The 72,089-nt window shown below is 42.5% G+C and overlaps 1 long non-coding RNA gene across 3 annotated transcripts; it reads left to right on the plus strand.

The window, feature by feature from the left end:
• Positions 1-27,435: 27,435 nt before the first annotated feature.
• LOC138118725 (uncharacterized) lies at positions 27,436-48,162 on the plus strand. 3 transcript variants are annotated; one of them, XR_011155265.1, is made up of 4 exons: positions 27,436-27,835; positions 35,218-35,323; positions 35,789-35,945; positions 36,345-36,787. It is a non-coding gene; the product is annotated as an uncharacterized lncRNA (long non-coding RNA). The 3 variants fall into 3 exon arrangements; XR_011155266.1 differs by lacking the exons at positions 35,218-35,323; positions 35,789-35,945; positions 36,345-36,787 and adding exons at positions 46,208-46,299; positions 47,125-48,162; XR_011155264.1 differs by lacking the exon at positions 35,218-35,323 and having other exon boundaries at positions 36,345-36,783.
• Positions 48,163-72,089: the final 23,927 nt, after the last annotated feature.

Below are 72,089 nucleotides of genomic sequence, written 5' to 3' on the forward strand. Positions count from 1 at the left end.
ACCTCCTTGTTGATTCTCATAATTTGGTTATAATTTTGTGAATGCATCTTTCCTGTGAAAGGAAAAATGGGCTTGGTGGAAATAAGAGTGCAATTGTGCTGAGAGATCCTGATCCATAACCTACACTGTTTCCAGGCATGGAGGGGGATAGAAAGAATTTCGTGCCTCTGCCTTAAACATTAAATTTAGGCACTGCAATCCTTCTGTGTGCTCAAAGAAGGAAAGTAACTGCTTGGGAAATGACAGGAAAGGCAAATCAGAGTACATAACTCTGGGAATGTTTTGGCTCACCTATGTGCTTGAAAAGCCTAATGTACCTTAGTTAGAGACCTCTGTACCCCTCCAAGGAACTACTGAAAATAGCGACACAACCAGAGGGCAAGAAAAACAGAATGAAGAGCTGCCAGAGAAAAGAAAAATCCAGAGTCTCATTATTTTTGTGGAGTTAATCTAAATCTTGGAGAGTCCTCCACCTAAAGCCAAGCCATTTTGTCTATGTCACTTCTTTCACAGTTTATCTCTTGTGTCTCTCAAGAATTAAACCAGGACCAGGTTTAATCTAAGACCACAGCTAATCTCCAAGCTGTAGATTTCTTTCTGCTGAGCATAACTAACATTGCAGATCCTCATTAATAGACTTTGATCTTGAATCTTTTCAGAGCTTGAATTTCTTGTTTCTGTTTTGGGCATGGAGCTAAAAGGAGGTAGTGAGTATCAGAAGGGATCTAGTCCAGTGTTATCATCCAGCAGGACTGTACACTTATCTGTTGTCGGGTCAGGTGGTTATGGTGTTTGGAACAGGGTGGTACCAGCTATAAAATTTTGGAAAAAAAGCTGTGCTGCTTTGGAGTTGGAGGGAATGAGAGGTGAAGTTTTAGTAGTATTAAACAATTTTTCAAGTGGTCTGTGGCTATTCTGCCAGCTGGTGGGTCTGTTCTAGCCCAAGTGCACTCCATAGCTTTGTGTGTTCTTACTGTAACCTGACAGCCAGTGTGCCTGGGCTGGAAAGTGAGCCCAGGTTGCAGTATTTATAGCACAGACAGTTATAGCTGGAAGATGCCCTTGAAGAAGTGGAGGGGACACAGAGACCTTCTGGCCTGCATAAGTAATGCTCCAGCACAAACATGCCCGTCACTGCATGTCCATACTTGGATGGGGAAGGAAATCTGCTGTGACAGCTCAGGCACAGTAACTGGCAGCAAAACAACGTCTCGTGGAAATAGGCCAAGGCAGATCGGGTCTGTACGCTGATTAGGTTTTTGTATTTCCAAGTAATTAATAGTTATGAAGAAGGTTTACAAATGTTCTTAATGCCATGGAGGCATCCCTAGGCCTGTTATAGAAACACACTTGGGCAGCTGCTGAGTTCTTTATGTGGGACCAAGGCTGGTTAATGCCTTCTCTCTGTCACCAGTGACTGTGCAGGCTCTGTGGGCAGCGCTGCAGAGACAATTTGCCCCTTAACTCTACGGAGCAGAGTCAAGGCTCAGATGAAAGCTCAGATGAGGCAAGCATGCAGAATGACCTATCCTTTCTTTGGGGAGCCCAGGGAGTCACGTGGGGCTGTGTCTCCAGCCGTAGGTGTTGGGCAGATATGATCAGATCTGTGAGTTGTCTGTCTCATCAGGTCTGCCACAGTAGAAGCCTCACATGAATTGTGCTTTTGCTGTTATATATACACATATCTTGGTTTGTGTCCCCCTTCTTTCACCAAGAAAATATAAGTAAACTGATACTTCTGATGGAGTTTACACATGGAGTTTAATCAGAGTGGGACTTGAGAGTTCAAATCCCTGGAGGCAGAGAGTAGGAAGGGCAAGAAAGCTGGTGATGCAAAGCCTGTCATTTCCTACAGCCACAGTGACTGGAGCTTGCTTCTCATCTTTCCTTTATTTGCTGTGGCATAAAGTGATCCCAGAGCAGGTATTAATGACCAAGCTGAACAGCTAAAAAAAGTAATTGACATTTCATATTTTAGCAAAGTGTGCCTGTATTTGAAGTTGTGTATCTTTTGTAGTGTCTCTGACCTACCAGCCTTCATAATTTATCTTTTTGGGTAATAAATTCATTTTTATCATGCAAGGATTTTTTTTTTCATGTGGCCAGTTGCTGAGGCTCCAGTAAGGATGGCAGCATGGGGCAGGGAATGGTGTTAACAGTTTAAAGATACTAGGATCAGGAGTTTGTCTGACCTTCTCATTAACAGACCACAAGTTCCATCCAGTGTTTCCGACATGGAGTCTAAGGACCCGTGGTTGAACATTGTGCTTTCTGATTTAGATGCTCAATTGCTGATAAATCCACGATACCCATGAGTGATCTACCCAGTATTTAGTTGCATGAAGGTTAGATTTGATTTTCAGTGTGAATGTGGCTGACCATTTTTCAGGCATGGCATCTTGATTCTAATTTTCTTTTTTTTTTCCCCCTGAAATCTTCTAGTCTCATGTATCTCCTCTCTAGGCTGATAATTATAGCTCATGAACAAGGTGTGTTTCTTTGGATATCTTTCTAGACGGAACTCTTTTGGTTACTTATAAAAATAATGGATTGAAGAAACTTAGGAGTGGATGTATAATTAACTCTGAGGTGACTAAACAGTGGGAGTTACAGCACGTCAGGAGGTACCAGCAGTGGCCCAACAAGAAGGAGCAAGAGTGAGTTGGGTCACACTGTTTGCACTATGTTAATTTCTTTTATTTATTTGTCTGAACTGGGAGAACTCTCACCTGTTTGCAGTACTTCAGTCCTTGTAACTCTGCTGGGTTACTCATGGCTGATACACTCATCCCACTACAGGGCCATATCCAGTAGGGACAGAGGATCATGGAAGGGTTTGGGTTGGAAGGGACCTTAAAACTCATCTTGTTCCAGCCTCTGCCATGGGCAGGGACACCTTCTACTATCCCAGGGTGCTCCAAGCCCCATCCAACCTGGCCTTGGACGCCGCCAGGGATCCAGGGGCCGGATGGCCAAGAATTTGTCTATGAGTGATGGCATCTGGGCAGGCCAAACCATAAGGTGCTTTACCTAGAGGAAGTGCTTTGGGAACACTTCCCTTCTTGTTTGGAAAGGGGAACTGGAGTCTCTGGGGTCTCAGTGAGCTGAGCTGAGCTGAGAACCAAGGCGCACAACACATGCTGGTGGCATACTCTGTTGGAGATGACTGTGGCAACATCCCTGTACCACAGGGACACCAGGGGTCCCTTCACATCTGCAAGAAGTCCATTTGGCTGTGAAATACATGATCTTAGGCTATAATTTTTTGTTCTGTTCAGTGTGCTGGGGAAGCAGTTTTCAACTTCAAGGTCTGCCCCTGCTGAGGCAATACCTGCAGAATAAGCAATAAGAGCATACACCTCTGTGGGAATGAGGACTGGAAGCATTCTGGTTTGATGGCAGTGGGACATAGCCTAGATCCTCTTGGCTTTTCAGCCCCCAGTTTGTCCTGTGCTCATTCCCAGCGCAGTAAATATGTATGTGGTCAAGGGACTCTGCAGAGGAGGGTGAAGTGGAGGAATTTGATATTTCCACTTCTCATGGGCTACTGACAAGGATTGCCTTTCTCTCCCCCCTTCCACGTCTATAAAACAACTGCTCCCATGGACTTTGAATTTCATTACTGGGAATACATTTTGTAATAGCTCCTGACACTTCTTTCTCAATTGTTAATTTAGTTGAGCTCTCTGCTGCACAGGCTAATGCTTCAGTGTGGAGGCAGTGGAAAATCATTTAATAAAACTTAACGCTGCTTTCATTTCATGGCTGTTATTATCGAATATTAGTCATTTCTGAGAATCATTCCTTGAACAGTTTGTTCTTATCATCTGTATGCATTTGGCTATCACCTCTTTGAAATGCAGCAGCATCTTGGGTGGTAAAGGAAGGCAGCTTTCATTTTGTTCAGCTGTGCATCTCGAAAGCAGTTGTGGTCTTAACAAACAGGAGTTACTGTAATTTCAGCATCTTCTGTGGTAGTTCAGCATAAAAGATGAAGTTTTAGCTGAAGTTTCATGAAAGAACACCAGAATTCAGAAATTACAAGTGGTTCTGTTACCAGTGAAACTTGTTTCTCACCAAAAGTGTATGTGCTCCGTTCAGTAAAAGAAACATTTTCTTGCTGTTGGGTCAGAAATATCCTTTGCCTTCTAATCAACTCGAATTGATGAGAGCTGGGAAGAGTAGACCCAGACCTTGCAAAGCTTTCTATATGTGTGTTTATATACAGGTACTGACTACACAGTTCTGCTGCCTGTTTATATGATATGAACAAATCTCCATGTACAAACATCCAAAACACTTTCGAGACCAGTAATGTTTGCAGTGTAGACTGAAACCCTTTAATAATGTTTATTTCCTCCTTATCTTCATTGGATAGTGAAGATGTGTGCCATTAGTGTTTGGTGAAAAATCAGTGCATTCTCCCCTGTGATATTCTATTGAAAAAGGCATAGCTCTCTCATCCAGCCACACTGCTCTCTCTGGGCAGAAAAACTTTGTGTTTTGTGTTAGAGTCTAGATCTGGGGAAATAACAACCCTCAAACAGTTTTTAACACTTGGGAGATGTTTCAAAATACACCCTGCTTTGCCATGTTTTTTCTTCTAATCTTCCATTCTGAATGTTATGTTTTCCATTTAGACAAAATCAGATTTTTATATGCTTGATGCTGGTATGTGTTCTGCCCAAATGGCACACAGCAGGCAGCACTACTTATACTATTTCTTTTCTACAGCTTGGGTAGATTCTAAGAACCTGCTCTGTATGATGATGCTGTCAGCTGCATTTTGCACTGCTGTGGTAGGACCAAACCTGGTTCACCAGGAGACACAAAGAGGTTTGGAAGGAACTCTGGGAATAGCTGGAGCATCCAAAACACACACATTCTGGTTAAGAGTGTTTGATGGGATGGTGCTAAGAGTCTCATGGATCGAAATGTCAGTGGTGAAGGAGAAAGTGCCACTCATGGTTTGTCTGTATGGTTTGACATTAACGTTTCAAGGAAAGCTAATCCCCTTTGAGCTCTGCACAAACCCACGCTGCAGGGGCTTGCTGAGGAGGTGTTTATTGTAGTGGTGCTGCCCCACGGCAGTGAGCCAGCTGAGCCTGGCCTTATCACAGCTTTTCCCTGTGCTTCCCCTCGGATGCAGCATCAGTATAAACATGGGAACCCTTCATTTGCTTTCTGGTGTGTGGGCGTCTTGAGTCAACTCTCCCTGTGGGTGCCTGGCAATGATGTTTTCTTACCCTCACAGCATTCATTGTGCCTCTGCGTGAAAGGCAATGTCTTCTCTGGGTAAATGAGGAGTCTGGGTGTTCAGGGGACTTTCTGAGAAGGCAGCAAACTTAACTAAAAATGAGAAGAGAGCTCTTGTTATTTTCAAAGTCATCCTCACTCAAAATTTACTTAAACGTTAATTATTTGCTAAATGTTAAAAGGGCTTTTACAGAAGCATCATGGACTCCTGAGCCAGAATTTTCTCCATCCAGCAGAAACTGGTCCTCTCCAAACTTTTTATCCAAGATGTATTGCCATTTCATGAGTCAGATAGCAAACCTGATGCTGTAAGAAAACCAAATCCCTGTCACTCAATTTCAGTTAATTTCTATTTGGAGTAAGATGTGTGGGAAGAGGGAATATCTCTAATTGTCACATTTAGAAAGAACAGGAAAACTTCTGGGTGCACAGGTGTTTCTCAGGGGACAATGTAACTGGTAGGATAGCTGTGTCTGCCTGTCAAGCTGATTTCTCTCCTTACAGCCAGTGTTAAGACTTATCTCAAAGATTTACATTCCCTCTTCCTTTCCTACCTCAACTTGAGGAACCCCCATTGTTTTCCACTGGTGCCCAACTTGGCTTTCACCTCTTTTTCTTCATCCCCTCTGTGCTTCACAGAGCTGAGTTCACTGGGAGCAACCCAGGGAAACCTTGAGGACTTGATTCTGCTCAGAGTGAATCAGATGTTCACAGGCATCTTTGGGTTATGCTGGTTTCCATGCCCAAAATCTTGCTTCTCTCTGAGCTGGGCAGGCTGTGGGCCTGTTAGCTTGGGCACTGGAGATCCTGGATTCCCAGTGGCAGTCAGAATATCTTGAGCTGGAGTGTGATCCCTCAGGATAAATGCATAGCTGTAAACGTAAAATGTGATCACTGCAGTGTTATTTTAGAGGTCAGCCTGCCATATCTGTCTGTCAGCATTGAGGGTGTCTGTCTGCCTCACGTGATTTATGTGGACCAGGCTTGTGGCCAAATACTAATAATGCTGATTAAAAAAGGCTGGAGGAGGTGTATCCTATCACTGCAAATATTGAACCTCTTATGTTTATAATCTTATTAAAAAAGGGAAATCTGGTAGGAAAAATAGGCACATGTTCAATGATAGAGACTTATGGGAACTTTTAGCAATTTCAAAGCAAAACCCCACCTTTGTTGCAGTCAGACATCTGTGGGGGTAAGGCCAGCCTGTTGTTCCGACCAATGTAATACAAATGCAAATAACATCAAGATTTAAAATTCAGGCAGCTGAACTACAACCCTAAGCAAATCACCAGCAAAACCATAAAAGGGTTTGGTTTCTTCAGATGCTGAAAGCATTCACAGGATTTTTCTTGGGAGGAGAGAAGGGAGGATCCTCATAGATGGTTTAAAAAAATAAGAGGGTTAAAAAGCACCAGTGGATTCTGAAAAGGGCTGTGGGCAGTTATCCATCTCAGAACTATTTATCCAACAATGGGTATCAGGGTCAGATGATTTATACATGCCAAAAATCCCATTAATGCAGATATTCTGTATTAGAAAATTCCCTTTTGTAGATAGAGATCATCAAATAACACCACCAGTAAATAGTCAACAAACCTTAGAAAAAGAGCTAGGATTAAACTCATCCATCACTAACTATCACATCTGTAGCAAATCCAGAGAAAGAAAAAAAGAAAAGGGAGAGAAAAAAACCATCTTTATCTCCTTGTATATGTTCCTCATGTATTACTGTGCAAATGATGGGTGAGTATCAGTATTACAGCTGGAAGTAGAGAGAAATGGCAGAGCAGAGGGCAGCATTTTCCTCATTTTGCAATGGTTCTGAGGCTTGTTGGGGGTTCAGGATATGCCTGAGGGTGCAGCCTGGCCCATGCAGCCCCTCAGTGCTCCAGTGGGAGCTCGTAGGGGTGAACTCTACCTGTTGCTGTCCATTCCCAGATCTCTACTCATTTTGAGTTCTGCCAGTGTTTATGGCAGGGGATTTTGTCTTCTCTGCATGATTTTGTGCCGTGCACCCCCAGCAGCACGCAGCTCTCAGAAGCACAGGCTGGCCCAGCAGTGCTCCAAGGAGTGCAGGAGGAGAGAAGAGGCTGCAGAGGAGGCTCCTTGCTCATGCTACAGGGGTTGAGCTCTGCCTTGTGCACCTGCACAAGGATGAGGGGGCTTCCTTGAGACAGAGAGGACTGAATGAGGATTTGCACAACAGCCCCAAATGTAATTTCATTAACCTGCACTCTTGTAAAATCCAGTACAGCTCATTTGGTTCTGGGTATTTATTCCTAGACATAATTTTTACTGCTGTAATAGTTTTGGTCTGCTTACTCACAATGAAGTCTCTCTTTATTAGGACTTCAACGTTTGTTTGTTTCTTTACTAAATATCCCCTCGTAGGTATGGCAGCATACTGCAAAGTGTTCTTTTAAAAAACTAGACCTGTAGCCATCCCAGTAAAGGAACTAGGAATGCTTTATGGAGCAAAACATTGTTTTCATTGTGTTTTTCCAATTACTTTGTAATTCATAAGGTTCAGTAGCTCACAATGGGTCTCCCAGCCATTATTGCAAATTTGCACAGTTCTACTGTAGGTAAATTACAGGATAGAGAATTCCAGCAAGAAAAGAAACCACTTTCTGCCAAGCCTTCCTTCCCCTTGACTTTCTCCTGCCTCCCTGTGTTCTCTTTGTTCTTGCTCTGGCTCCAAGGAATGAGTTTCTGGGTACTGCTGGTGGATGCTCCAGAGAGCTTCCTGGAAAACCAGTGAGATGGGACTTGAAACGCTTCCTTTCTGATCTGTGAGAGTCCTTTTCAGCTATTAGGAGGAACAACCCCACAAGTTCCTATGGCTCTTCAGGAAGCAGCTGCTTTTACACTGCTGCCTGCAGCAGGGAAGGAGTCTGGCATGCCTGTGTCTGTCCTGTGCTGTGTTTATCAGGGCAGCTGGGATAACATGTTCCCATACTTCCTGGGAAACTGTGAAGCTTGAGGAGAAATAAACCTGTTCATCTTTTTTTTCCCCTTCTTTTTTTCTTGATGCTCTCCATTATCTCTCCCTCCACTATCTCCTTCTCTCTCCCCATCTTCTCTGAGCTGTGTGTTTAAACAGGAACAGGCTCTTTAAACCCCCTCCTGCTGCTCCTCTGATTGTTACAGCAACAAACAATGGCCCTGTGGAGAGATCATCAGGAGCTGCTTTATCTGCTGAGGGCAGAACACCATGGTATAGCAAGGAAGCAAAAGTTTATTTGGAGGAGCACACAGTAAACAATCCCCTTTGCAAACCATCTCAGCACTGCTGAGTCCTAGAGAAGAGGTGAAACCCCTGAGACCTCTCTCTATACCCCAGCCAGAGTGGACTTCCATAAGTTCAGGTTCAAAGTATAGATTTGGACTTTGCTTGTCCAGACTCTGTGTGTCTGTCCATCCCTCCTGAAAGCTTCTGGCATTGTCAGATGATTTCACCAGTTTGATAGAGAGATGGTGGCTTAAAGGCTTGGTTCCTGTAAGATTCACGGTGATAGATGGGCAGTGGAATCCCTCCTGCCTGAGGTGAGGAGAAGATGCCACATAGCCAGGTCTCACTAGATGCTGGAGGGTCCAGGTGGACTTTGTCAGTGACCCAGGCACAGAGAAAGCTCCCACTGAAGTTTATACATTCCCAGACCTGAGGAAATTTTGTAGAGCTCCATATGGATGACAGGGCTGCTTTTTGTTCTAGTTGTTATGCAAGTTTCCAAAACACTGCACGATGTCCTGATGAAATCGATACAATTTGCCATGAGGCTTCACTGGCCGGTGCAGAAGATCCATGGGAAAGAGGTGCTGGATCACCAGGAAGAAGAGAGACTTTGAACAGGAGTGAGGGCAACAGTGAGAAAAGCATGGGATTATGGCAGTGGAATATTTAAAATTGATAGAAGAGAGCAATTATGACTGGTCCAAGTGAAGGTGGCTCAAGGCAGGCTCTGAGGTGGAGCAGGGTGGTTATGTCGCAGCAGGAGTTGTCAGAAGAGAAGAGAACTCCTTCTGTTTCATCACATTTCTCAGGAACAAACAGAGGGCAATGCTGCAATCTTCAAGGAGGGATTGGAAGGTGGAAAAGCATTTATTGTCTACAAAACTTGAAAAATAAAAACTATCAGGTGAAAACTGATCTATTTCACCTACTTGTATCTTGAATGTCTAGAATTTACAAAACCTTATCTAAGAAGGTGGGTCTTCCTTGATTGCTTCTAGTCCTGTTCACTACCAAAGATTAAACCTTTACAGACTTGGGCTGGAAACTTGACCAGAAATTGCTGATGAACCAAAATAAAAATGGGGAAAGCTGAGTAACCACAAACCAGCTGTGTTAAGTGTCTGTCTCTAAAGACACGTAAAATCTATTTTGGAAAGCTCAGCTGTAAGTTTAAACATCAGAGTAGCTTTAAGTAACTCAGCTTATTTTACAGGTGTTTTAAAGCAGCCTGGAAAAGAACAGGAGGATTGCTCACATTGCTGAAGGTGTCCAGGACAGGACACACTGTCTCTCTCCTGTGCTAGTGTAGGGATGTGCCATGAACACTGCAGCACTCAGATGCTTTCTGGGCACTCAGCCTGTGGTGGATGAACAAGAGAGGAGTCCCTGTGAGTGGGGTAAGGGCTCTGTTACCACTGTCTTTTATATTTACAGAAACATGACATTCTGAGCAAAGAATGAAGCTCACATGATAGCCCTTTCTTTTTCTCCCTTGGATTTTCAGTTCTCATTTATTCTTTAGTCCTTAGAGAGGGATCTGTGTATTTACTGGAAAAACTCTGGCCCTTAATCAGAACAGCTCAACTAATGACAGTAAATTTGACAGCTGTATCCATGAGATGTCGTGGTTATTTATTACAGGTTCTCTGATAGCAAAATGTTCGGATAACAATAATAATAATTAGAGGCACTTAATCCCTTTTTGTTGCAGTAACTGCTCAGGGCTGCATGCTACAGGATGTGAGCAATTGTTCATACTGCATGAAGCTGAGTTTGAATACCTTTCTGGGTGAACCATATTTATTTTAAGATAACACAGCTTTTCACTCAGCAATTCCACTGATTATCTCAAACATATGCCACATACTGTCATCCCAAAAGGTTAAATCCTAACTCCTACTTATTCTTCCCCCAGGGGATGTCAGCATTGAGATGCAATGTTTCAGTAGAGTCTGCTCCCGAGCAAGCTGTTTAAATCCCTCTGCAGATCGGGAATATCCATGGTTATTATGGGTTCCCAAGGGCCAGATCCTGAAATGGGAAGGTATTTCTGGGGTAGGGCTGTCTGAGAGGGGCTGTCACCTTTGCTGGGTGGCAGCCTAGGCTTTAGCTCACTACAGTGCATTGCTAGCACCTGCCTGCTAATGATAATTCTAATTACTTTGAACATCTTTCCAGATCAAATCAGGAGCTGTACAGACCTCAGATAATTCACATGTGCATGTGTAGGGCTGTGTGGAGCAGCCCAGTCGGTGCTGTTGTCCAAGGGGGCTGTTGATGCATCCCTTTGGAGCACAGCCCACCCTGGAGTGCAGTCTGCCATCTCAAGACAGCACATGGAGGTAATGAGGCTTTGTAAACATGTTTCCACCTACTGAAAAGGAATTTAAGTGTGGTTGTAGTGCCTCTAAGATGAGGGTGACACTGCTGTTGTAAAGATAGAGTGGTCATCACCAGTGTGTTGGTTGTAGCAGCATTTGGTTGCTAGCAAATCAAAAGATACTATGTATTGAACATAATCATGTGTCTAATTACAAATATTCTATAAATTAAGACTTTCAGTTCCAGTGATAGCTTTTTTTCCTAAATGAAACCCTTGAGATAAAAAATAATTATCCTGATGTAGAAAATGTACCATGCTGTTCAACACACTGTTGAAAACTTTCCTTACCCTTTCAGTAAGATGTAATCTACAGAACACACCATAATATTCCTTTTCCTTTTCTCCATTTTATCACTGACAGGTGGATAATAGGAATGTTCTGGACAGTCAGAGTGCTGCTGGAGATGACATATGAGAAGGTCAGTGAGCAGCTCCATTCCTTCATGACAGATCTCCTCTGCAGGACCAAGAGGCAGATTTAAACTCCCTGCTGACTGGTTCTGGCCAGGAAGAGTATTTGAGAGTATCTACTGCTCAGTATTCAGCACATCAGCATAACACAGGTTTTTCCTATTCATTCTGGAAGAGGGAGAATGATTGCTCCACACTGCCCTGTATTTGCAGGTTTGTATCTATTCAGGGCCAAAGTGACATGAGCACAAACTCTGTCAGGTTTGTTTTTATGAGTTGTCTGAGCACAGGCAGTTCTTTGGTGAAATAACTGCTTTTCAGCTATTTGTCTCAAGTCTCACTTTTAAAATTTGCCTATTTTTCCAGCAAATCACTTCTGGAGTGCATTTGAAGAGGGCCTAGCCTCCAGTGATGTGTGTAACAGTTGAGATCAAAGAACCTTTGCATGTGCTCTCTTTTAAGCATTAAAAATACTGAATCCAGAGCTGGGCAGGGAGAGGTAAGTAGAACAGGAGACAACCCTGGAAGATTGAGGCAGTTGATCTAGTGCTGGAAAAGTGTTCCCAGGTGTCTTCCCAAGGAACAAAATCTGACAGTGTGGCTGTTCCCTGCTCCTGGAAAAGCTCACTGTGTGTCCAGCACGGAGCCACTGTGCAGTCCTTAACTTGTTAATGGGCCATGGATTACCAAGGTGAGGTTCCCTGTGTTTCAGGATTGTGAACATGCCTAGAAACACACTTTTTGTGTAAAAGTTTGGCATTAACCTCTATCCTAGACATGGTTAAGGATGGCTTAGGAAGTTTTTTCACATGCTGACAAGATGCCCTAGGCAGTAACCTGGCCCTGGCTGTGCTGCTGCCCACTCACACCAGTGACAGCTGGGTGGCTGCAGGCAGCATGGGGCACTTGCTGGGCCTAGCTCTGCTCTCCAGCTTGGCATAACATCACTGCTGAAAGGTGTAAGGCTGCAGTGGAACAGGTTTGGAGAGGCTGCAGAGCTGTGCAGGGACACAGAGCTCTGTCCTGGTCTGTGGGTGGTGGCCTGTGCCCCCAGGGAGCTGTGCCCGTGTCCTTGAGTCAAGGTGGGCCCACGCAGAACCCCAGGTGTGGGCTGAAAGCAGGCAGCTCTGGCACTTGCATACACCTGATTTATCTGGCCATGCAAGGGTTTGCTGGAACTTGAGTTTGGTCACCAGGTCATGCTGTGTTTGTGGTTATTGTTATTTTTGTTGGAAAAGCAGAACTGTCGTGTCTCGTTCGGGTAATGCCTTGCAAGCCTCAAATTGTACATGAAATCCATGGTGAAAAGCAGTTCAAAATTCTGTGCTCAAGTGTATTCTGTGTCCTAGAAACTGTTAAACCCTTTCATGTAGTGACAGGAGGTTAGCATATCTGCAGAGAGAGAGAGACTGCCGCTGGTTTAGCAATAGATTAGTTGAAGTAAAAAGCTAAAGGTCTTCTCTATGTGTTTTAACCTCCTAAAGGCAGCTAGAGGTTGGGATATCTAATCTAAAAGGACTGGAACAAGTGTTTAATAGCCTGAAGGCAAGGGTCAAAATTCAAAACCGCCAGCATTATGATGTTTCCAAAGAAGATGGAGAAAAATCAGATTCCCCAGTGCCAGCAAACAAACATGGAGGATAGCAGAACATGCTGTGTAGAGTGTAAACTGTGTGCCCCAGCTACAGGGCAGAGGGTTTTACTTACAGCTGATGTGCACAAGAAAGAGAAATTAGGAGGCATTTAGATTTTGGGTCCAGCAAATGCTAAGAAAATGTGTTTAACTAATGCATCTCTTTTACAAAAACAGTCCCAATGCTGTTTTCAGTTTGTGTCAACGGGTTGTTCACAATTATGATCTGTTAAAACAAGACCCAAAGCAGGATCTTTGATGCTTTCTGGTCTGTCCTCACCAGGCTGGAAAGGACAAACCAGCTGCAGACATTTGGGCAGCCTACCTACCTTTAGGTTTTGATATGTTGATTCTGGGGCTTTTAAAAAACATTATTTTTTATTTGGAGCATTCCAATTTCATCAATTCTATGTTAGCAGATGGGAAGGGAATGAGAATTATTCTGGCTGCACACATTGCACCTAACACTGGACATTTGGTACCACCCAAGATTTTCTTCAAATCTAAACTAGGTTAGTCTTGTACCTCCTGAGCAGACTGTGTACAGTAAAGTCCTAACTTGTTATGTTTGATAAGACCTGAGCTTGTTGCAATATGAAATAGAGTTTCGTGAGAAGGGGGTGTGCTTCTTTCCAACCGAATGGGGTCCCCTTGTTGTGCATAATCCTTTATTAGACCAGCAGAATTATGGTACAAAGTCAATTTAATTTCCCACACATAATGAAGACAAGCACCCACAACAAGTCGTGATGTCTCTTTGGCAAGTAAATATTTAACTTTTGAATGCATATATTTGCTTGTTGTTAGAAGATACAGAATTATTCCCTGGGTGTTATAACAAAATTAAAGCAGCACAGCTATGGTGTACTTGTACAATTCATTTGTAATTGCAGCAAGAGAGGGGAAAAACAGAAATTTCATTAGGGAGAGGCAATGTTTTACACACCTCCTGTGATAAAGGAAATCCCATGTACAGGATGAACTCTATGAAGGATCTGGGCACAGGATGTTGAGTTTTGTGAACATCCACTCCATGGCTTACATCAGCATTTGCAAAAGCTGCAATGAATATTTCCACTTGAATACAAATGAATTATCAAGGATGCAGATGTCAAATTTTTTGGAGATATTCTACACAGTCATTACAATGCACACAGGTTTTGAAGCATCTAGATCTCAGGATGCTATATGAGCAGAACAGAGTGATATAGCTCATTGCCTCTGCAGAAGGTCTCATGAAAACCGAAATGAATAGCTGAAAGAAATATTCTTACTCGGGGAAAAATGTGTGTCATAAATTTTGCTAACAGAATTTTAAACAGGGGTACTGGTTATAGATTTCAACACCACCCCCCCCCACCTCTGCTTGAGCAACAACTAAATCTTCCTTCCCTTTCAGCAAAGTCCTGTTAAAACAACCCCATTCCAGCAGTAATGCTGACATCCTGATCCTGCTGCTGCACGGGAGTATTCTCAAGGTCACTGCAGTCACTAAAAACTCTTGCTGATATCGGTTGGAATTTGGGGTTTCCTTATCCTTTACTAATGTAAAGAATGTGATGTTGGTGTAAACCACCATGGCACCAGGGAGACTGGCTAAATGCACAGAAATCTTAGGAGACAGTCATTCCTCTTTTTCATGCAGGCATGCAGAACATGTTACCAAACCTTCTAGATCCGTTTTCAATGATAGGCAAAAACCTTGGAAAGCTTGAGGAGCACGGTAAGGAGAACCTCATGATGTTCACTGAGGTGAAACACAGCCAGTCCTGCCCTGGGGACACACCAGCCCCATGGGTTGGGGAATGACAGCTCGGGGAGCTCTGCAGAAAGGACCCAAGGGACCTGAGGCACTGCAGGTGTATTTAAGGTGGGGACAGCTGCCTGTGTGTTGGGCTGTTCAGGTGCAGTGTGGCCACAGGTCAGACACTTCACTCAGGACTTGTGAGGCTGCATCTCACAGCTGGAAAATTGTGGGTTTGGTGTATCCCAGGGCCACAGAGAGGTCACCAAGGGGGAAGCAAGTCCAGCAGAAAGTCAATGGGATGTTCAGGAGAGTGCAGCACGTGATATATCAGGAGAGGCTATGAGGGCTGGGTTTACTTATCCTGGAGAATATAAGGGGGCATCTAATCACTGTCTACCATTAATGGAAAGGGACTGTATAGATAATGGATTCAGACTCTGCCACAGTGTGCTGCAAAATCACAAGGCAGTGGTCATGCATTGCAGCAAGGGAAATTCCTTCTGTTTGTATAAGGAAAAAGACCATCAGAATGAGAGTTATGCAGCACAGGAACCATATTCCTTGGAGAGCCTGTGGGCTCTCCATCCTTGAGGTTCATCAGGAGAGAGCTGGCAAGGCCCTCAACAGCCTCCCTTAGCACAGAAGTTGTCCCAGCTTTAAACAGGAGGCTGAACTGGAAGCATTCGTAGGTCCCTTCTCACCTCAATTATCCCCTGATTCTCTGACTTTATTTCAGGAAGTTGCTAATACCTGTGAAATTTGGTCCTACCATGAAAAAATGGTTGTTAGTATGGCACTCCATCCTTCAGTAAATATGTTCCATGTGGATATTTATAGTCCTGCCTGCTTCCTTCAGTGAGAACAGAAAGTTCTTCCTCCCATAAGCTTTGTACAGCTGCCAGGAGAGATGGTGGAAGCCTTTCCTCCCCTCACCTACTGTGGATGTTCATTGGTTTCAGTTCCACAGCCCCTGCAATATCCAAGGATCTGTGTAAGTGTTTGAAAGGATCTAATTTAAAAAGAGAACTGTCTCTTCTAGGCAGTGCTAGTATCCGTGGGTGAGTTTGATTGGCTTGCAGACCGTGTGTTGGTTTCAGGGACAAGAATAAAAAGAGGAAAAAGCCAGTTTCCCATCTGCTCACTGAGCTGCTCCCATCCTTGGGGACACACGTATGTCTTGTGTCCTGGAGCCTCTCTGGCAGTGCTGTTGGGTGGTTCCAGGCAGATGTGGGGGCAAACTCTCCCCTCCCTCTCACCACCCTTCCTGTTGATCCCTGTGTCCACCCTGGAGCAGTGCCCAGACTGCCCATGGAGCCTTGGGCAGCTGGCTCAGCCCGTTGGATCCTGGTAGCCTTGGGGGTGAAATAAAAGGGAATTGCTTGGACACCAAAAGCTTCCAAGAGATGCACCTGCTATTTGTGAGAACTCTTCCTTGATGATGAGTCTGGGTGCAGAGCAACAAGAAATTCTCAGGAAGGTTGGATTTCAATGGGGATGACTCTTTTCCCCTGCCAGCATTTCTCTCTCAGCTGTGTTCTCTCTAATGAAATTGCCCATTCAGCGCTGGGTTTGTAATTTAAACTGAGTGCTATAGATTAACAGTTGTTGCTGCTTTATTATTGAAATGAGAGTCATGGGATCAATTTAACTGTTCCTGGCTTCATTATTTGCTTAAGACAATAGACTCATCTCTGCAAATTCTATTGCTTTGTGGGTATTTTTAGCTTAATTATCATAGATATTAGCAACAATCAACAAAGATTTCTTAGGTGCATGTGCTTGCTCCTTGGAACACTAGTTTTTTATAGATTTTGTACTTTTAGCTTGTCTTCCTTTTTTGTAGTCAATCCAGTCTGCTCTCAGAAAAAAGCAACCAAACAGGAGCACAACAACAAAAGGAAAACCATACAACTTACTTTGCAAAGACTTAAATGTTTTCTTAGTAGTTTACTTTCAGAATTAAAGGCATAGTGAAGGTTGTGTCTTCTGTTATACATGTAACTAAATATTCTGGCCATTGAGCCTGTGTAGGTACAATGGGGACTTCAGCTGGTTTTGGGGGATGGTATTTGAAATAGTTCAGAATAAATCAAAAGCTCACTTTGAAGTGAGCTTTCAGTAAGGCCTGACTGATTCCAGGTTTCCCTGGCTTAGCAGAGTATCAAAAGATAAAGGCAGGCCTGGTGCTCCAATGTCTGCACTCAGGGGCAGCAGGTTTGCCCCTTCCAGCCTGGCCAGGCAGTGATTACAGGTCCTGAGGCAGAGATTAGTGCCTCCAATGAAGGGAGTTAGAGTTAAGTCATTCGACCTGGATTGGCATAAAAATCTAGCCTATGGTATTGCCAACAAATTTTTTTTAAAAAAATCTTTCAGTATAATTTCCTAGACTCCTAAATCATACACTCACCTATGGCTGATAATTGGATTAATGTCCCCCAGCTGGCTTAGAGCAGGGGGAGCAGGTGTCAGGGGAATGTGCTCTTTGTCCACTGAATACACAGAGTTTTGGTTCCTGGCATGAGTTAAAGGTTCTTGGACAACTTTATGCAAAATATGTGAACAAATGTCTGTCCAGTGGATTGAAGGACATCTGGATGCCCCAGCAGAGCAAAGAAACCAATCTGCAGTTTTGTTTACACCACACCTTCCATTTAAAATATAGCAGGAAAAAGTCTTATTAACTTTTCTTAAGAGTGTCAGTAAAGGGTAGACATCTTCCTGCATTTGAAGTGTCAAAAAAGGAATTTTAATATCCAGTTTCATATAGCATAAATATGTTTATCTTCCAGTCAACATTTTACTAACCATTTAGATTATTTCTACATACATTAACCATAATTGCTGAAAACCTCTTAGACTGCTTTCAAACTGCATCCCTCACAAGATAATATTCTAAGATGTTTTTCTTTTTTAAATAAGCAGAATTATTATTATGTCACAGGCTTTTGTACCTCATCCTCTCTCCCTCTTTTCTGCTTTTCCCCTTCTCTCCAAACAGGTAAGACTGTAGGAAAGCAGGGCTAATTTTATATCCATTTTAGCAGATGACAGACCAGTAAAAGTCTAGTGGAGAGTGCTGTGGCAGCTCTGTTTTAGCATTGCACCTCAAATCTTGTAGGACTTACATGTGTTACTTAGGTGGTTGGATATTCTGCTGCATTCAGGCTAAAGTATTTTGCCCAAGGATGCAAAGAATAATTAAAAATGCATACACAAAATCGGGTTCAATGCCACTTGCATTGGAATGTGCTCCTAATTTCTTTAGTTTTAACTTACTGGTTCAGAATGTGGACATCTTTCTGGAAAGGTGAGCTGTGGCATGTGTCCTTATCAAATGAAGCCTTCCTGACTAAATTTTTGATGTTCAAACAGAGGCCAGTCACAGGCAGGAGGCAAAAGTACATGTGTGGCTTTTTGCTCGATGCCAGATTGTGCACGTGTGCCAGATGTTGGGGTTGGTGGCTAAATACAGCAATCCAGAGGCAATCCTGGTGGGAGCTGGGAGCCAGCAGATGGACAGTGTGGCTGTCCCCATGTCTGGATGTTGAGCAGTGCCACGCTGGAGTGGTAGCTGCCCCCTTCCCCCTGGGATGGCTCCACACACAGCCTTCCTCTGCAGGCTGCCACCACTTGCTTTCACATTCTCCAGCATTTTGCCTGCAGTAGAGAGTCTCTCTTCTTGAAAATAACACCACCCAACATTTAATGAGGAGATTTAGCTTTCCTTTGATAAGACCATGGCAATAATAGAGTTTGCCTGCCTGAATAGTCTCATGGCACAGGCAGAAATTCCAATATTTCCTTCTTTAGCATTATTTGACCAACTAAAAATTCAAGCCAAGGATTGCTTGTACTGAAAGAATACAAATAGGTTTTTTCTCACTATCAGAACAAAGAGATGCACACACATCTGTAGGTGGTATGGAAATGAGTGTTTGTGGGTCTATAACTGCAGGAAATATATTGCTCCCAAATGATTGCTATTTTTTTGCTGTGTCAGTTTAGCATATCCCAATTCTGAGAGATGGTAAAGAAGACTTCTCAAGTAGAAGCTTCCAGTGAGACCATGGGTTCTGCACAAAATAATGGCAGACCGGAAAATTGAAAAAATATATGTTTTAGTAAATACCTCCTTATGGAACAAGTGCTGCAGTGAGCTAATATTCACCCCACCTGAGGTGGCTCTGCAATTCACACCTCCCCTGTACAGAGTGATACACCCCTTGTATCTCCCAAATCTTCTGCTGGTGAGCTCCACAGGCTGTTCCTATCTCCTGATATGCTGTTCTTTTGCTGTGCTGGGCATGGATGTTGCCCTTCAGTGTCACCTTGGAGCCAATTAATAGAAATTTTCAGTGTTTCTCCACTGCACATCTCTCCTTTCTTCAGTTGTTTGGTTGTAGCCATGACTTTGCTTCTTGAAATAAATATCCTGCAAGTTACTAACCTGTCTTCCATCATCTGAAGGCAGATTTTTCATCTAGGCTCTCTGAGGATGTCTGAAAGGAGTTCCAAAGGCTCTGTGTGCTGGGGGGAAGGTGGCTCTTTGCACGTTGCAGAATTTTTGGGAGCAATACTAATTCACATCTTGGTCGAATTAGCATTGACTAAAGAGGTGACAAAAACAAAAGACTTTCTCTTACAGCCATAATTCAAACTCTGGCACTCACTGATTTGGATTAAAAGCTTTGTTTTTCTAGTAAATGCTCTCCTGTAAGAACCCATTGTTCAATCAGGCAAACACTGATTTAGAGCTCTAAATTCAGTCCATGGTCTGAGATTTAAACAAATAATTTCTGTACTACTACTTTGATTTCATCTGCCATGAGTACAGACCCCTCAAGTCCTTGCTGTGATTCCTCTTGGGTTCTATATCAAACACCTGCCAGTAAAGCCAACATGGTGGGGTTTTGAATACCACATTTTTATGCAGGACATAGATTAGGACTGCACAATGAGATATGTTGATGCCACTGTGTGATGATATTTGATCAGTGTGGATGTTTTTTGTTCTTTTTATGGTGCATGGGTTGTGTGAACTGAAATAGAGCCTGGCAGCAAGAACCTGACATGCAGTCCTGGCCCACACAGCCAGAAACCACAGCCAGGGGAAAAATTGTGCTCTTTGCACCCAGCAAGGTCAGGCTGCAAGAGGGAACACACACTGGGTGCTAACTCAGCTGGCCCCAGTGGGGGAATGGAGAACTTGGAGAACAAGAAATTGTTTTTGCCTCTTGTTAGCAACCCTTCACTGCACACCCTCCTCCATTCTTACTCACAGTCTGCTCTGGTTGTGTTGGGATGGAAGATTTTCCACATAATTCTTAATGAAGAAGGACAAGAGGATCCCTACTGATAATTTGAGTGCAGGTACAATAAAATTAACAGTGTGGGACAGCTGGGGTGGAAAGCCAGGTATGATTATTTTCCATTAGCCAAGCACACCTCTTCCCTGATGAGAGTGGCTATTGCATGGCTCCTGCCAGATCCGAGGAAAACACATCTGTCCTCTTTGTCCAGATAGTTTGTAATGTGCTCTGGGATTTTCTGAGGTGAGAAGAGTGTTTGTCACTGCTGTTCAGCTGAGAAATGTTTTAGGAAGCAATTACCATCTGCCTACTGTCTGAAGAGTGAGAAAACCAGTAAGTTCTGGTAAGGTAACGACCACCATTTCAGGTCACAAGTTTTCAATCAAACCTTGATTGAGATGAGGAAACCGTGAGGGACCATTTAACATGGCAGTAACTCCAATTACAGCATCTTCAATATCCAACTGAAGCCAGTGGCTGTTCTATTTCCTTCCTGTACCAGCATCATCACCAAGATGATCTCTGCTCTCTCAGCTTTCCTGCAGTGAGGATTCTTTGTCCTCAGTGATTCATGGATGGGTCAGTGTTCTGTGGGACAGAAGTTTTGCTGTTGTGATTTATCCATCCTAGACTGTTGCCAATCACTGCAGTCTCAAGGCTCCTTCAGCAAGGACAAAGGACTTGGCCTTTGGTCCCACAAATACATTTGCTCACTGGAACTGGGTTATTATCCCATAAAACCTTTCATCCTGTTAATGAAGAGAGCATGAAGCATGTCAAATAGACAGTAATTGATATAAGCTGAATGCTGCAGCCTGGCCTGATAGCAAATGTTCCAGCCTACTTTATTTTCAGAACTATCATCCTAAAAAATATTTATGGATGGGAGGATTTTCCTACTCTTTCTAAGACTGGGAAGTAGGTGGCTGATACAATCCTACCCATTTGTTTTCAAATAGTTATTCATCATTGTATGGCTTTCTCAAAGGGATATAGAAACATCCTTTGCTCAGGACTGCAGAGAAAGCCAAGACAACAACAGCATGTTTGTTTTTGCCTGGCTCATTTGTTGCTTGCAGTTTGTCTGTGCATTTGGGAAGGCAAGGTGAATTTAAATGCAAAGCAGCAGAGAAATCCACTGAGAGGAAGAATCCACTGAAGCCATTACCGACAAGTAGAATAATTGATGGTAGGAATCAGAAAAGAAAGTGCACGTGGGACTTAACGACATCTTGTCTTATCTTTGGGATAGTAATTTTCAACTGCCAACACTTGAGCATGACTGGGATAGGGTACAACCAGACAGCTTCTGCTTATCAGGAGAGAAAAATTCCAGAGGCTCAGCACTGAGGGCTCAGAGCAGACCCAGCTAGCCCAGTGCTTGCTGCTCTGCTTCTGACCTTAGAGAACTGTTCTGTGCTGAGAGGCTTGGGTCTTAGTGTGTGCTCATCTGAACTTCTTCCATGTGCTGAAAAACAAAAGAAATGGTTCTTGACAAAGGGATGGGAAAAGCCAAATGGTTCTGTAAGTTTCTAATTTATATCCCAATGCCAGCACCAAGTACCATCTCCAGCACTCTGGGCACCCACTATCCAGCAGTAGCTACTTACACATTGCAGGGAAGTTATTCCTACAGCCTGGCTATGGGATCAGATCAACACACGGGGGGTGTTAAAATGGGTGTAGTTACTCTACTTTACTAGTGCAGAGGGTCTGGTCCCCTGACCTGAGCTCTTTAGGTGCTTCAAGGCTAATACCACTGATTTCACTGTGGTGGAAAAGCACAACAGCAACTGTATTAGAACTTCCAAGTGACAAAGAGCTGTTGTTCATTGCAAAACTTTCTGTTGCAGGTCAAAAAGCTCAAGTGGAGAAATGCTTTCTCAGGTGATCATTCACTTTTTGCTGCTAATTTTCAATATTAAGAGTCATCTTGGCCATGGTTAATAATGTTGAATGATGTGCTATTCCATCCAATGGGATAAGATGCAAGAGATACAATGACTTGGAGTGAGCTGAAAAATGAAGGGGAAGAGCTGAACCAACCAGAACTTTACAAATTTGCCTTATGATAATGAATATCTGTTCCCTTCCTTCTCAGAGGAATCAATTCAATTTTTCCATCCTGAGGAGCAAAGAAAATGCCAGTCCAATAGACTGTTAGTGTGGATTGGCTGCAACTGCAAAGAAAGAAAAATTGTCTGAGTGTCCACATGAGAGCAAGAGCAGCTCCCATTCTGCATCTTAATGGCAGAAGAAAATGACCAGCAATTCTGCAGCAGATTACAGGGTCACATCTCTCATTACTGTGGGGAATGCAGAAGGCAGAACACATAACTACAGATACTACAGTACTGTCTGCTTCTCAAAATGCTTCTCCTTTCATTGCCTTTCTGTCCTTTATTTTTAATAGCAATGGAATATGCTGAACCGCAAATGCTGTTACTTGCTGTATTTTTCCTCATTCCTGGAGTTATATATTCATTTCTGTCTTGTAAAAATAACCTGTTTATTCCATTTCTAAGTTCTGCATGAGACGGTTCTCATTTTCCTTGTTCCCTGTGGTTTTATCACAACTGCCTGCCCACCTGTGTGCTTTGTCTCAGCTACAGAGCTTTCCTTTTCCAGAAAGCTGCCAAGCAGTTCTCTCCAGCAGCAGAGAAATGATGGTCAGTGCAGAAGTCTCTTTGTGCTGAATTAATTGCAAGCCTCCCTACTTATTTCAGGGAAAACACTATAGTGCCCTAACTTATCCTGGGTGATTTGGGGGCTCATTTATTTCTCTGGTTGTCTTCAGTCAGTCAAAATAGATGATTGTGTGCTCTGTGCTCCCACCTCCACCCACCTTCTGCATCTCACCCCACCCCGGTCCCCGCAGGTTGTGCCAGCCCAGCCCATCTGCTGAGGGGGTTGCAGCCCTCACCAGGGACCAGGAGAGTTTCAGTAGCAACCAGGCTGGTCACCAGTGCCAGGAGATGGGCAAATCATGCTGCTGTAGCAAAGCAGACTGAGGATGGATGGCCAGAAAAACACACTTTCCACTCAAAAAGGTTCTGAAGCCCAGGGATACGTCATTAAGGGGTGGTGGAATTTTTATAGGATGGCCAAGCATGTCTCAGCCCCATGGGGGCCATAAGTCTTGGAGGGTGGGCTGGCTGCCCCCACTTGGCAAGCTACCTGCTTTTCCATAGCTGTACAATTTGGTTTCCAAAAATAAATGTAATTTTATTACTGTCTGCCTTATCATTGCTCTATTATTTTCCATTCAGAGACTGAAAAATTGAATTACTGAGCATCCTCTAAATCTACCACTCCTTACACAGCTCTGGTCTCTTCTGAACTCAACCAGAACCATCAGCTCTTGGGCAAGCATGTGCAGATGGATCCCTGGAGTATCTGTAGGACACATTTATGAGTAATTACCTATCATCTAGAAGGTCACAGAGCAGCAGCTTAAGTGTGACCTGCCTTCTGCATTTATGTCCAAGTCAAGACTAAGAAACATCTCTAGCAGATGGGAAAACTCTCCAGCCTCTCAAAGCTTCTCCAAGATGGATTATTTACTATCTAGCACCTCTCAGAGCAATGAGAGTTTATCCAAGTCAGTTGCTCCTACGTCTACTTACTCTGTCTTGTTATTCCATAAGGATCTCAGTCAGGGTTCATCAAAATACTGAGTGAGAAACTAGCCAGCATAAGGGTTTTAGTTTTTTGACCTATTTTGTGACCTATTTTTTCATTTGTACACTGCTAGAAAGTTGCATGCTTGGTTTTGACACCCTGTGTGTGACACATGCAGAAATGTTTCCTGACCAGTTTATGCCAGAACCTTCCAGTCCCTGGGCTGTCTAATGCTGCTTTCACCCTGCTTTTTTGCTGTTCTCAGTGCAGGACTGTCCCACACCAGGCAGACAAGTGGCACAGTCTCTCTCTGACCTGCAGGACAGTGTTGGGAAGGTGACAATCTTTCCTTAGGACCTGTTGGGACACTCTCTGTTAACCTCACCAGGAGCTTCACACACATCTCAACATGTTTGCTCTTCTATCTGCAGTACTCTTTTTTATGCCACTCTGGCAGAGAGCAAAAATACAAGCTTAGAATTGTTTGGCTTTGGCTGGTTTTGGAGATTCCATCTGGATGCTGATCTGAAATATCCTTTAGTGTGGAAAATACAGCTGCTGTGAGTACAGAAATTATGGAACCAGATGAGTGAGTTTATGGTGTTTCAAGGGACCACTCTAGACAGAAAAGGTGGCTGTGGCTCCTGGGGCAGGACATGCACGTTGCTCACTACCTGTGGCTTCACTCTGAGCTGGCCTCAGTCCATGCCTATGCTTCTTGTTTGTTGTTTGCTTCTCCCAACTGCAAAGAAGTCACCCAGATGGAAATCACTTGTCTGTCTCTCTGTGAACAAAACCAAATCTTTTTTGGGGGTTTCCATCCAGCAGTCTAAAAGCCTGGCACAAATTTGGAAGCACAGAGGAATTTCTTGAATTGCAACTTTCTAACAACCTTTTCCAAAACTCAGAGGTTGAATTTGGCCTGAGCTTTAGAAAATACCCAGGCAAAATCTTGTTATGTGCAAACTGTTTCACTTTCCTTTAAACCAATACAAAAAAAAGAAGGAACATCTGACATTCAGTTCTGCTAACAGCTCAGTGCTGGCTCAGTGACTCCACCCCAAGACCTCTGTTGCCTCCTCCCTTTCTACATGGAGCACCTTGAGACTACACATTCAGAGATTTTTTGGGAAAATTAGGAAGAACAAGTGCTATGGAAATCTTATCTCATAAATTTGGTTAGTTTATTTTCTTTAAATCAATCAAACAGTTCAAACAAACCATGCATGTCTTTGCAACACCAAAGTTAAACACATTTTAGAGGTGGTGGTATTCATGGGAAGCAAAACTTATAGGAAATTATATGAATTCTTTCCAACTGTAACCCCTATTTTTTCCCTCGTGTCATGAAGTCATTGATTCTTTAGAATTTCCCAAATGTATCCAGAGTAAAAGCAGTGCCTTGCAGTGGGTTTGACACTATTTTCGCCACGGTCAAAGTGAAAGCTCCCATTGTCAGCAGCAAAACCCTGGAGGGAATGTGCCAGCCAGGAGAGATTAAACGTCCTTTGTATTGTACAACAAAAAGCGTTGTAAGGTTGATTACAATAAAAGCTTTCCAAAGTGGCAGCACTGGGTTCCTTCTCCTTTTTCATCCTCCTTTTAAGCTGTTATAAAAAGAAATAACGTTTCAGCAAAGTGAATGGTCATTCAGTGCTCAGGATAAAATGTACATTCTTTCTTCAGGGCCAGAGAGCGACCATTGCAGTCCCTGGGGCTGAGTGGTGGAGCCGGGTCTCTGGCAGAAGGGTGTGCTGCTGCCTTCAAAATGGGAAAAATTACCTTTAACCCTGATGTTGTTTTGAGGTTGGACAGGTTTATGTCAAACTTCCCAGTCTCTCCAGAAGGCAGTTTCATTAATGTCACTAATTAACATTATGACATTAATGTCACTTCATTAATTAAGATTCAGCAATTTGATAGGGGTGACAGGACTTTTCTTGAAGAGTGTCTATTTGTTTGTGGCTTTTATTCAGTTTTTTGCAATATGCCTAGTTTAAAGTCAAAACACTGAGGAATTGAGAAATAATCCCAAATATATTCACTGCAATTTGAAAATCTTTCAGACATCTCCAAGCAGCTAGAATTAGTCAAAGCTCTGCTTAGATCTTGTAAAATCCTGTCCTGTTAGTGGGTAAGACCTTGTTTTCCTGGGACAGACCAGTGAGATGGGATCCCATCCTATGCACTCAGAATGGTGCAGAAGTGCAGAAATGAATAGCACAGATTGTTTATTCTTTTTCTCTTCAGTTGACCTCAAGAAATTAAATGAAATTTTCTTTTGTTTACCTGGGGAATTCAAAATAAAAGTCAGAAAATGAAAACTGAAACAGTCTTCTGCCCTGTTGGAATTAAATACACGACCTGCAATTCCCAGCCATCACCAGCACACCTCGGGTTAATGCAGCTCTGTGCTTATCCAGTTAGGAAAGAATGGGGCAACAAACAAGATCTCATCAAGCTGATAGACCAGGAAATATTTGATCTGAATTTTCCATAGAAAACCATTCTAAGTGATATGAAGTCTTCCCTGTATTTCTGATAGCTGCATTTTCTGTGAGCAAATCATCTTGATAGAAAAATTCCCAGCTATCTTTTTTTGGGAATAATTGGGTCATGATAATGCAGTGCCTTGAAGAGAGCTTGGAAATATTAGGCATGCTTGCTTTGAAAAGATTAGCCACGCTTGTTTGGGAAAGGAGGGGTCATGATAAAAATGACTGCGTTATCTAAGCATCTCAGAAATCTTTAATTGTGATTTTATACAAGGGTGGACAGATATTTGTTATTAAAATGACAAGTTCAAACTCATAAAAGAGAAAGCTAATTTTATAAGATTTGACACTATTCTACAAATAGCAAGACAAGACAGAAGTGACAAAGGTGGCAGTGAACATCTGCAAGTCTAGAGTGCAAATGTTCCCAAATAGAAAGAAATGTTGAAACAAACCTCTCTGTGTGCAAAATGCCACAAAGACCATAGAATGCCCCAAAGCTGGGTGCTTCTTGTAGTATTTGCTTTGGGTTTTTTTTCAGATGGCTCAGCACTAACAAGTCCAGGCCCTACATAAACCCACCCTATTCACAGCCAGGGCAGGGGAGAGGCCATCTGGTTCATCTTCTTGCTCCAAAGAAATCACTAATGATCCTGGTGTTTCTTCAGCCTTTCTGTTGACAGGGCTCCTCAAACACACCTCTGAGCACTTCACCTTTCCCATTTGAATCACCACCCTCCGTTTTTTAACCAGAATTGTGGTTATTTACTCTTCCATTATTATACAGCTATCAAGGACACTTGACAGGACAGACTATTTACTCCCTTCTTATTCCTATTAGGGACAAATCTATCCCCTAGATTTTTAGGTTTTCATTGAGTCCACCACCATTTGTAGCTGCCTGTCGATTTTTTCTTTTTCTTGTTACCCTACATCATTACTGCAAACCCCTAAACTAGAGCAGCAATACACAAACATTTCCATCATTAAGAGCACTTCAGGTTTGATCATCAGCTCAGGCAATCTCACCTTATGATCAAGGAGGTCAAAATTAGTCTGTAGAGCCATGAATTTATCAAGCAGCACCTGGCTGTGGTGCTGTGTGTCCCAGGTGAGGTGGGGGCCAGACCTTGGAAAGAAAGGGGGGAGCCACATGAGCAGGACTGAGCTCATGTGGGGCTCATAAGGAAGGTTGCTGTAGTGGAGTCAGGAAGAGTTTTCCTAAGAGGTAGCAGGTGAACTGTTATTGTTTAAGGTTCTCTAGGTGTGATGGAAGGATGGATGGATGGATGGATGGATGGATGGATGGATGGATGGATGGATGGATGGATGGATGGATGGATGGATGCAAGCTTAGCTTGTTGCCATGTGCTCAGGTGTGAGTGCTCCCACGGGCTGGGGGAAGCAAACCCGCCTCTAGATCTGCTCTGGAGTGTTTGTTTCTGACCTGTTGCCTTCATGTTGTTGTCGTTTGCTGCTAATTACTCTCTTGGTGCTTCTGGGAGCTGCTGTGTGGGCTTGGCAGAGGTGGCAGACTCAGTGTTCGTGCATTATGGGTTATGTGGTGCCAGCCATGCCAGGGGGAACTGTGGTTGTAGAAGAAAACTTTTTGATATTTCTTTTCCCTAAACACCACTTCACTGGTTTATGAATAATTGGAAAAAGAATTTGTGCTTGAACTTTTCTACTGTTGCCTCTCTGTGAATGAATCCAAGCTGCAGCCCTGCTGGACACCTGCCAAGGTATTTATCTGTTTGGATTTGTATCGTTGGAGCTCTGGCTGTGTTTCCTTTTTGATATTCTGGTGGAGCAAATAACAACATTTGCAATTCTCTTTCAATGCAGCAAAGTGTATCAGCAATGTAGTCCTGCAGGTTTTCCTGGCTGGTGCAAAGTGCCTGATTCCCTGTGGAGCTGGGTCCAGGATAGGATCCCTGTTGTGCTTTTAAAATACCTCACTGTAAATCTTTGCATTACACGTTTGTGGTGTCCTGCTGGCTCGCTGCTGGAGGGTGATTTTGGCAAGGTTCTGCCTTGAAGGCTGTGGAGGATCACAGTGTTCTGTGTCTGTGAGCTGAGCTCATCTGACTGAACAATAAGTGGCCAAAAGCAGTGGTCACTTTGAACTGCCTGTTTTTAACCTGTGGCCTGGTTCAGCTTTGCTCCCTTCTGAAGAAGCACCCCAAGAACTGTGTGGGGAGGGTGTGGAGGGAGGAGCTGTGTCAAAGCAAGGCTCTAGTGAAGAAAACATGGAAAATTGTAGCTTAACTGAAGTGGATTTAGTGCTAATATATGGAAGACAAAGTAGGATTTTTTAAAAAATCTAATTGTGAACCTTTGGAGAGTGGGCACTTGGCATGTAAGGGAGAGGGAGCAAGTGGAGGCTCTGGGCTTGCTGGAAGATTGGCAGCCCTGTCTCCTATGGCACTGTGCTTGCACTGGTGCTGCCTGGCCTTCCTCCAGTGAGCCCCTGCTCTGCTCTTGCTCTGAATCAGAGTCTTGGCATGTGTGAGTGGCATCAGCACCACAGGGAAGGGCCTCACAGCCTCTCCTGACCAAACCTTTGCTGTATTTTAATATATTTTTATTTTTCTTTGTACAGTTTCCACCGAACCCGAAGGAAATGGTATCAATATGCAGGTTTCTAGAAGGAATTAATCATTGCTTTTCTGAGTAGCTCTCTTCTGCCAGCATTGCTGGAAAGCTCTGGTTCCATGTTGTGAGATTTTTCTGCTTGCACAGCCCTTACTACTTGCCATGATTTGTCTCAGAGCCTGCAGTGAAATGCAGCACACTGAGGGGCTGGTGCTCCCACATTGCAGTGCAGTGTTTACTTTAAATATGTGAGGATTTTAGCTGTAAATATGGGTATTGGATATATTTGTGAAAACACGATTACTGAATGCCCAGTTCCAGGCACAGTTGCAATTGATTTTCTGAAAATCTTTAAAGATTTAACCTATGGCCACTCTGTTCAACTCCTTAAAATTTCTTGTGTTGCCCCTCTCTTCTCCCATGAAAGAGTAATGAACTCCCAAGCCACGCTGGCTCAGTGTTTGGGTGCAGACTGTGTCCAGAGGACAGGAAATCTGTGAGTAGGTGAGAGAGCTCTGTGTAAAACTGCCTTCAGGGAGGTCTGGGGTATTTAATAGTAGGGCCTTTTATTGCAGCCCCTTAATTTTGTCAAGGGCCACATCCAGAAGGGCTTTCTGTGGAGGGAGCTATTGTTCCTGTGCTATTGTCTCCCATGGGGAGAACATCATTCCCTGGAGAATTGCTGTCCAAATTCAGGTCTGGCTGTATTTACAGAGCCACCACCTTTTCCAGTCTCTCCAGTCACAAACTCACTTTGACAGGCTCTATCACCACCCAAAGCACTCAGTGGATCAGCATTTGCTCTCTGGTGTTTTCCCTAGGAAAGGCATTCTCTTTAGCCAGTCAGCAAATGGTGCTGTTGTGATGGATGGAGGCAGAAGTGAAGCAGCCTGTGGGAGCTGGCACTTGCTCAGGGACAGAGCAGTGGAGCCAAGCCCCCACACGTGCAGGGGCTCACATCAGCACAGTCCAGCCCTGCTGGCAGATAAGGTGTCCTCAAGATCACCCAGATAGCTGTCGCCTTGGAAAGGCCTTGCCTGAGGATCAGATCTCTCACTATTTCTGAAGTTAGCTTGATGCTTTTTTATCACACTTGCCTTTGAGTGATGATTGCCATAAATTTGCCTGGAGGGTGTTTTGATCTTATTTATCATGAGATCTGTTATTGTCTGCTTGGTGAAATCCTTTGTGGCACCAGTACAACAACAAATGCAGCACTTCTGATGGAAAACTCTTTGAATGGTCTTGTGTTGTCAGTGAATCTTTAAATTGAATAAGGTTTTGCTTTTAATGACTGCATCAAAAGAACTGTAGATAAACATGTTTGTTTTGGGGGACAGCTCGAGTTGGCTGAGCTGGACTCCTTGGGTGGCTCTGTGTCACAAGTGTTGTGCAAGTGCTCCAAACCCCTGGAACTGCTCTTGCAGCAGAACCTCTGCAATGGGCACAGACCAAACTTAGGGCTCTGCTCTCTGGTAGCTGCTCAAAATCATTACCATTTATTACTCTTCCATAAACATTTTTAGTGGGAAAGCCAGATTCAGCTCCCTGTTCTGCTTAATTTCTTCCTGTGGGTGCCCTGTGGGCTGGGGGATGTGTGTCTGGGGCTGCTGCTGGGAGCCCAGCCCTGCTCCAGTGACAGGACCTGCTGTCACCTCCCCTGCATCACGTTAAATGGGCTTTGTCCCACGGGGATGGGAGGCTGAGAGGTAGGTGTGTCATCTTTTATGTAATTAAGATAAGGCTGTAAGTGTTTAAATATTAGTTTTAATGAGGAAAAAATCCATTTACTTAAATACCTTAGGTGTTTTTTTTTTTCCTTCAAATATTCAAGGACAGTAGATTATGCCTTTGATTTTAATGAGACTGGATAACTTGGGGGGGCCTTTGGAGAGCCCTTAGCTTTCAGAAATAACTTCTTACCTCTGGTGCCAGCAGGGATAGCCTGACAGTGGCTCCTCCAGAGCTCAAGGTCTTTAAATAAGAGTACTGATGGACTTAATCAATAAAGTGTGAGTGTGTCTAGTAAGAGCTTAGGATGGAACAGTTTCATGTTTTTCACTCCATGTGTCTAATTTACTTTGAATCTGGCCTCATCTGATTATATTCTTTGCAATAAAATTTTCAAAGAAACTAAATGATTATGCAATTAATATACAAAGACTTACTGCTATATGTAAACTCGGATGATATTAATACTGTGCTGAGATAATGTTGTCTTGGAATGTAGGTGCCATATCTACAACTGCATCTAAGAAAAACATAATGTAAGATGCCTAAACACAAGATCAAGGGCAGGAGCTTATCTCTGAGTTCTCATGTTAAATGTGTTTAACACAAGTCAGTTCTCAAATTTATTTTTCAATAGAGAAAATTTCCCTTATAGATTTTCTTAAATTATTCTGTAGCTGCAGACACCCAAGATAATCTCACTCATACAAATCATGTTCCATGTAGTAAATTCACTGCTAGGACCAGTCCTTTTTTCAGCAAGGCACTTGCAATATGAAATCCTGTATTTACTCACTACTTTTGTGTTTTTGCTTCCTCCAAGACTTTCTGCGAGTACACCAATGTCTTCAGCCTCAGTCAGTACTGGTGGAAAACACTAGAGAATTCAGACCTTTTGTGAGGGGCTGAGACACAACAGCATACGAGAAGGATTTGTCATTCAGATCCATCATACACCCCACAGAACTCAGAGTTCACTGGTGTGAATCTGGCTGGGGGATGTAAATTAATTCCAGCCATGAGATGTAACAAGTCTATGCAGAGTGCCAGGGTTTTATCTCCCCTGAGTGGCCCACCTTCACTGCAGAGTGCCAGGGTTTTATCTCCCCTGAGTGGCCCACCTTCACTGCTTTTGAGACGGATCACATGCAAGGAAACTTTGCCTCCTCCCCTGCAGAGTGATCTGATCCCAAGCCTCTCCATGAGACTGTGGTCTGGCTCTGTAAGAAAGGGAGAATAAACTAATAAATATTCTTTACTGCCTTTTACCTTAAACACGAATTCCTATTTTAATGTTCAGGTAACAATTACTGAAAACTGTTTCCAACATTAAAATTCTTAATAAAATGGACAAGAGAAATAAGAGAATGAGTACATTACCTGTGAGCAGAACTCTCCCTGCTTCAGTCAGACTGAGCTCTTAGTTGTCTTTTGTCTTATTCTGTAAAGAAGAATTCTTAAATCATCACAGTCCTTTTCATGACAATTGAAGGATCTCTGAGATAGGAATGGCAAAATAAAATAAGCTGCACATTGTGAGAACATACTTGTTGTATGTTTTAATTTAAAAAGTGGATTTGATTGCTTGAAATGCTTTCACCAGATCTCCATATCACTGAGTACTGAGATGGGTGGGCTTTTTTTTATTATTTTTAATTTCTCTTTTGTAACCTGTGTAGGTTTTTGTTTCTTCCCCCCACAAATTCTTTGTAATGAAAACAAGCCGTCTAACAGTAACCTGCAAGTTCTGTAACCCAGCAGTGCTAAAAAAGCACCGACAGTGCAGTTCTTAGTGCAGGTGAGTTCAGAGGCACCTGCGTCACTACTGAGTTAGAAGCAACATCCCAGTTACCTGCAGGGTCACAGAACCCATCTGGAAATCCATGGCAGCAATAAACCGGGACACCTGTGGGTGGCATTATTGGCCTGCTTTTCATTGCTCTGCAGGACAAGAAGCAATTCCTGACCTGCAGAAGCGAGAATTGGTACAAATGGGAATGAATGCTGCATATAAATTCAGCTTCTGACAAATTTCTTTCTTTGCAACACAGGGATTTTGGAGAGAGAAACACTGGTTATGACTACTTTGCACTCCAGTTTCTGCCTGGTTATTAAAAGCTGTGTGAGGGAGTACAGCAGTCTGGAGTGCTCTCAGGAAAGCTGTTTGCACTTGCAAGAAGCAGTGAAATACCTATATTCATATAGAATATATCCATGTGTCTTTAAAACCTACCTACATCTGAAATAGGTCCCAAAGATTATGTTGTGCAAGCTGCATTCCTAGGATTGAATGCATTCAGGCCATGGAAAGCCACAGAGCTCTCCCCTGCTCTTTGGGGTGCCCTGTCAGCCAGACCCTCTCACTCTCCTCTGCTGTGAGGGGTTTCTCCAGGACCCTTCCCCACCTCCTCCTCTCTGTGACCCAGACCTTGAGTCTTGGTAAAACCATTTGCAAGCACAAATCCATCTCCACCCCTCTGCTGATGTTTCCCACTACCTCACCCACATTCAAGAGAATGCTTCAGTTTTTCTGACACTTTTCAGAGCTCTGGAGCTGCCAGGTCTAGCTCCATGTAGCTGCAGACAGGTTAGTCTGTATTCCCACCTTGCTGCTTTACTAGACCAGTATGGACAAAATGCTGTCTGTGGGGTTGGAGCCTTGTCCTTGACCAAGACTTTCATGTAGATGCTTTTATTTGGCCAATGTCTAAATCTTGTTGATTCCTGCTGCAAAATACTTTCCCCCACACATTCATATATCAAAACAGGGCCTGAAATGCTGTTGTGTCCTGTTCCAATTACTGCAGCAGTTGTTTTTCTCACTTTGGTCACTGTGGTCTGCCCTCCTTGTAGCTGTTGGGAAGCCTCTGGAAAGGTGATTTCCTCTGGTCTGTGCCCTTGCCCATGTCACTCTTTGTATTCCATCACTGCTTCCCTCTTCCCAGTCAGGTCAGGAATAAGTGACCTATTCCCATTTGCAGCACTGCTCATGGCTACTGCTGCCTCCTCCTCTTCCCCATTATCCTTTTTATTACTCTTGATTTACCAGCTCTCACCTGGGCCCTGCTAAAACCCTTAAAAGTGCAGCTGCTAGATGCTGAGAGATGTACCTTGAAGGTTTTCCTGCACTCAGTAGGAGCTCTCTATAACTAAACTCTCCTCCCAGCCTCTTCTCCCCTTCATAAAAGTGTTCCTGTGGCATTTGGCAGTGGGTGGGCAGGCAGTGAGCTGAGGGTTCCCTGTCCCACAGACCTGCACAGGCAGCATCTCCTGTCTGCCTGGGTTATGGGCCCTGTCTGTTCCACAACAGGCTTTAGTTCTTGCCTCACTGGGCTATTTTTATGCTCTCTACTTATTTGTCACTTTGAAGAATGGAATTTGGGTTTGGATCTAAGATTTTTGGATGCTGCAGCAATACAGATAATTAACTGCAGCTCTATATGTCTGACACTGTGTAAGTGGCAGCTTCTATTTCACTGATATATCCCTTAACATTTTGCTTGGCCAAAGTCTGCTGTTGGCTTTGTGTACATGACCTATCCACTTCAGTCATAGCAGGGATTGTTAGGAAGAACACTGCAGTCTTGTTGCTGTTATTTCACTATCAAGGCAATTTATGGTGCAGTGAGATAATAGGAGTAGATGGGTTGTAGCTCTGTTTACAATGACTGCGTTTAACAGTAACTCAAAAAAGTTGGCGCTGCTGACAAAAGGCATAAAAGAAAAAGAAATCATGTTTGATTGCTTGTGAAAGGGAATGCTATTTCATCTCTTGCATTGACATTAAACTTGGGGGAAAAATAGTATGGTTTCTACTGACAGAAATTAAAACTATCATTTAATTTCTTTTTTGGCAGACTATTTTTTTTAAAGTTGATATCCAGATCTTGGATATGTATTTAAGAGGGAGAAAGGAGAATTCTGAAAACAGCACTTAAGGATCTAACAGGGAATATCACAAGCTTTCACTCTGATAAACTGAAAGAGATCACAACCTCAGAAAAAAACTCAGTTGTGACTTCTTTTTCTCTTCTTAAATGCTTACGGCTGCATTTGACTTTTTTACTACCAAAATAGGATGAAGTTAAATCCTGACCCATACTCACTGAAATCTGTGATTACTTCCAGTAACCATTAAGGGCCTTTGAAAGCCTCTTAGGTGAGATTTGTTCCATCGAGCTTCAGGCACTTCACTGAGGCACTGGAACTTGGAGCACACTTAGCCTCTGCTCCCCTACAGGTGACAGGGTGATTGGTTCTAGCTGGGCTGAATTGCCCTCCAGAGATGCCTGTCTCTGCTCATTGATTAACTCCCTTCACTGATTATGCTCTTTAGTTCCTTGAAGTTTTGTGGGATGGATGTGAGACCATGGTGTGAAATACCCAGACTGGTGGCCCAAGACACCATCCTGCTTCCCCGTAGTTACCCACTGAACCCATCCAGGTTTTTAAAGCAGTGAAGATTCTGCTGATGTGGCCACTGCAGAGTGGGTTTTGTGTGGGGATGGATGTTCCAGGCTCCCTCATGTCCTTTTGCCCACAGGTTTGATTCAACTTTTGGAAGGAAGTGGTTGGGAATTCTCTCCTGCACTTGCATTTCTCAGTTCAGACCCTTTCTTTCAATAGCCCCATTCTCAACAATGAGCACAAGCCTTTGATTAGTTTGAGGGGAGAAAAAAGTTAGGTTGTTTTAATATGATAACTTCCCTTGTAATTTTTTGGTGCCTGCACAGGCAGATTTGAGTTCCTGTTCTAACCCTGTGTAGGCTTTTTGACACTGTACCAATACTTTTCTCAGCCACCCAGCAAAGAGCAGTGTCTCACACCAGCCAGAGTGACAGGGCCTGGAACATCTCATGTTTGTGCTGCCTTTGGAGCCTGAAATACCTCCAGCCCTGGAGGAGGTAAGCAAAGGCTGCATTAGAGCTTCCCCACGGTTGTTTTGAAAAATCTTTTCAGTATTTTTTTTTCCCTGTGTTTCAAGGTCAGAAAAAAAATAGCTCTGAAATATAAATCACAGTCTTAAACTCCAGCCTTAGGAAAAAAAGATGCTATAATAAACAAAGCTGTACGGAATGAAGGATTGTGAGAGGCTCAGAGGTCTGTCTCTCCTGCTTTAAAACCCCCTTTATTCCCGTGGCTCTTACATGGACTCTCTACTCCTCCAATTTTCCTCATTGCCTCAGTGCTTCATAGCTTTCCTTAAGTCTCTCCCCCTCAGGCTTGGGCTCAACTCGTCATTGTCCTTGCGTCATCTTCACAGTAATGATTTCTCATTCTGATTTATTTAGTATTTTGCAAACCCCTGAGTTAGAAAAAAAGAGTGAAGTGACTGCAAGGTGATGATAAATTGGTTTTTTTTTCTTCAGGATCCTGATTCTCATCTCGGTAAACTGACATTTCTTCATGGCAATGAATTCCTTCATTGCTGTCTTCCATGTTCTGAATCTGCCAGCAGCAGTGATGGAGGGATGCTGGATGAAGTGATTCCACTGGAGAAGGGCTCTGTGCTTTGCACAAGCTCAGGTGTGTTATAGCTCTGATTCCAGAGCACTGAGGAGTTCTTATCAAGCTGTTATGAAGAATCTGAATTTATTTTGTTCTTTTCCTGGAACATACACCTGGGGCATTGAGGTTCCTAAAACAAAGCAGCCAGTGCTGCTGGTAGCAAAATAATGTGATTTCACATCCTAGGTAAACCTTGTGGCAAATCCCTGTGATTTATGGAAATATTATTGGTATGTTTACCAAGGCCCCAAGAGAGCATCCATGGGGCTGTCAGGTCTCCACACACACAGAGTTCTGGCTGTGATGGCTCTGCTGTGTGTTTGGTAGGAGAGATTTAATGGCTGAGTGTCTGTGGTGTTAATGACTGAATAATTCCTGCTCCAGAGCTTTATTTTATGTTATTTTATGACTTTCCAGTTGAATAGCTCCAGTACCAGTGGGGTGCAATATATCAAGCACATCAGGAATCTCCTACATTACTGCTTCAGACCCACTGAAGCTGTAACTCCCCATGTTTATTGAACTTTCCAGTTGAGACCTTGCTGGTGAAAGGATTTGACTGCTAAGAAGCTGCTTGATGCAAGAGCTCTTGTAAAGAGCTCAATATGCTACAGAAGACACAAGCTTTAAATTGCTGATGGAAGAGCAATGTCCTCTTCCAGTACTGAAGGGGGGTCACCTATCAAGCCCACAATGTGGTGGATGATCCCCAGAACAGTGTCATCAATAAAATGCACAGAAACACTGTCAATGTTTAAGGTTTCTGTACAGGGCATACAAGAAAATAGAGATTGCAATATTGCTCAGTCTGGTGCTGTTCATTGGTCCAAACTTTCACAGCCTCTGCATTTGCTACACAACTTTAAGATTTAATTGTGTGCTGTGACACTCACAGAGGAAGGTATGATGGCTTATACATAACAGAATGGGACAAAAAGCAGAGAAATTATTCCAAAGTTCTGGTTTCTCAGAAGGGATGATTTCCTTGATCAAGTGACAATCTCAGTTGATAAAAATCACAGAGTGAATTCTCAGGTAGTTCCTTTTACACCAGGGGAAGATCTGGTGGTGTAGTTGCATTTGAATTCCAAGAACCTATCTGAAACAGATACAGCTTTTTTAGAATAAAGTAGTTTTTAAAATCCCTATGCAAACAGTGAAGCTGCAGAGGTTGCACATATAGCTTAAACAGAAGAGAAAAAAGTAATCCTATCTGGCAGGAGGCTGAGCACATACTGTTCATCAGAACATTTTATCTACTCCAAGAGATTGGAGTTTCACATTCTCAAGCATCTCACATCTTAAGGTCAGGAGAAGACGAATGCAATTTTTATTTTTCAGGGAGTTCTGTTAGTTTATGATCTAACCTTTTTTGTTCCCTGACCTGCTGCAGTTACCAGCCAGCGTTTCAGTGGATGTTTCCTTGCTAACTTGTGGGGCTACAGCAGCAGCTGTAATTCCTGCACACATCACATATCTCAGTGTCTGTAGGTGTAGATATTCAGCTGGGTTTGTGCAAAGCACTACTGCAGCTCGTTCTCAAATCCAAAACAAACCTGCAAACAAACACTCAACAGTGAACCATATGGAATATGGCTGTTTTCTGTCTGGCATGGTAATGTAATAGAATGTAGTAGCAAACTTCTTCACATAAATTTAATTTTTAGCAGAGCCTGGGAATGCTTCCCACCCACCCCCTGACCTTTTTTTTTGGCCATCCTCTGCAAGTCCTTTCCAAAGGAAGGCTTGAGAAAGCAAGTTATAAATAAAAACATTCAGTAAAATGCCCTTAATCCCATGAGAAATCAAATTTAGACTGAAAAAGAAAGACAAAGTTTGCAAGATATGAGGCAGAACTAGTTCAGATCTATCCATGCACTAATAATCAAGCACAGCAGAATTCTGTGCACCTTTTTCACCCAAAGGCAGTTAAGAAAAAAACTGATGGGAGTAATCAGAGATTAAAAATGCTCAGTACTTTGGGATTTTTACCCACTGAAATGTGAAGAGAGAATAGAAGCAGGGAAGTTTTGTAGAGCTGAGTCTCTTAGAAAACATATTACTGCTCTGTGGGGGTATTTTGCTCTTGGCCAGAGGATTGCACAAACTGTAGTTAAAGCAGCAGTAGAGAGGCTGTAACGTCAGGCAACAGCCAATGGTGCCACTGCTGAGAAATCCACTCATTGCAAGATTTATTAGTCTAAACAGTTTGATAGAAATTTGAGTTCATGAGTGACAGATACATAGAAATCAGAAGACAGGTTTTCTTCTTTGTTGTTTTTGCCACTTGTCTTCATATTAAGCCCAGGAGCTCCAAAACTCCAGTTTGTGCAAGACCAAGAGGCAGCTTTGCATGACTGCATGTTGCAAAGGAGTTCAAAGGAACCTTCCTGTGCATTTCTCTTCACACAGATGGAGGCGTGGATGCTTTGTTTTCATCTGCCTTTTATGAGTGGCCTCCACTTTATCTGTGTCTTTCAGTGGTTTAAAATGCTGGGCTCCAAAAATGGATGAAAAGCAAGAGACTGCACTCCCAGTCATGTGCTTTACCTCACCCCCAAAGAACACACAGGGCTTTGCTCTTATGTGAAACTTTCCTTTCAGTGCCTCTGGAGCTGCTGCTTTGGGGAATGCTAATGATAACCCCCCCCCTTTATCTGAACTGCTTGGTGCCTCCTGTGTAATGTGGGGAATTCGCCTGTGTTAGTCGATAGTTTTATGGTAAGAATGGAGGGTGTCTGCAGTCCTGTGTGTTTGATTGGTTTGTTTATTTGGCTTTTAAAATGGGATTACCTCCTACTGTCCACTGTGCTATCACACTGCAACACTGGCAGCAGCAGGACATTCCTGGGCTCAAGGCACTGCAGCTCTCAGTGTTACAAAACTGTAATCTTGTAAGACTAAATATCTTAAAATTTCCTTTACCTTAGCTTGTTATTGCCAGTTTGAGCATCCTGTATTCTTTGGGAGGTAGACTTTGTCAAGGAGATACAATCCACAGAATATTTGTGGTCCTAATTCCCAGAGATACAAGTTATAACTGGAAAGCCATCATCTCATTGGATCAGCTCAGCTTATCAGGCAAGGTGAATAATGGGCATGTCTCAATAAATCCAGGCTGCTTTTATTTGTTTTATATCACAAATATGGGCAGTGCCTTTTGAAAGGAAGGCTGGCTCCAGTTTGGTGAAGACAAGGCAATTTGAGTACAAAGAAATAAAAAGTGAACATTGGGCCACTCCAAAGGTAAGCCAGTTATTTGGTGTTTCATACAAAATGAATAAATGCATTTTTTCAGCAGACAGAATTCAGTCTCTCCAGGGAGATGGAAAAATTATTCCCTTTAAAAAAGGGGGAAGAAAGGTTATTTGCACTGCTAGCTGTCCTAGCTAGCTTCTGACTGCCTAAATTTCAAATCAAATGAAAGTGTACAGCAACATACAGATAGGTGACAATGTGGAAGATTGAATTTGTATCTGGTAGCCTTATTATCTTTCCTTCTGCAGCTATTTCTTGTGAAAAAAAGTTGCCCAGCTCTCTGTACTAGCCAAGGTATGAAGATTGGTCCTACTGCACTTTTGAGCAACTTTAATCTTGGTTTTATACACAAATTAATGTCTGCTTTGAACACAGCCTGGTCCACCATGTTTTGCTTCCTCAGAAAGGCTGCTGCATGTTTAATCTCCTTTACATTAAGGGACACAAGGGCAGTCACATGTCATTTATTGAAGCTGCCCTGGAAGTACGTGCTGCCTGGCTGCATGACGTGGCTGTGCTGACAATGCTTTGATCTTTCTGCAGAAGGAGGGGTTATGAGAAATCAGTGGCTCTTCAGAGCCATCTTTAGACAATAAACGTGGATGTTTTCAGCAGAAGAACAAAACAAAACGAGACATCTGCCTTTTATTTCCATGTTGGGACTGATTCTCGAGCAAGGGATTCGTGCTGCACGTGATGCCCAGTTCACAGAGATCAGAGGGCTCAGCAGTGGTAACACCAGGGCTGCTGGGCTTGGGAGTGCAGTGGCCATCTCCTGTCGGTGCTGTGGCCAGGCTGGCAGCACACCAGCAGCCACAAGCTGACTCTGCACATTTCCCCCTGATTTTTCCAGCATGGATCTGAGTGTTATCATGTTAGTGCTTTATAAATGATCCTGTTTACACTGTGTTGGGCTCTGTAATGGTGATCTCGGTGCTCTTTAGTAAATAGTTTTACCTCTTCTTAGAGATGATTAAATGCTGAGGGAAAGAATTTTTCCTCTTCAGAAAGTAAACATAAAACACTTCAACTTGTTTAATGCTTTCAAGAAAGACTTAAAAGTTGCCATGAACTTTTGTTGGCCCTAGATTTTCACCTTAAGGAAATAAAATTATTTAATCTTTTATATATTTGAGATATTTTTTCCCTTTAAGCAATGAGTAATAGTAAATCTCAACTTATCCTTCTATCCTAAAATGAGGACAGAAGAAAAATCTTGCAAGTGCTTGGCTATGAAGAACTTTAGATACCTGAAGTTTGTTGGCTGAGAGCTCTGTCTGTTATGTGGTGAATAAGGAATGTCTCTCCCATGATTTGTTACTTTCCTTGGTGTTTACAGATGGTGCAGCTTCACCTCAGGAAGAGCTGGGGCTGCCAGAGTGGGGCAGGTGGGGATGTTCCCTTGGCCATGGAGGTGCAGTGAGCTGGAAGTCAGGAGATGTGGAGGGTAAAGATGATGCAATGAACAGCTGATTACATCAGTGGAGGGATGAAGGGAGGATGTGGAATACTAAACATTGATATCAAGAATTTGGAATTCTATTCCTGGATGAGTTCTTCCCCCTTTCTTAAATGTAGGATTTAACTAATTCTTAGAGATTAAAACTGACGGAAAGTGACTGTGGACAATTACTGAGGAAGGAGTAAAATTTACATTTTAGAATAACTGAAGTTTTCTTTTGCTTTTCTGTATAATCTGGGGAAAAAAAAAAAAAAGTTCCTCTCCAGTTCCAAGGAAGAAAAGCACCTTGATCTTATTCTGCAGAGTTTGTTATTCAGTATTGGGGCTGGGCTGGGCTGGCTGCACACAGATTTGCCAGACCTTTTGCTCAAGCTCCTGGATTTATAAAACTCTGAGGCTTTCTAACACAAGTCAAATCATTCAATCTGAAGGGAACAGCTCTCTGTTTTCTCAGAAACTAAAAAAATTCTGATTTTGACAGGATTGCCTATGGCAGTAGTTTTCAGAAGCAATGGAGAAAGTCATAAAGCTGACTGTATGATCCTTCTTTTCAGAAATTCTTACCATAAATAAAAAAGAACATGCCATGTTATCAAGCCAGGACCTTCCAAATCCCACTGGTTACACAGTTACATAGAAAAAACTCCAACCAAGAAAACCCTACTATAAAAATTAATGGCATTTAGTCTGGACTTTTTAACTGTAATTTTTTTACATGTAGCATTTCTGGAGTATTAATTTTTTGTCTCTCTGCAAGATGATCAGGCAGGAATATGGCATCCTCTTTTTAAACCTGAATGAAAAGGGTATATCTAGATACAAAAATCTAAAAATATGATTTGTATTTCATATTTCATTTACCCTAAGCATTTACAAAATTAGGTTGTCAGTGCCATCTATTCATCTATAAAAGCAGATGGGATTGCTATTAGGCATTTGGTGTGTCTATTAACACATTTAATTTGGTGGTATACCTCTGGGTGAAAAATCAGATTATAAAATCTTAAATTCAGATGATTATGCAATGTCATAATCTTCCTAGCCACCATCTGATGAGCAATAATTACAGATTTCTGAATTTTTCAAAGATGTCAAAAGCTGTTGCTTTTGTCTGGAAGTCAGAAAAATAATGGCAACTCAGTTCTTAAAGGCCTGTAGACTTCTTTTTTAAGTACTAGCTCAAGCTTCTCAATTCCGGGCATAAGCATGTCAAACAAAGTCTGTGCTCAACAATTTTTTTCTAACTGGAAATTCAGAAATCCACAATGCAGCGAGGAAAAGCACCAGCCCAGGTGTGCATGCTGCAGTGAGAACCTGGGTTTTATCCTTGTGCCCTGTGTGTGCAGAGTGGTGTGGATCAAAGCCAGCCCTGAGTTTCCCGGGGTGTGCCCTTGGGAGTGAGTGACCTCGCAGGCAGGGCTGTGCAGGTGTTGCTGCTGTGGAATCTGGCACAAAGACTCAGACTGCCCGAGTCTCTCAGCAAGGGCTCACACGAAATGGGTGAAGTGTTTTAAAGTAACCCTGCATCGGAGGGGAAGCACTGTTGGCTCTGGCTGGAAGGCTGCACTCGGGTTGTGCCGAACGTTTGAGTTTCCTCGAGTTTCCCTTTTCCGTTTCTGCTGTTGAGGACCCAAGGGCAGGGTTGGCAGCCTGGCACAGGACAGCTGTATGAACATGAAGAATAGAAAATTTGTCCACAATTGGTGTCATGGAGAGAGAAAAAACCACGGAGGTGGTGTTGCAGGGAAGGCCAGTGGCAGTAACACCTCCTGGTGTGCTGGTGGGTGCTGCAGGCTGTGCACAGCAATGCTGGAGCCACAAGAGCAGCCAGAGGAGCCATCAGGGCAGCATGTAAAGTTTTCCTTCTGGTATTTGGGAGTATAGAAGGCTATAGAGAGCCCTTTATAAACCTGGTGGGTAAAACTGGTAAAACTGTTAAAACTGGGGATTGGCTGTACATATTTGCTGGTTTTTGGCTTCCTTCTCTGTCTGCTGCCAGGGTGTGAGTACAGCAGGTCAGGGGCTGCCTCTCCCCCCCTCGGTCCTGGCTGCAGGGCAGTCGGAGGCACTGGGACAGCCTCCAGGGAGGCAAAAGCAAGCTGCCTCTCTTCTACAATTTCAGCTTTCAAAAAGTGCTTGTTCAGAAGCAGGACTATAGCTATTTGCCAAAAAAAGGAGTTAGTTTTTGGAAATCTTTCTGTCCTGTGGAAAGCAGAGCCAGGAAAGCTGGCTAAGTGTCAGCAAATCGTGCCCAGCAGTTGGTGGGATGCAGCACAGAGATGCTGAGGTGACGACTGCTTTGCAGGTTGAGTGCACTAATATGTTCTGGATGAGGTATGTGCAGCATAAAGGGATTTGAACCTCAAATAAGCCAAAGTTTACAGAATTGTCTTCAAGTCTGTACAGGAGCAGTGCTGAAACTTGAGAAACAGGGAACACATTTCATAGAAGTGCATAAACTGTGGAAAAACACAGCACAGCAATTTTTATTTACTTGCATGGTATAAAATTGACTTCTCTGTACGTGGGTTTTCTGTTCTTTGAAAATCCTCTCCTTCCAGTTTAAATGCTGATATCCAGCTGAGCCACAGGCTCAGTTGGGGAGTGAATGTTGTGAGTACCATGGGACTTACACTGCTCCATATATTGTTGCTATAAAGCTTTAAGTGGTAAATCACTGCAATGATAAAGACTGTAAAAAGCCATATAATAAGCACAGCTTTCAATTATTTACCATACTACTAAAAAACATTTTAAAATGTCACTGGAACCAGCTATAAAACTTTGTGGTACTAATTTAATGGTGTGATAAAATCTGTAATATATATTTTGGGTGGTAGAGAGAGAACTGAAGAGGGACAGATTTTGTGCAGGATATTTTTTAATGGCTGCTGGTCTTGGACTTGTAAATCTTGTACTGAGTTTTGAAAATCAGGACTTCAGCAGAGGGTTAACACTTTTGTTATGTGACAAAGGCAGTTGTAGCAGACACTGTGTGGCTGTGAATAAGGAGTCACACTCTCACTGCAAAATGAACCTGCTGTTGCAGCAACTAGAAAAATATAATCTTCAAAGTTAGAACTCATTCCTGGCCTTGATGATGTCTACTTCCATGAGAGAGAGGTGGTTGCTGTGGGGTGAGGCAAAGCTTCTTTTGTCTAAATCCTTGGCAATGACACTGACTTTCAGCCCATGACTCAGAACCGAGTAAACACATCTTACTGACTACAGACTGTCTGCTCCTGTTTTCCAGACCCCACGATGGCTTTCTGAAAGTCTGGCACTAGGTTGCATCTCCTGAAAAGACAGATGCTGGTTCCAGCATCTCTTTCTACCAGTGAGCCCTTCCCCAGAACCTGGGTCTCCTCGGAGGCCTGTGGGGTTCAGGGGGGTACAAGGAGAGCTCAGGTCTCTTGTGGTGATGCTCCTGTGCTGTGCGAAGCAGGGAGAGGACTGAGCAGTTCCCACCCCAGCTCTGGCCACAGACCTGGTCTGGGGAGGCTTTCCCAGCAGCTGGAGTCTGTTAGAGCTGATTTGCAGTGTGACTGTAGTGCAAGAGAGTATGACTCCTCCCTGAGTGGAGAATTTCGCATTTAGTTCATAATCACATGAAAATCTGTTCTGAAGTGTGCTTAGTAGTGCCCAAGAATTTATGTCCTGTCCACTTCCCAGGACAATGGAGCACAGATCTACCTCTCAGGTAACAAATTAGTGTATGGCAAGATGATAGAGGATTTCTTCATTCTCATCCCATTGGTCTGCAGCTTGGGTGATGCCTTGTAATATATAGTCACAATCCAACTCTGCAAATAACTCATGCTAGCTGTGGTTGTGCCTCGAGACGCTGTGTAATTTAAAGGATAATTAGGGCTCAAATTTCAGTGGAAGATAAATGTTGCAATAATGTCACCTTGTACCTGTAGAGCAGCTTTCATCTTGGAGGCATCCTGCTTGCTTAGAGAACGGTGCTCACAAACAAATGTGACTGTTGTGCTGCTGGGAACAGGCAGCCAGGCTCACAGGTGCAGAGCTATCTTTTCTTCCTGTAAATGGAAGATTTAGTAGCACTGCTGGGGACTAATCTCGACTTTCTAGTGTAAATATTTTGTTTAATTAATTTTGATAAATATTTAAAGCAGACATAATTATTAACCTTCATAATAAAATATCTATATGTTTGCTTGTTATCAAAATGATGCTTTTTTTCCTGCTATCTATTAAAAAAACTTAGTGAGTGAGAACATAGTCCATTGACTTCTGCTGAATCTTGTGCTCTCAGTCAGCTGGAAAAGGATTTGCCTTAGCTAATTTTCTCTATGCAGGATCCCCTTTGTAACTGAGGAAGAAGTAGGCAGTTTTAGGGTGCTTTCCATTTCCTTAGGTAGGCATTTGACACAGATCAGACAGGGTTGGAAATGCAGCAGTTTCACTCAATTGGACAGAAAGATATTTAGTAGAAAATCAGGTGAGAAACTCTGCAATGACTCCCATAGCATAATCCTACTTGATACTTCAAAGTTATCAATATACTTACATTTTGAAGATGAATGCACTACTACTGGGAGTACAAATGCTGTGAGCACTTTAAATACAGTGAGCTTTACTCCTGTGAGCAATTCTGAAGCAGTGGAAATAATTTCCTACGCCCTCATTCATTTGGTTTTGTACACATGAGGTCTGGTTGGTTCCAAAGCCGTGTTTCACGTGGCTCAGGATGGAAGGATAGATATTTGTTTATACCTGGCTGTATTTCTTATACCACATTCATTCTTAGAGGTCAAGGTCAGCACTCCAGGATGCACAAAAATACTGGGGTTTTCTTTTGTCCAGTTACCATATAGGAGATGAGAGAACTCCTTAGTTGTGCTTTGCTCCTATGTCTCATGAATGGTAGAAAAGATAATGGCAAATCAGAGGGATGTGGAGTTTTAGGTAGGGTCTGGTGAGAGCTGCAGGCAGGATTTTATTCCTGTTCCTGGCCATGGAGTGTGCTGTCCTCCTCAGCCTCTGCCCTTCACATCCTGCCTGCTGCTTGGAAGTGTTTCTGTCCAGACTCGCTCTGAGTGACTGAGGAGATGGACTGCAAAGTGGATTTTTATTTCAAACATTTGAAGTGTTCATTCCTGGGCACATTTCAGAGCAGACAACAAATACAGTGGAATTTCAGAGCAGTGATGCCGATAAAATAGGCAGCAGGGCAGCAGATGAAAATGGGTCTTCAGGCTGTTGTTCCCTAACAAGGGAGCCCTCCCTGCCCCTTGGCAATCAGCCCTTTCATTAGTGCCATTTAAAGGTCTGCTAAACACCCTTATCTGTGCAAGATCCTGCTTTGAAGGCCTTGCTTCCTACATGATGAATTATACAATTAATTTCTAATGTATTTATCAGTTAGTTTGCTTGTCTGTCCTGAAAAGGGGAAAATGCTGCCAAGAGCCCTCCTCTGTATCACTGGTGCATGAACAGCTTCTTGCTAATTTCTTTGTGACACTTCAGCCTTTTAAGGTGGTGGAACATTTAATTTAAGGGATATTAATGAAAAAATCTGCTTTTTTATTTATAGATCTACAATGCAATAAAAGAATGGATTTTCTAGGGCAGGCAAAAGATAGTAAAGGCTTCTGGAAGTGGAGGTTCCAGATACCATAAGTCATGGTTAGTACTTATTTTTATTGTTTCTGTGGCACTACTTGAGATGCATTTGTCAGAATAGCTGCACTGAATTCAGTGAGAGCCTGTTGATTTTGCATTAACAAGCCCCAGTCACTCCACCAAGCAAGTCACCCTGGTGCCAGTGTATCCAAAATGTGGAGTTTCACACCTGCAGTACCAGTATTGAGCACGGATATCAAAAGCATCCAGTTCTTGTTAGAAGAGTTGTTGCAATATTGATAACGAGTCCTACTTCCCTCAAGGTAACTGCTTTTAGACAACCCTTTGTCCTGTCTAGAAGTAACCTTAACCTTGATTTTGAAAGATTTTTTTTTTGCCAATTTTTTTTCTCAGAAAAATCAGAACAAGCCAATAAATACCATCTACTCAAACACCTCTTGGATGAGCTAAGTACTGTGTGCAGGTTAGCCTGTTTCACCATCCTTTGTGCAAAACATGTTCTTGCACAGGTTGCAGCTCACATCATCAGGAACCAGTGTGTCAGGCTTTATACACAGAAATAAATATCAGCTGTAGCTTTCAGTTCCATTTTCAGCTCTTTGACAATATTAAGAGTTAGGAAATCAGTTGTATTATTCAATAAACCCTAATTTAAATCAGGCTTTTACTCTACTATTGTGCATTTCTGGAAGCTGGAGAAAATCTCCACCAGAGATGGAATAAGATTCTAGGAAAGAAACTGCCAAAGAGGAGAAAAAGGCTGCCCCTCTGTGGCATCATGAAAATTTGAAGAGATTTTTGTGTCTGAAACTCAGCATTTGTCACTTGCGGTAAATTCTAACAACCTCCTTCTTTATCCATCACAAGCAAGAATGGATTTGCTCTTGGCCACAAGTCCTGGTTCAGGAAATGACCTTCTTAATTTATTCATCGTGAAGTATGCAGAATACATACTGTATGAGCTGAAATGACCAGGAGAAGTCCTTCCCACCCCACGAGAAATGTGTGTGCTCCATACTGCCGAAGGAAAATGCAGGCACACTCCAGAACCAATGGACACACAGCCTTCGAGCCCAGGTGCCTTATATAATATTAAAGAGTGCTCAATTAACTGTTTCCCATTTAAATAACTGCTAGAGAGAGCAACATTAATATTACATGTACTTCTTCTCTCTTTTATTTCTCTATTACCTAAACAGTGGATTAAAAATATGGAATTACAGATAACAAAACTTGAGTTTTGTAATAAAAATGCAGCAAGTACCTTGTTATACAGTGGGGGACTACAGCAGCTCAGGCAGGCAGGAAAGGGCTCTGAAGGTGAAAATACAATGGAGTTGTTTTCACTTTTCATCTTTAACCTTGGCAGGAGGTGTTGGCTTTGGAATCTTTTGAAGCACTGTGGGACAGGCCTCATTAATTCTAGCCCCTTAATTTTGAGAATACCAAGGAAGCAGAATGAAAAAGTAAAATGAGCACAAAAGAAACTTAAAAAGGATTATAAACAGATTACAGGCCAATTTGATCTTCAGAAGAGCACCTCCAATGTGTCTACACTGGAAGCTGAAGAGGTTGATTAATGAATGTAGAACCATTTCTTTTATTTATTTTAAACGTTTCAGGCTTAATTCTTATTTATATAAAGCAAATTTAGGACACTTTGGAGGTCATTTATGTCCAAGTCTTTACACCAGAGAAAGCCTAAGAAAAAAGTCTTTGAATAGGGCATAAAAAGAACTATATTTTAAATCATAAATGACTGTATTTCTGATGTGCACTCAGTGTCAAAATGGAATTGCGTGTGTCAAAAACTGAGCTGTGATTTGAAGGATGTTGGTAGAAAAAACAAAGAGTTAAGAAAATTTTTCCTCCTTTAAGAAGTGGTTGAGAACAATATCAATAATAAAGAGAATAATAAAATATGAGAATAATAAAATGTGTTTTGCCTGTCTCTGTTCACACCCTAGTTTGAGCCCTATCTTGATGGTATTGTGGTTCAGAATTTAAGCTGGAATATGGGTGGAGCTGGCTTTGTACTGGATGGGCTGGCATACGTAGCATAGGGAAGCTCTTCCATCAGGAATTGTGTAAATCAGATAAGGACCATCCAGAAAGGACTGGAATCCTCCTGCTCCCGTCTTCAGTGCTGGTTTGAGTGAAGACAGCAGGAGGAAACAAGTGAGGAGGAAGGCTGATACATGGCTAAATTTTAGTACTTGCAACACCACTGACTGTATCCAAGGGGAGAGAAAGGTTAATATTCCCTTAGTTCTTTCTGTGTACACCCCCAGTACCTGAAGTATGGCTTTTTCTGGCAGATTAAGGGTGAAGCTTGGATACAGCTCAAGTGCAATCTTTTACTGTGAATCTGTAAAAGTTTTGAATATACATATTCTAATTTTGACCTGGCTGCTTGTGGAGTATGATTATTCCTGCCTATGTGCTACATTATTCCTAAGAAGTCAAACAATCCAAACTAATATAACTAAACTCCTCCACTGCAGGAGTGCATGTTATATCATGCAGAACTGCACATGCCAGCTGGTACCATGTGGCCAGGGGCTACAGGCTTCCTTTTACTCTTAGGGCAATTACACCCTGCTGACGTTCACTCTTCAAATTCTCTTGAAGGTCAAAGTCGTGGAATGTGAGCACATGTGAAATCTGAGATGCTGGTGGTAGTAAGTTAAACATATTCTGAAGTAGGACATGTGCTCTCTATTTTTAGCCGTAATCTTGGCTGAGTGGCAGAGTTAATGCACTGGTTAGAATTTGAATAAAACATGAGCCTTGTACTATGAGAACAATAATTTAGCTATAATCTGATGCATGAAGTAATGAGTGGTAATTTTCTCTGGAGATGCAGTAAGTCACTGTGTACCTTAGTAAACAAGTGTGAATAGTTTGGCAAGCACATGGTGGTCATAATGGACTCATTTAGCCTCTTGTTGGAATCACAAAGAAGGATGGCAGGGCTACACTCTTGTTCCAGTGTCTTGCAGAAGATTTGCAGCTGGAAATGGATGTAAGGGGATGAAGCATCCATCAGTAAATAAAATGTGCTTATTTCACACGAGTAATTGAGAATATTTATTTGTATCTTTATGGAAGGATTGGTCTCAGGAGACAAAACTATTTTGTTTGTAACAGATTCAGGTTTTACCAAAAATTCCTTGATTGCAAAAATTTTGTTTTACCTCGGTAAAAGTAGTGACTTGCCTGTATTCATTTCTCATGGGTTGTCCTGGCAAAAGAAAATGTAAAGCCAAACATAATTATACAGTGGCATACCTGCAAAATAGGCATTGAGAGGAGAACAGTGATAAGCACCCTGCATTTAGCTGGCTAAACTCTAATCTTGGGGGAAGGGGGAAGGATCCCCCTACATCCACAAACTGCCTCACAATCTACCCTAACATTTCTTATTAACATTTTTTACAATTAATAAAGCAATTAGCGGTTAGAATTTTGGGGAGGTGTACAATATATCCATATAGAATCCTAAACACAAATCTTACAGGTGACAGCTGCTTTGTATGCAAAACACTTGCATGAGCATCTCTCTAAACCAGAACTTTGAATAAATTCAGTGTCTATGGTGGGTTTGCTCTAAATTGAACTCTTTTGAAACTCTGGTCTCAAGCTCCTCATCGCTGCCAAATTCCCAGTACATTTGGAGATCTCACTTTGTTTTGAGGCATCAGTGTACAAGGCACTGGTGGAAGTCTCTGCCAGCTCCGAATTGTCCCAAAGAGACAGAGAAAGGAGAGCCTGAAGATCCAAAGAGAAATTAATCTGTGCAGTTAGGTCAATACCTGCAGTTGTTGCTAAGATCTGCCTGGGTGTAAGCACTGAGCTCAGCTTCTTTCATGGCTCATTTAAAGTGGCAACGATCAAGTAAAGGTGAAGTGAAAACATCCTTTGCTGGGAGTGCAGAAAACAAGATACCACTCTACCTGTCTTAATTCTTGGATAAGAGATAAAAAGTCCAGATTTCTCCCCAGCTGAGGGGTTCAGTCAGGTCTAGTGGTTGTCTTTACATTGCAAATTTTCAAATATTTTTATTTTATTATATGCACATCATTGTTCTCAAACTTGTTATAGGATGATATAAACATGACAGGGTTTAAGCTGAGTTTGACTGAAATTTAGCTTCAAAATATTTTGATCAAATTAAATACATAGAAATAACATGACATATTTATTCAGTTCCAGAAGAAAAACAACCCTGTTTTGTTTCTGGTTTTTAATAGAACAGTATAAAAGAAGGACAGTTCTAAATTTGTGGTAGAAGACAGTTGCAGCAGAAGTTAGAAGTTAAATTGTTTTCAACATCCTTTCAGTGAACAGTCTTTTGTCAATGGCAAAGGGATAGTGTGCTATGTAATAAAAATAGCACTGGATTTGATTATCTGGCCTGTGTAATGTGTCAGAACCTGTGGTCTGTGATGTACATGATGCTGTAATTGTGAGTTTTGTTGCTCGTGTTACCCTATTTTCTTTATTGTTGGAATTTCTACAAGGGCTCCCTAAGGCAGTGCTGGGGGGAACTATGAATTTCAGACAACAGAAAGCAAGGATGAAATTTAAGCAACAAAGGAAACACTGGCAACTTGGTCTTATTGATCATCTAAATAAACATAGACTGAAGTGTGGTAGAAGGAGGTTTATTTGAAGATCTGCTTCTCTTCCTCTTTGTGGGAAAAGCACACACCAAAGTCTGAGCTGCTGCACAGCAAGATGGTCCCACTGAAGTGCCCAGAATGGTCCTGGCTGAGGAGTTCTGCTGCTGCTGTTTGTGCATCTCTCTGTCTGAGTGGTTTTAAAGAGAGCACTCAGGCTGGGTCCTCTGTGTCAGTCCTGAGGTTCTGTGCAGAGTCCAGCTCAGTGACCTTGGATTTTCAGCAGAGCCTGGTTTCATCTCATGAAATCAGTGCCAGTCTCCAAGGTGGTGATGGACTCCCCTGGTGCTGCCAGGGCTTTAGGACTTCATGGGGCTGCCATGGGCTTGGTGTATTCTTCAGGGTGCTGTTGGATATTTCAGATCACCCTGCTAGAGTTTTAGCCATTCCTCTTTCCACTTAAGCGGGGCCACAGGCTTGGGTCCATACATCTGTCAGGACTGGAGCCAAATTACTTCATTATGACTTAAAAGAAGTCAGAATCTCATTTGTTAATAGACTGGATGCAAGTCAGATCTTAGGCTGGGGATGTCTTACTCTTTATTTATTTTAAGAGTAAGGTTTGAGTTTTCTAATAGAATAGACTTCCACAGGCAAGGAAATTATTTTAGTCCTCTCTTTCTGAGCTATTCTATTCTCCTCAAAATGCATCTTCCTCTTTATTTTATTTTTTTGTTTGTTGTTCTTCAGGATGGAAGAAAAGAGGCATTTCAAAATGTACTGCCCTCATTTTTTTATCAAAATTAAGGTGAAAAAATGTGGGTGAAATATTTTTGTTTGGTTCAAAGTGGGATGGGAAGGGCCAAGGGTTGTCTGGAATAGATGTAGAATAGATTTTATACAGGTGAAAAGGTGAAACCAAAGTTTGGTACTTTCTGCTCTCCACAGCTATGATGACAGAAAGCTCATTCTGAGAACTCATTTGAAGAGGCTGATTACTTCCAAAGCCTTGGCTCCTCTATGAATTCATTAAGTGATACTTTGGCAATTTGAAAAGTTCAGGAAAATGACTACTAATCAACAAAGTTGTTGAATTATTCAGTTATCTCTAGTGATGAGGGCTGTGTTTCCCATGTGCTGGAAGAAGCCCCTGGGGAGTGGGGGAAAGCTTACAGAACCCAGGAAACAGGAAGGGCCATTTCCTTCGTGGTTTACGCTCTGAGATGAGGTGTGACCTCAGAAAAGCAAGCGTCTGTCCAAATCTCAAATTGGGAATGAGTCATGAAAACAAAATAAAGCTCACTGCTAATTTGGCCTACATCCAGTTGCAGCCCCCCAGTTTATTCATTTGGAGTTGCCTTTGCCTTCTCTTTTATTTTTTATGTTTTTTTAAGCCTCAGAGCTCAAGAACTCTTCCTCTGACCTTCCAGCACCCCATTTCCCACAATGTAGTTCCTTATCTTTGACGACTACAACAACAATTTCATCTCATAGAAATCGAGCAGAACAAAAGTCTATCAGCTTTAAAATATGTGTATGGAAAGTACAAAATCTTATGTGTAAGACATCTTCAGTTTTTATTTGTAGTTTCAGCTCTTTATTAAAGAGTTTTCTTTCACATAATGCCACAACCAAGCTGTAGTCAAGGAATTACAAGAGGAAAAATATTGTGGGTAAGGAAATATCAGAGCTATGTCACAAGAGGAGCTGCTTTCACTGCAGTGTTGTGCTTCAGAATTCCAAGTTTGCTAAGTCAGAACACACATCTTGGCAAAGTTCAGCTGTTCTTGTCCCAGAACAGCTGGATGGATGTGCCTCTTTGTGAGATTCAGCAGTAGCTGCAAGAAAAAACCTCCTGCCAAAACCCCTGGGAGATGAGAAGAGTAAAGCCCTGCTCCCATCTGAGAGGCAGATCCATCCAGGTAGTGCTGGAGGTCAGAGGAACATGGCAAGCCCTGAACCTGCACAGGGTGAGGAGGGACTTGAGTGCAAGAATAAAAGATGTAAAGGAATAGGCAAAAAATCTGGGAAGAAGGAGAGAAGTGTTTAGAAACCAAGAACATTGTGTCAAGTAATACGGAAATGCCAGAAACAGAGATTGGGGAAAGTGGAATAATGAAGCCAGAAGGTTTCAAGATCTGCTCAATACACAGAGCAGCACAGATCTGAGTTGCAATGTGAAAGAACAGAAAATAACCAAGGGAAACAGTTTATGGCCTAACTTCATGGTGCATTACATAGAGATCAGCTGTAAGTAGAGCTCAGTGTGGGATAAGGTGCAATGCTTCTTTATTACATCCCCATAACAAATTTTAAACAGCTCTATTAGGTGTCAGATAAAGAGCTGTTAAAATAAGCTCTGCTCTGTGTCAGATTCCCACTCATGGACAGATTTGGTCCAGGAGGAGATGAGTGCTCTGAAGTCCATACCTTGTATTACCAGAGTGGAATGATACCTGGACAAAGATTTTGTAGTGCTGATGTCACCACATCTCACCTGCACCACATTCACTCTGTTCCTTTTTGCTGCAAGACAGCAATGATGCAGATTAGACCATTTTTACAGTGTTCTCAGTAATAAATGGGAGTTCTTTGACCATGCAAAGGTAGTGAAATTTAATTTATCCCTAGGGCAACTCTATGTACTCCCTGGAGTTACACAGAGGAGAAGCCAGTGTGCACTATTTATAATGGAAGCAATTAATACAGAAGCACAAGTGTTTATAGCAAAATTCACAGCTGCTCATTTTAAACTGTTTTGCAACTTGAGTTGTACCAATTTAATTACATAGCAGGAATTAAGTTATGATATTGTCACTCAAGATTCTGGCTTTTACAGTGCACAGGACCAAACACCATCTCCAGAGATCTCCATTAACATTAGAGCTGAGAACATTCAGCATCTTCTAGGAGCACCTCTAGGAGGTGCTTGCTGGAAGCAATATGATGATGGTGTAATGATGATACTTGATGTAAAATGATTTTTGAATCTGTTTAGTTTTATGTAAGTTTCAAGCAAACAAGTTGGTGTGATTTCCTCCCCCAGTTGCACTATCTACACACTATGACCCAAACACAACCTTTTAGGATTCCTTATTAACCCCCTGCTATCTTCTGTATCCAGCTGCTCTGTGTACCACTTAAGAACATATAAATCTGAATGGAGGTCAAGAGTCGAGAGAGATTAAGGAATTAATCCATTAAACTAAGGAAAAAGCTCTTTCCCTAGTAGAACAGTTCCACTGGAAAAGATACCTTTGCTTTATAATATCTACATAATCCTAGAAAAAGGTAGGAAGAGCTGAAGAAACATCTCTGTCTCTTGCTGATGTCCAGATCACTGCAGGACCAGCTCAGTGGTCAGCATGGCTGTCCTGTGAGAGGGACTTTGAGTGTCCCTCCCAGTTACAGTTAATAAGTTTCATGCTAGATTTAATTAGTGTCCTGCTTAAGTGAGAAATGCTACTGAGCAGACTCAGAGAAATAGTTCAGTTTCCTAGAATGGTGTGGAGTGAGATTTCCTCTGGGGCTGAGAAAATTAGCCATGTGCTATCAAAGCTTGTGGAGCTGAGCCAAACTACTGCAGCTGAGCTTTCTGTGGGCCATTCCCTCTGGATTTCTGAGCTAAACAGTGATGTTATTTGTAATTCCTCCTTGTTCTACCCAAAGCAAGAATATATCTCTTGGCTCGTGTTCTGAGACCTGTTTCTATCTGCCTTGGCACTGAGTCTCCAGCCCTGTTGGGATGCAGGTCAGCACAATGCTCTTGACCTCACTGCCAGTGAAAGGCTTGTTGGGACCTCCTGGAGCACCCCTGGGATGGGACCAGTGACCTGAGCTGAGCAGCTCAGCTCTTGCATGCCCACAGGAGAGCATCCAGGACAGCTGCCTCTGCATCCTGATGCATGTTCTGGAGCATTTCCTGAGGCAGGAGATCCTCTTAGTGGGAGTTAGATGAAGCTGGCTGGGCAGTGTTTAATTCACAGTGAGTCCTTGCCGGGAGAGATTTCCCTCCTGAGAAGTACTTGCACACAGCTGATGGATTCGTTGGTGCAGCACGGCAGGGACATGGGCTTCTGAGAGGTGAAGGCAATGAGACTCCTAAGCTCCACTTGCCTTTTTCTCTTCCATGGGAACAATGAATGAAGGTCTATAGAGTACAGTTAGGAAGAGCTCGTGCCCTGAATCTGAACAGCAGCACCTGCCTCCCCTTGTGTATGAAAACGTGGAGACTCAAGAGAGTTCCAACAACTTAAGTTGCTTATCCTGTTTCTCTTCACAGGAGAGAACTACTTATCTTTTTTTCCTTTGTCCTTTCCAGAGTCTATTGTCAGGGAGGTTTATTTAGCAAAACCATTGACAAATATGCATATCTATTAGCTACCACATCATGTTAAGTCTCAGCTGGTCTGTTTTCCTCTGTCAAACTTAGTTACAGTCCAGGAGACAATGTAACATGATACAAGTGACAAAAAATGACAGAACATGTCAAAACAAAATGTGTCAGCCTGGAATATCCAGAAGGCAGTTCCCAAAGCAAAGTGATCCCACTCATCCCCCAGCTCCTCTCTTAGCTTCCTCTCCTACACAGATGAGTTCACAGTCCTCAGCTTGACTCACAACGTCTGAAAAGTGAAATTGTTTTGTTTCCTGATTGCCTGTCAAATAAGAAGTCACATCTTGTGTATCACTTACTAAATGCCCCTTTTTTGTATATTATTGTTCTATAGGGCAATTCCTGCAGCCTTGTTTACATCTGGCTTTGTTTCTGGCTCCTTGTTCTTGTCTCGCTCGTAGCTCCCTCCATCAAACCCTCTCCTTCCGTCAGACGTCGCACCTGCTCTCCTTGCTCTTCATCAGCATTAATGAAACACCCACCACTACTCCATTCCTTTGGGTTTTATTCTTCTTGTCCATGTAGTAAATAATTTAGAATCTGAAAACAGAATCATTTGGATTGGTTTTGGTTGATACTCTGCTGAAGCTACAGTCATAAGCTGGAGGTAAGAGCCTTGTCCTTACCAAGGTGTAGGTGTTGGGACTAGTATGAGAGCTTTTCTGCTAAATATATTTGAGGGAGGAAAAGATTTTCTTCAATCATGTTAATGATGTCCTCATGATCAAGAAATATGTGAAACAGGCAGATTCTCCAATAATGAATATCTCCCTAAGTCACTTTTGGACTAATTTTGAAAATTCACATTGTTGAGTGAACAGCAATTCAACCTCTTGTACGGACCAGCCTCCACTGAAATTTTGATCATGAGATACTGTATTTCAGAATGACTGCAGGAATTTGCATTTGTTTGAGTAGGTGTCATGGATAGGTAAGAGCTGAGGAATTGTTATGTGGAAGGGACATGACATTATGAGTGATCATACTTTATGAATTAACTCTTTTTCCCTATTAATTCTTGAATCAAAATCAAAGGATTCCTCTCTCATGATTGAGGTTTTTTACAGTATATAGAAGAGAAGAGTTTGGCTTTGTGAACTGATTGCTTTATTGATTTAATACCAAAGCTGCTGAATCAGCTATCTCACTGGTGTTGTTTTTTAGGCAGCAAAAATAAAGAGGTAAAATTAAAAGCAGATAATGCACTTCTAGCCTCATGCAGCCTTTGAGCCTGCTGTACTTGTACACTGCCCCTTTGGATACACTCTTTTGGCTTCAGGGAGACAGAAGGCTGGGTTGTTGCATTACTCTGCTCTTCTGAATAACTGATGTGAGTGAGTGGTAGAGTGAAAAGCCCAGCTAATGTGTTTGCTTTAGACTTATTGATCTGAACTAGCCAATCTCTATTTCCTTCAATTGAAAACTGAACTTCAGAAATCCTCAGTGGAGGGTCACCTGGAGCAGGTGACAGAGGAACACATCCAGGTGAGTTTGGAATGTGTCCAGAGAGGGAGACTCCATCACCTCCCTGGGCAGCTCTTCCAGTGCTCTGACACCTTCAACACAAAGAATTTCTTTTTCATGTTGAGGTGGAACTTCTTGTGTTTTATTTTGTGGCCATTGCTCCTCATCCTGTTGCTGGGCACCACTGAAAAGTGTCCAACACCTCTTGGCACCCACCCTGGAGATATTTATATACATTGATGAGATCCCCTCTCAGTCTTCTCTCCTCTAGACTAAACAGGCCCAGCTCTTGCAGTTTCTCCTCATAAGAAATGCTCCAGACCCCTCATCATCTTTGTGCCCTCCCCTGGACCCTCTCCAGCAGCTCCTTGTCTTCTCCTGTACTGTGGAGACCAGAACTTGCCAGAGTTTACAACTGCCCTGCTGTCGGCACCCCCAAATTGGCCAGTGGTTACTGGGCCTTAATTTGACAGGAAATTGTAATGGACACAAGGACTCGTCCCCTACACCTGTGCTTTTTATTTAATGTTACCATGAGTGTAATCCAAGAGGAAGTACAATCTTTGTCCTATAAAATAAGCCCTGTGAGAAGAGATGAACTCTCTGGACAGGTACTTAAATGTGCTTTGTCATTTTTGATGATGGTTTTTTTCAGGAACAATTTTATACTTTTTCCTGCTTTAAACTTTTGTTTTGTCAGGTTTATGGATCCATGAATCCACGAAATACACTGAGCTCCAGCAGGTAATGCCCTTTTTCACTCCACAGAGCACTTCCTTTGGCATACCTGAGGGCTTGTGCTTGTGGGTGTGCAAGGGGAGTTTTCTTGCTCTAGTCACAGAATATTCACAGGATATCCTGAGCTGGAAGGGACCCACAAGGATCATTGAGTCCAAACCTTGAATGGAGGGCCCACACAGGCATCAAACTTGCCATAAGTTTGGTGTGATTAGCACCATGTTCCAACCAACTGAGCTGTAATGGAAATCTAGAGGTGCAATCCCACAGAATTTATACTTTGGCTACTGATTTTTGTACTCTGTTGTTGTGAAAGTAGAAGTTAACAGATCCAGTAATATTCTATTATTTGCAAGATATAAAAGAAAACAACTCCTTTTGGTGTAAGGAATACCTGATGGCTGTGAGGAAAATCTGCCTTTGCCAATGAACAGTGACCATCTGGGGTACATCTGTGAGCTCTGCTTTTGGGAAGAGAGAGGGAACCCCAAAACAGGAGTATTCAACTCTAAAGACACAGAATTTGGGAGTTTTGGTCTTTATTTATCAGGATTTCCCCTTCAGAAAACCAGAGGTATACTCTCAAACTAGTTCAGTGCTAGCCAAAATGTGTGGTTCTTCATGACTGAAAGAAGTTCAAGGCTGAATTATTTTCTACAGGGAGACTTTTTTTCAACATCAGTTACTGATTTGCTGAAGGAGTTTTCCAAATGATACTACTTCAGCTGAGTTGTGCAGGAGTAAAAGCCCTTACTGTATGATTATGTCATGTCTCTTTATAAAATTTCTCATCTTGGTTGTTCCCATCTGTTTTGGTGGTTGTCTTTCTGTTTTCCTTTGATGTTTGATTTTTCCACAGTGCTAAATGAGGATTTTTTTATTAATGCTTTTTCTTTTTGGCTTTGAAGGGAACCAGACTGACTTTCCACTGCAATCCATTAATTCCCTGTATTTTATGTTCTCACTGTCTTAAAAACTGCTTAAGTCTTAACATTTTCTGGGTCAACACTATTGACCCATTCTGGGTATAAAATTTTTATATCTTTTTCTTTGTATCTTTTATATCTTAATCTCACTCCCACAGAACATAAGACTTCACAGCATTGTCCATGGTCTCCTCTGTATCTGGGGACAATCCTTTTCAGTGTAAAAGAAAACGGACTAAATATATTCACCTTTTTCACTGATTTTAAATGAAATAGCATTACTGTCACTAACAAAATTTTGGTGGAGAAGTAGAAATTCAATATTTAGTACTTTTGATGGAGACAAAAATTCAGCAACATTATCCATCTGTTGGTGAGTTAGGACCAGGCAGTCAGGTGGTGCAGTCACATCAGAGGAAACAGAGACTGTAAACAAAAAAGGACTGAGGATTTCAAAGACAGTCAAAGCTTTACAAGCTTGACGAGGTGCAATTCACTGGAAGCATGTGAGTGCCTCATCTTTGGTTTCAGTTGTTTTCTTTTGTGAATGATTTTGCTGTCCAGGGAATTCCTGTTCTTCTTTCCAAAGGTCCAGCCCAATTTTCCACTGAAATTATCTCCCAGACCTCCACTTCATCCATTTGTAGGGTCTTGACATTTCTCCAACGGGAATTGTTTGAGGTTTTTTTTCCCCATAGAGTGATATTCTTTTCCCAGGCAACCTTGTTGTTGTCTTGAAAGACTGTGATCATGTCCCTGTTTTTTTCCCATAATGACTTGATATTTTCTCTCCTGATCTCTTTCTGTTTCCTAAGGCTCTGTTTTTCTTCCAAAAATGTTCTTGTCTTCTTTTTTAAATCTGTGATTATCTGGCTTGTCATATTCCTGAAATAAACCATTAGCTTGTAGCTGAAGAAAAGAGAGATGATCTAAGAAATTGGGAAATCCTGAAGTATCACCTTGAAAGTGCCATTACCACAGGCCAGTTTGTGATGTGAAGAAAGAGCCTAAAATGACAGTTATGAAACTGCCTTAAAAGACAGAGCCATAATCCCATCAATGACATTGCAGCATGGAAAAGAATTAAATAAGTCTATTATCACATTTATTTTTATTGCAAGCCCTATATGAATCCATGAGAAATATAGTGCTAGTTTTTAAATGATGAAATCTAATAAGGACTGCAAAAATATGAAGTAGGCAAAGTAATCATTGGAATTGTGTATTCATTTTATGTCCTTTGAAAAAGCACCTACTGTGAACTTAAAGCTTAATTTTTCTCAGGGTAGGAAAAAAGAGAACTTTGAAGGACAGCTTTGATGTAAGTTTTCCACAGTGCCTTGCTACTAGTCCTACATCAAGTCTTAGAGGGAGATGTAATGATAGTTCCTTTAGTGACAGAAAATAGTTTGCTTTTTCAGTGGGTTTGTTGTCATGGTTGCCTCCATGATGTGAAATGTAGAACTTATAAAGGGAATCAGAAGTACTTCAGGCAGAGTTCCATGGTGTCAGCATTGATGCATCAACCTCTATGCAAAGAATAGACTTTTGCTTAAATAGGATTTAGGGCTTGATGTAAGAATTGCCAGATGAAATGTTTATAGCTTATCATAAATGGGCCTGATTAGAGAATGATGGTGTTTGTACCCTTCAAATGCGTGGGTATCCACAGCTGGGATGGCGTCTGATGCAATTGAAACCCACTTGCAACAAACAAACAAACCTGCCAGGATCCCTCAGACATTTCTGTTCCACAAGCTGTCAGCAACAAGGCTGAGAAAGTGTCTTTGATTTGCATTCACTTTCTATGCACTGCGAGCTGGAGCCGAGCTTATAAACAATTTTGGAAGTGGTGGTGGAAAGAGAAAAGAAAGCAAAGGAAACCAAGCCAGGCCTTTGAGAGGTGCAGGCTGCAAGAATTAGAAGGTAGATTTTGTCCTTCAGAAGTACACTTTGTCTTGGATCTGCGTTTTCAGGTTTTGCTCTCCTGATTTAGGTTCCCTTTTTCTGTGAGTCATACCAATAGATTCTTTCCTGAGAATACCTGGAATCCCTGTGACTAAAAGGTCAATAACAGAGAAAATCACTCCTGTTTGTTTTGTTTTCAGTGTGCCTTGGAACCCCTAAAAGTCAGAGGAGCACATCAGTACCTCTCTTCCAGTCCCCTTCTCCTTTTTTACCTTCATGTACATCTCAGTTTTATTCTCATCTTAGCACCTCTGTATCTGTTGCATGAAGCCTTGTTAGCTTTTTTCTCTTTTTTAATATGAAGAAAGTTCTCCAGACTCTTAATCCAAACTCATTCTTGTGCTCCTTCACAGCCTGCTCTGTGCATCCTGTAGTGTACTGACAGTACTAATGAACTTCTGGGTCATCACCTGCAGTGATGCCCCATCTCAGGCTGGTGATGGTAGTGTGAGATCACTGACTGTGCCTGTGGTGACCTTTAGTGCAGGTGTAGGGAAGGAACTGGGAAAAGTCAATGGTTCCTTCTTGCAACCATTTCTGTTGGTGTAGGCAGTGCTAGAGGACAGCCTGTGTGGCCTGACTCTTTTAGGCTGGTTACATGGGCACTTTTCATCCTCACTGACATGGGCCTTGAAGTCCAGATGCAAATTTTCCAGGGAGTTGGAGCTGGGATGTTGAGAGAGAGGATTTCCCTGTACAATGGAGCAATACTAAAAGAGACACACAACCCACAAACTGAAATGATTGCACTGCCTTTAGGACCTGCAGGCAGCTGCACAGCATGTCAAGGGCACACTTAGAGCAAGAAAAATAAGAAGATTATATAATAATAAAATTATGCAGGTAATGTTAGTACAATCTGTTTAATTTCAAGTGTCCAGAGGAAACATAGCTTTGGGACCCACGTGGGATATAGCAAAACTGTCAAAGTTTTCTTTGATCAGAAACAGCCTGAGAGGCGGAGAGAACGGAGGAACTGGAAGCAGTGAAGCTATCGCTGTCCTCCATGTGACAATGTCCCCTCCTTCTCTAGCAGTGTCAGCTAGGCACTGTCTCTTAGCACTGCCTTTCAAGAGGAGCACAGGCTCCAGGTCTGTGCTCTGAATGACTCTGCTTCTGATCTTGGGGCACACGGGGAGCTGTTCATTCAACTCAGCTCCTAACTGCAGCTTCAGTAGTGACACAGACATTTCCTGGTGCTTTCTGAGTGCTCTGGAGGTGGGGTAGCTTGCTCTGTTCCTCACCTTTGTGCTGTAGAAATGAGCAGCAGCAGCAGCCCCTAAATACAGATACTTTGCTTAGGAATTTTTACTCTTTCATTGTGACAGGGAGATGGGGGTAATTGCAGGTTTGTATTTTTGTTTTTATGGATAAGAAATCAGTCTGGGATGTCTTTGGTATATGAACTCATTTTGGCCACTGGGATACAGATTTTCCTCAGCCTGTTAATGTAGAGTTATGCCATTCTGAGGGACAGCAGCCTGAAACACTGAACGAACCAAATCGCTCTCTGTAGACATCTCAAATTGCACTACAAAAGTGGCAGTACTTGCTCTCCAGGTATCTCTCTAAGACACCATCCCTGAGATTTTTCCCCACAGGGTCATTATCAGTTTTCTTACAATACATAAAAGCCATCAAGAAAACACAATATTTATAGGATTACATTAGGGTCTTTACATTAATAGGCAGTTCTATTGAATATACTTCAGAAAAGAATGAATTCAAATGCCTCCTTGTATCAGATCATCTTCTGCCCCTCTTTCAGTGCTACTGGGTGGCTCCCCAGCAGGTTCTCCCTGCTCACATCACAGCATATTTCCCCCATTGCCCTGTGTAGTTACTCAAGGATGTGCAAATGAGTACGTAAGTATAATGAAGGTTCAAAAGCTTTGTATGAGGAATTAAGGTCAGTTTTCAGGGTAGGCATTCTGTCATGTAAGTATTGGAGAAATTTATGGTCATTTCAGATTTGACAACACACAGCTGTTGGCAGGGGTTTTTCCTTCCCTCCACATTTTCTTTCGTGGTGCAAGAATGTGCAGAATGGGCTTTTCATTGCTGGTCAGCAAAGCTTTTGGTGGTCAGAGGCTATTCCAGTCCTTTGAAATACACTGTTAATGGATTGAAGCAGGGACTGATTTCTCAGGCAGTGTTTAAACCTTGAGGCTACACAGCAGTCTTCCTTTCTCTGCTGTTAAAGATTTTATGCATTTCTCTTTTCCTACCCTTTTGTCTTGTCTGTTCAGATTGTTCTTTGCTGTCAAAGCCTTCCTTTATCAAATCCCAGCCCTATACCAGGTTTCAGGCCAGTCCTCAAAGTACCTCAGCCACAGTGGTCTGTGCTTGGTCCCCTGTTACCTGCACAAAGGGTCTCCACCAAAAGAGATGGGAGAGTCTCACCTGGGAAAAGGAAATGCTATTCTGGAATGAGTGTGGGGGACTGCACCTCTGTGGGTGTGCTCCATGTACTGTTTTTGCAGTCTCTGTCCCAAGTATCTACCTGTCAGACAGTACTTCAACAGTTGGTGAAACATCTGATGTGAAATCTATGAAAAGTTTTCAAAATTCTTATCATGAGTTTGACAATCAAATTAAGATATGTGGGCTGACATGTACCCCCAAACTAATCCTTAAACTCTGTCAAACCTGAAGAGTTCACACACTCTCCTACTGCTTCTTGGCACTTTTCCTCAGTGAGAATGCAATTAAGATACAAAAGGTGAACATGTTAAGATCTCATCGATTCAACAATATTTCAAGTAATTGGAAACAAAAGTAAACAGCATAGAGATTATACAAAACCTTACAACTCAATTCCGTGCACCTCCTACATGACATAATGTTGTTTCTTCCCTCTTCTAGCAAGATCCCTGATAATAAAGTGCTGTGGGTTAGGCAGAGGATCACTGAGCCCTAATAATACCTGTGCTGCCACCATGCTCAGGCAGGCCAAGCCCTCCCTCACATGGGTGGGCTCCTCAGGCAGAGAGACCCTGTGATGTATTGATTCCCACACATACAAATTTATGGCATCGTTCAGAATTTCTAAGCTTTATGCATTTAACTAAGATGCTGCTGTGCTCGTTTCTGTCCTGTGTGTTTTCTGTCTCAGAGCAGCAATATTGCTGCCTCACAGCCCTGCAGTACACCACAAATATTTCATGGCAAAACACTTTGTCTAGGGCTTCTCGACGTAGAAACACAGTGTTCCAAAAGGCTTGGTCATAGTCATATTTTATCAGCTAGAATTATACAATGCTACGTTAAATATTTCAGAAAAAAATTAGAAGTTAATTCAGTGGCACTGATCATCTCCTTGTTCTGTTTGTGATTAAGGAGATGCTGTCAAAGAAGGTAGGTTAGAAATTAACTTAGTTTGACAAGTGTCTCATTTTGTAGCTCTATCTTGAATATCCTGCTCCTACTTCCTTGACTTCTAATTCAAAGCTAAGCCAAAACACCAAAGCCAGTGACAACAGCTTTCTTCTTGGTTGGGTTTCAAGCAGCCCTTCCCAGAAATGCAAGCTGCCTGACGGTGACACATGAGGAAATGAGGTTTGCAAGCAGTTGTTTGCCTCTTAATTTTCCTTGACTGTTATATAGACTGCTGCCACTTGTCCTCAGATGGAGGCTGATGGCAGCAGGGCCAGCCTGGCAGGCTGTTTCCACATTCAGCTCACAGCCAGTCCCTTTGCAGTGACATCCTCTCGGGCCCTGGCTCCCCTCTTGGCTGGCAGCAGTGGCTTGTGTTGCAGAGGCTGGCTCAGCATGCGGGGCAGAGGGGGTGAAAATCCAGGGAGTGGCACTTGCTGTAGATATTACTTCTGTTTCTTTGAATTCCCAGTGTCCCCTCTTCTGGAAGAAAGTGAACAAATGCATCATTGCTGGAAACAGTGTGACTCAGCCAGGTTCACAGGAGGAACCACACTGCCTAGGAGAAGAAATTGCTCTGCTTATAATCAAAGCTACTAAAACTAGCTGGCCTTTTCATAGTTCTCCTAAAATACAGCCATCACAGTCTGCAGCGGGAGGGGGAAAGAAAGGAAAGGTGCCTGATATAGAAAGTGCTGAGAGGTCAGATTAAGGTGTTCACATGGAGGGTACATAACACATTTAGACCCCTAAAGCTCACAGTCATTGGAGACAGGACATAAAAGCTGAGTGGTGTTTGTTATTCTCTCTCATGCTGGCAGTAATTGTGATGGGAATTATCAGTGACACTGAGCTAAACCTCTCTTCCTGCAGTCTTGTAGGCTGTAATCTTGCTCTCTGCTTGAAATGCTGCAAGGAGCAGAGGGACACATGGGAGAAGGGCAAGAAGGAAATCCTTACTCTGAGAGGGAAACTTGGAGCCCCAAAGCCAGCACCACCAATGCAGACTTCATTTTCTTGTTTGCAAATACAGCAAAGCTTGGTTTCAGGCTCTCATGATAATCTGTCCGAATTGCATTGTGTTATAAAAGCAAATAAAAGCTGAGGTAATCCTAGAGAGTCATAGCTAAATCTCAGGCTCCATCTTCTCCCAGAAGCAGACACTAACAGCAGTCCAAGCATTGCTGTGGCTGTACTTTCCTCCCCTCTCTACACTGTAGATAATATAGCCTTTGGCTTCCTACTATTTTTCCCACTGGCAGTGATTGCTACGTAGCCAGCCAGCACCATTTCCCCAATGAGTATAAAAGCTCTTTTCTCCCCCTGAGATGATATGCTCAAGAGGTGTCCTTTAAAGCAAACTGACACTTAGTTAACTGTGCAATTGCTGAGAGCACCTCAGCTGGCATTTTCAGTGTCAAGCTAACACTGAATGTTACTAAATGGAGGTGGAGAGGGCAAGAACTTCTCGGGACTCCCGAAGAATGTTCTGCCTCTGTTGTACTGTGAGTACAATAAAAACCATGAAATCCAGTAAGTGTAAAGACAACGATTTTTAGAGATTTGTGCCATGGCTTATTTGCCTAGAAAAATGATTTTGCTTTTTTTTGTCCTATCCCTGGAAATAGGCCATAGCAGAGCTCTGGGGTAGTGGTGGGCCAGGGGCTGGGAGCTCTGCCTTTGTACTGGGAATGAATAATAATTTTTCCCAAGTCGAGTTTGCTTCACTCATGACAGTAGTTGGCAAGTGATCTTCCTGTCTTTATCTCCAACCATGAACTTTCTGATTCCTCCTGTTGTCCCCCTGGCTGTGGGAATCAGGCTGAGCTGATTGCCTCTCATCCCTGTCCCACTGCTGTTTCAAAGTCATGCCAAACACTCAGACAAAGTAGCCTGAAAATGCCAAGAGCTACAGATCAACCAGAACAAGAAGTTTCAAATAATTGCACCCTAGACTGGAAGGCAATATTTGTGTGGGCTATGTGGAGAGGGGAATGTGTGTACAGGGAAAAGAATGAACCCAAGAGGAAATGGTTGGGGTTTTGTTGTGCCTTCTACTTGTCACACATATTGATGTGAAGAAATGGGAACAAGCTGAAGCTAAAATGTGAGATGCATTCAGCTGTTTTCAAAACCAGAAACATTTTTTGCCCGTGTTTTTTTCAAAATTGTGTACAGCATCTTGAGGTAGATGAGATTAGAGCAATATGACATTGCTAATGTCAAGATTAATGGTGACTGAAGTACCTTTGGTGGAGAGTCATTTTCTAGACTGGAAATTACGGTTGTGCTTACATCAGTGAGCTCCCCCAGAAGCTGCTGTAAGGAGAACAGAAGGCTGTGCACTTGTCCTGCTTGTGTCCTCCAGCCCTCTGGTGACAGCAGAATTACTGTACTTTATGGGAAAACTTTGAAGTGAAAAACTTCAGTTTTCTATTTTTCACTTCTTTGTTGCTACCACTGCAGTTTCACCTGTCTTATAAATTATGCACTGTTTGCCCTCTTGAAATTGTCTGGTTTCTGAGTTTTATGCTTTCTAAAGGTTTTTTCTTTCTGCACTGCTTTAGGTGACTTTGTATGGTACGTGACTCTGAGTGCTATTTATGGGGGTTTGATTTATTGCCTTATTCTCTCAAATCTAGCCAATCTATTTATGTATTTTGTTTTGCTCAGAACCACATTTCCCCCATAAGCTAGTCTGACTTGGTTTTGAAAGTCCTTTCTGAAAAAGACCTACCTCATGTATAGACGCCAGTACTTTTTCAAAAGAGAAAAACCAACTCATCCAAACTGATCTTTTTTAACATAATTTTTCTCCTCTCATTGTTTCAAATAGCATTAGAACACTGCTCCATTCTGCTGTCAAGATTTATTTCCCTGAGTTCTAAGATGAAAGTGCCAGAGCAATAGATCTGCTCAAATGTTGTACAACAGATGGCCAACTGCTTGGATGGGAAAGATGCCTCAACTGGTCAAGAAACGTGGGCTTCAGCTGCCTACATGGAGCTGTCTAATGAGACTGGCTGAATGTAGGACTTGTTAGAAAGCAGACCCTGAGTTACTCCAGGTTTTCTGAAATGGTATTGGGCTCTTACCACTTTTCTTGCTCTCCTCTTTTCCTGCCGCAGTTGCACTTCAAAGCTGAGGTTTGAGGACAACCTCACCCATGTCTCAAGAGGATATAATTCCACTGATTTCCAGAGTTGTTTTCATGCAAAAACGGCTTCAATTTATTCTGAAGATAACACAGCCCTTTGAGAGTCAAGCTAGTGACTTTTAAAAGCTAGTGACATTTTAAAAATACCCACTACACTCTTTTATGTCTGCATTAGAATCAATGCTGAGGAGCTGCTTTTAGAGACCAAGATTAAAGTGGAAGGAGTTATGAGCACTGTGTAAGATAATGAACCTCTGTATAAACTACCTGCCTGAGACAATATGTGCCTTCACATTAATAAGGCCAATATGCAGGAAAGAGCCATCTTGAGTACATTGTTTCATTTTTTTCTATGCTTTTTTTTGGGCTCTGTGGATGCTCTGTTGAGATCTTGCCTACATCCTAGCTGTGTGGGAGTCAATTCTTCCTCCAAATTGTCTGTTGTTATCCTAGCAGGAGGTTTGACCAGAAGGCTGGAGTAAATTAATGATCAGACAAAGGTTGCATATAGTTTCTGCTTCAGATAGTAGCTATGTGGTTTCATAGTTGTTTGAGATTAGCTTTGTAACAGTAACAACTCTGACCTTAGAGAAGTTCTTGATTTATGGAGGAAAGAATATAAGAAAGAGGATATTTGTAAGTCCTTTGTTATTCAAACGAGCTGGAGAAACACGGCGTCTCCATTCTAATGTGACCTCCTGCAGACACACAGCAGGCACCATGCCTGCCCTGCCTGCCCGGGTGTTAATGGCAGGGAGCAGCAGGATGCTGCAGAAGGCCAGGGAACAAGGCACAGGTGGCCTGAACTCAGACTGCTGCTCCTGAGAGCAACTAACTTCATCTCTCTGCCTCTGTCTCTCCTCTCATCCTGTGTTCAGGCGATGAACTTTGAGACAGAATTGCCTCTTGCTCTGCAGAAGACAAAGTGTGTAGCTTGGAGGGAGCCCTGCCTAAGCCTGAGCCTGTGGTTGTGCTGTACTGTAAAACAGTCATGGCACAAACCCTGCTGGTCTGAGTGGGCTGGCACAGTTCAGTTTGAGGGCTGCCACCTCCCAAGAGGACACAGGAGTGTGTATGAACAGAGTGCAGGTTATGCTGGCTATCACTGACTTTTTGTGTACCTGGCAAAAATATATAAATCTTAGTGCCATGTTGTTGTTCTGTGGGCAGTTGTTCATGCAGCAGTTTCATTAACCAGCAGCAGAAGCAGCCTCTGGAGCACAGAATTTGTTTCCAAGGAAATTGAAAACCTGGCCTCTAATCAAGTGGATGTTTTTTAATGCTGTAATATGAGATTATTCAGTGTTGTCATATGGGTACTCTGCAGTGTTTTTCTGTAGTTATAACATCAACATTTCATTAAGCTGAATGTTATTATGCAGTTTCAATTATCTGAATCTTGCTTATGCAGATATTTCTAACAACTGCATGTTAAAGCTAAATGTTTAATTTATATATTTATCTGCTTTATGTGAAAGAGAAGAAAGCTGCTAGTTCTAGCCCAGTAGTGGAGAGCTGCCCCCAAAATAGGCTAGGGAGGTTACCCTAGATATTGCATGGAAAAATAAATAGAAAAAAATTAGGAAAACCAGAAAAACTTATTAGAAAAATTAAAAAAAATTACTGTTGGCAGAACTGCTGATTTACAATACTTTTGTATTTTTGAATGCATTTGGAAATGTAGGTAGAGTTGTATAGCCTCATGACTCACAGAGCACCTCTGGGCAAAACAACCTGCCTAAGACACAGATAAAAGATTGAATAGGTTTTTTAATGATGCAAAAATTACTGGCTGGGATTTAAATCAGGTGAATTCTTATTGGTATTCGGCACAACTAGCATACTCAGACACTGCAGCAATTAGGAGGAGGAAGCAGGCAGCACGGGCAATCCACTTTTGAGTAGTTCTTTGCACATACACATCAGTCTTTTTCCACTGAGTCAGTGCCCGTGTTTTAAGGTATAGTGTACATAAATGCTGGATCAGGACAGGAACATAGAAGAGAGGAACATAGGGACTTGTTAGGTGATTTCATCACCCTCTGCTAGTGGCAAAGCAGGTGCACACAAGTGGGGAGAGCAGGTAAGGCTGGTGATGGTACTGGCAGCGACCGCCTGCAGGAAGAGGGCTTGGGAAGCACTTCGTGCACAATTCCATGCAGCTCCCCTCGGTGGAGAGCCTGCTGGAGACGTGGCTGTGTGGGCTGAGCACCAGGCAGCTCATTAGCTCAGCTCACCCTGCCTTTCATGGCAGAATTGGAGCCATCCAGATGGGGAGCTTTGTCTTACTTATCTCAAGATCAAATCAAAGAACGGGGCCTTGAGGAGGAGGGAGAAGCAGTCTGAGAGCTCTGGCAAGTCAGAGAGGGGCTTTATTCTTGTCCTGCTACCACCACAGGTGTTTCCAACACCTAGAAGAGCATTCACAGGAAAAAATTAAACTGATCTTATAACTGAAAGCAAGCATAAGAAGTAGGTTAACTCTGAGCTTCCCTTCATCAGTTAATAACCAATCTAGTCTTTCTCCTCTTTCTTCTTGCACAGGTACACATTTGTAGGTACACTGTGAATTCCTTTCCAAATCTCACTCAGGCATTGCCTCCTGTCCAGTGATGGCTCTGTAAATCTGGCTTGAACTGTCTGTGCTGAATGAGGGTTTCTGGGAGATGGCCTTGATTTTCATTGTCATTTTTAATTGGATGATGTGGGACATTGTGCTTGGTACAATGAAGATGAACCTCTTTAGATGTTTAGAATATTTTGCAAGCTATCTCATCAATTTATACTGCTTTGAAATGCTTGTAGCTTAAATATTAAATAGTCATTGTGAACTCTGATAAAATTTCAGATTATTTGCTTAATTTACAAGCAGATCAATAAACATGAAGGCAGAGACTTCAGTGGTGCTCAGAGAATTTAGGTACATTGGTTCCACATTTTTTTAAACTGGATTAATGATTCAAATTGTTTAGCCAGCATTAAAAAATTCGAACACTGGTTATATATATTATATCAAATACCGTGATTTTCATGGTGCTTCAGCACAATAAACACTCTTTGTGGCTATACTTTGCCTCAGCTCCTATGAATCCACGACTACAACCCTGCTTTTAACTGCCATAACATGGTGATTTATGTAGGTTTTTATTCTGAAACTAGTAAGTTAAACTTTCACAATAAGGAAGTTAAATCTCAAACAGGTCCTGACAGCTCTATTAATCATATAAAAGCCATGATTTTTGTTATGCATCCTCACAGAGAATTTTATGTGTAAAGAATTGCCTGTTTTAATCTGAATAGTCTGCACAGAAGAAAAACAGCTCTGAAAAGAACAGCCTTGAGAGTGCAGTGGAGCTGTGCTGATGGACCGGGGCAGCAGGCTACTGACAATCAAGGAAAGCAGCAACAGGTGATCAGAGTATTCCCAGGTAATTTACCACAGATCAGGCATTGTAATGGGTTCTTCAGCAGAAATGGGATGAGCTGCTAAACAGGCACACCACTAAAAATTCAAAACTGGTTCTGAAGTCAAGCACACATTGTCATGTAAGTAGAAATCTGCTTCTTATCCTTGTACAGATTTCAAAAGACAAAAGAAAAAAAGGGAAAGTAACGAATGGGGTGCAATGTTTCTTTGATCTGTCTCTTAAAGGGGCAACCAATTGACAGGAGGCCTGCACCCTGTTCCCAGGTTGCTGAAAAGATGTTTGTACAAGTGAAGAGCAGCTGTCATGTTACCTACTGTCTCCTCATGGTTCTCCTTCATTTCTCAATGAAACATATCTTGTACAACAGAAGTGCACCTGCCCAGAGGTGCTTGCTCAACTTAAGTGCTGTGGGCAGAGCAGGGAGCTTGGCTCAAGCTATGTTAGAATAGTTGATGCTGTCCAGAACATGTGGGTGTTGAAAAGGCTCTCTTTTTCCAAGTGTTCCAGGAACTGCAAGGTTAGGAGCACAGCCAAGAATAGGTAGTGCTATGACCAGATTTCAGGTTTTTCCTGACTGTTCTATAAATACAAGAGGTTTCTTCAGTTTTTGTGACTATTTCATCCAACCCTGGAACTTATCCTATTGTAGTCTCTGGAAGCTTAGAATGGCTTCTGCAGAAATGGCTCTAGAAAAAAGACTGTGCATGCAATCCTCTGATTTATGCAGCAGCGCAGGGCTTCAGTGAACTCAGTATCTGAGGACTTTTCCTTTCCATAAAAAAATTCATAGAATATGCTGAGTTGGAAGGGATCCATCAGGATCATTGATCCTACTCCTGGTCCTGCACAGACACCCCAACAATCCCACCCTGTGCCTAAGAGTGTTGTCCAAACGCTCCTGGAGCTCTGGCAGTCCTGGGGCCGTGCCCATTCCCTGGGGAGCTTGGTCAGTGCCCCACCACCCTCTGGGGGAAGAACCTTTCCCTGATAGCCAACCTAAACCCCCTTGACACAACTTCAGGCCAACCTCAGGACTTCTCTCAAGTCCTGTCACTGGTCACCAGAGTGAAGAGATTGGTACCTGCCCCTCTGCTCCTCAGTATCTTCCCCAGAAGAACCCTCCAGCATCCTCTTTGTCAAATGCTCATGTACTAAATACATGTAACTATGGCAAGGCTTATCTTATGTTACCGAAAAATCCTGCCAGAGAAAGTCTTCCAGGCATGTTCTGGCAGCACTGCAGGAATGTTTTCTTAGGCAGAGTGTAACACAAAGCAGAAGCAGCCCTGGAGCTGAGCTGGGGTGTTACTGTGAGCAAAGCAAGGCGAGAGAGGATACAGAGGTGAGATGAGTTGGGGGTTTGCTCACACTGCAACCTGGGGTCAGAGTCAAGGAGACAATTCAGAGATTTTGTTTTCCAGAGTTGTCTTTGGTCTAGACTGTGTTATCTCCCTAATCAATCCCTTCCCCTGAACTCTGTTTACTGCTCTTATCTTTTGTTCTTGGGTTTTCCTCTGTACACGTATATTACAAAAATACTCTTCGGTGGTTGTGTTGGATTTTGGGTGACTTTTCTCCCAGGATATGCTACAGATACTGGATTCAAGAGAAAAAGAAACACTTGGGAGCTTTCTGACATCAGCCTAAAAGGGTTTAATAAAAACTTTGACATTCCTGTTTGCCACCTTTTGTAGGTAGACCATTTTGTTTGGTTCATTGATTGGAAAGTGTCCCCATTCTTGGTTACTCAGCTGCTTT

This window comes from Aphelocoma coerulescens, chromosome 14 (genome assembly GCF_041296385.1).
Source record: "Aphelocoma coerulescens isolate FSJ_1873_10779 chromosome 14, UR_Acoe_1.0, whole genome shotgun sequence".
NCBI lineage: Eukaryota > Metazoa > Chordata > Aves > Passeriformes > Corvidae > Aphelocoma > Aphelocoma coerulescens.